At 38.0% G+C, this 72,089-nt stretch overlaps 2 protein-coding genes across 5 annotated transcripts; both read left to right on the top strand.

Annotated features, from left to right (window-relative positions):
• Positions 1 to 3,444: 3,444 nt before the first annotated feature.
• Positions 3,445 to 13,557, top strand: NUDT12 (nudix hydrolase 12). Its single transcript, XM_069880422.1, has 6 exons — positions 3,445 to 3,689; positions 5,595 to 6,190; positions 7,109 to 7,276; positions 9,050 to 9,163; positions 11,730 to 11,929; positions 13,140 to 13,557. Exons 1-6 carry the CDS (start codon positions 3,484 to 3,486, stop codon positions 13,248 to 13,250), a joined length of 1,395 nt encoding a protein of 464 aa, XP_069736523.1. The 5' UTR covers positions 3,445 to 3,483; the 3' UTR covers positions 13,251 to 13,557.
• Positions 13,558 to 16,577: 3,020 nt separating this feature from the next.
• On the top strand, positions 16,578 to 55,157 carry LOC138733319 (uncharacterized). Of its 4 annotated transcripts, XM_069880409.1 has the most exons (13): positions 16,580 to 17,274; positions 21,050 to 21,141; positions 22,144 to 24,618; positions 27,045 to 27,227; positions 30,332 to 30,499; positions 31,316 to 31,417; positions 38,013 to 38,123; positions 39,513 to 39,691; positions 48,234 to 48,391; positions 49,645 to 49,687; positions 52,239 to 52,425; positions 54,102 to 54,237; positions 54,748 to 55,155. In XM_069880409.1, the coding sequence occupies exons 2-13, from the start codon at positions 21,084 to 21,086 to the stop codon at positions 54,845 to 54,847; spliced, it is 3,900 nt and encodes a 1,299-aa protein (XP_069736510.1). In that variant the 5' UTR covers positions 16,580 to 17,274; positions 21,050 to 21,083; the 3' UTR covers positions 54,848 to 55,155. The 4 variants fall into 4 exon arrangements, with proteins under 4 accessions (XP_069736513.1, XP_069736511.1, XP_069736510.1 ...); XM_069880410.1 differs by lacking the exon at positions 30,332 to 30,499 and having other exon boundaries at positions 16,579 to 17,274; positions 54,748 to 55,156; XM_069880411.1 differs by lacking the exon at positions 54,102 to 54,237 and having other exon boundaries at positions 54,748 to 54,936.
• Positions 55,158 to 72,089: the final 16,932 nt, after the last annotated feature.

Raw genomic sequence — 72,089 nt, forward strand, 5'->3', positions numbered from 1 at the left:
TCTCTGGACATGCTTCAGCACCTCAACATTGTTCTTATAGTGAGAAGCACAAAACTGAACACAGTACTTGAGGTGCCGCCTCACCTGCACTGAGTACGAGGCACGATCACTTCCCCAGTCCTGCTAGCCACACCATTCCTGACAAAAGCCAGGATGCTATGGGCCTTTTTGGCTACCTGGGCACACTGCTGGCTCATGGCCAGGCAGCTGTCAACCAGCACCCCCAGGTCCTTTTCCACCTGGCAGATTTCCAATCCTTCTTCCACAAGCCTATGACGTTGTATGAGGTTGTTGTAACCCAAGTACAGGACCCAGCACTTGGCCTTGTTGACACTCATACAATTTACCTAGACCCAGCCCACCCAGGTCCCTCTGCAAAAACCTTCCTACCCTCAAGCTGACTGACACTCCTGCCTAATTTGGTATCATCTGCAAACTTACTGAGGGAGTACGCAATGCCCTCACGCAGATCACTAGTAAAGATATTAAACAGAACTGGCCCCAGCAGTGAGTCCTGGGGAACACATCTTGTGACCAGACACCAAACGGATTTAGCTTTATTCACCACAACTTTCTGGGCTCAACCATCTACCCAGTTTTTACCCAACAAAGAGTACACCTGCCTAAAGCCACAGGCCACCAGCTTCTCTAGGAAATTGCTCTGGGAAATGGCGTCAAAGGCTTTACTAGAGGCGGATAACATCCACAGCCCTTCCCTCATCTACTAGGCATGAGCTATCTGGTTATTGAAGAATATCAACTTGGTCAAGCAGGATCTTTCTTTCATGAGCCCATGTTGGGTAGGCCTGATTCCCTTGTTGTCCTGCATATGCCTGGTGAGGGCATTCAAGATGAACTGCTCCACAACCTTTCCTGGAAACGTGGTCAGCCAGAGACCTCTGGATCCTCCTTCCAGCCTTATTGTAGATGGACATCACACCGGCAGGTCTTCAGTGGTCTGCAACCTGCTCTGTTAACCAGGACTGCTGATAAATGATGGACAGTGGCTTGGCAAGCTCCTCCACCAACCCCCTCAGTACTCTCAGGTAGATCCCATCTGGCCTCATAGACTTCTGAACGCCCAGGTGGCATAGCAGGTTGCTAACTGCTTCCTCCTGGATTATTAGAGGTTTACTCTACTCTTCTTCCCTGTCTTCCAGCTCAGGGAGCTGAAGACCAGACCCTGGAGATAACTGGTCCGTAAAGACTGAGGCATTAAGCACTTAAGCCTTTTCCTCAACCTCTGTGGCAATATTCTCCCCTTTGCCCATGTATCTGATAAAGGACAGGGATTCTTCTTGGTTCTCTTTTTGTTACTGTATTTGTAAAAACATTTTCTGTTACCTTTTACAATAGTGGCCATATTGAGCCTGAGCTGGGCTTTCGCCTTTCCGATTTTCTTCCTGTATGACATGATCCCTGTACTCTTTTTGAGTTCCCTGTCCTTTCTCCCAAATGTGATAACCCCTCCTTTTTTTTCCCCTGAGTCCCAGCAAAGCCTCCCTGTTCAGCTATGCCAGTCATCTTCCCCTACAGTTTTTAATTCCCTAAGCCTTTCTTACGCTCAGTACATGCTTCTATAACTATGTTCTGGCTTGTATAATCACCTCAACATCCTTGTTCTGATGCCGTGAAAAGCCAGACTCAATGATCAATGCCAATTTGATTATTAAGCAAAATAGTCTTTAACGTGATGCCAGGCATGCAGAGAGGGGATTGCTCCACCAAATGTTCATGCAACTTCCAGTTCCATTCACAAAGGCTATATACAGTGAAAGTATATATATTCATCATTTTTCCTGGAACAGCCGTGTGTATTATAATCAGTTCCCAGAATTTATTTATGTAAGTTTTCTCCACTTGGCACACACATTCTGCCCTCTGGGTGTCTTCTTCAGGGGTAACTGGCTGAAGGCTGTAGACAGTAGACAGCTGGACTTTTCAACTCTCCTTCTTGCATGGGCTCTTAGACTCCTTGGGCATCTCTTCAAGGCTGCATCTGGTCCTAGCTGGTTCTTCTTTCTGTTACCACTGTGCTAGTCCTTGTCTGGCTTAGACAGTCACATTTTTTCCCATTCTTTCTAACCGCACCCTTGTTAAAATCCATTATTTAAGCATAAGTATCCAGGTGCAGGCTAGCTAGAAGTTATTATTCAAGCTAATCCTATATTTTAGTTCTCAAATCACAAAAACTATACATAACATTCAAATATATAATAGGCTAACAACTTACACCAAACCATTTCTTTCTTCAGCTCGCTAATTCTCCCCTTCCATGACATCTCATGTACTCCACTTTTCTCGTAAGCACTTGCATATTCTATTGCTTTTTGCCTTCCCCTAGATCCATGCAGCAAAGCCGAACAACAGTTCGGTTGCTCTTTGTAACCACGGCGCGTCAGGCCAGTAAGACAAACAGTCGCTTGCTCTTTAGCCCGTCCGATGATTTCGCCGCTGACAGCGGTGCACTGGAACCGGGAGGCGCTTTCCTGCTTCGCACCTGCCCGCCGGCCCGAGGCTGCCCCGCGCGCGGCCAAGCACCGCCCCTCGCTCTCCTGCGCGGCTCCGCGGGGCGGGACGCGGAAGCGCGTGCGGCTACCTGGGACTGCCTGCGGGTCGTCCGCGGCGCCGCCCGCGCCGGAAGCCGCCCCCCGCGATCCCGAGCCCCCGGCGGGTGCGGTGGCGGGGAGGTGAGAGGTTGGCCTGCGCCTGCGCCCACACATCGGGGCGGGGTCGGGCAGTCGGTCGGCGGGGGAACGTAGCAAGGTCGTCCCGGGACTGGGTATCGTCGGGCAGCGTCGGGCACCGTCGAGCGTCTGGGTCTGGGTCTGGGTCTGGGTGTGCCTGCCTGCGTGCCTGGCTCTGTGTGTCTGGGTGTGTGGGTCTCTGTGTCTGTGTGCCTGTGCCGCCTGCGCCTGCGTGTCTGAGCCTGTGTCTGTGAAGGGACCATGGAGTGGGCAGCGCCTCACCATGGAATATAAGCTTCCGTTGTGTTGCGCGGGTGCTGGGGTGGACGTGCAAAAGTAGTTACTGAAGTGAGTTCGGAGGAGTCCCTGAGCCTGCAAAGGGACTTGCCCTCTTATGATTTTTTTCCATTGTTTCCAAGGCATCCGAGACTAATTTCTTAGAGAGCTTTATGCTATTCTGTGTTGTGTGTGTCAGTGCACATTCAATCTGGAAGACAGAATGTATTTTTCACGCTGAAATAAGCTTTATTTTCATGGCAAAAACTTCCTCTTATTAAGCCTCTTTAAATTTATTGGATAACGTTTAACTGTATTTGGAGATGTGAGGCACTAGGATTTGGTTGGAAATAGCAGTGTCATACTAATTCTAAGCCTTTGTTGCGTCCATTCTTTTGATGGTAGTGTTGGATGTCTGCATGGTATTAAACATAATTCTTTTACTTAAATCATTTTAATAATGGTGGATATGTTTTAAGTCATTTTTGTTTGTTGTTTCTTTTTTAAGTTAGGTGACACAATGACAGACTTTGAAAATAATCTCCATCAGGACATGATTTCTCAGCTGCATCATTTTGCTGCTATTGGAGATGCAGCCAGATTGAAAGCATTGCTCAGTCATTCTCCTTCACTTATCAATTCAACAGCGGATAATGGCTGGACAGCCCTGATGTATGGTGCCAGAAATGGACGCCTTGAGGTTGTGCAGCTTCTTCTTGAAAAAGGGTAAGCAGTTTAGTAGGTCTACAGAAGAGCTCTAACCTGAATCCCTTTCTGCCTATCTCAACTTGATCTCAGAAAAGTAAATTTACCTAGCAGATAGCAGAAAAAAATTCAGGGTTAAAATGCTCTGTCTGTTTATAACTGAATTCGGCTGTTGCATCATGCAACATGATAAGAAACTCTTTTAAGTTGTGAGCATCTCTAAAATTATTACTTTTATCTTAAAGAGTATACTGTAACTTCTCCCAGAGACCAGCAGAATAGAACAAAGTTTGTATCCCATTCTGACTACTGTACTGAGTATAAATTTGGTATTAATTTATTGTTCCACTTGGACTTTTTCTCTAAACTTTATTTGCAATCCACTTGGATCTACCTTATAGTGCAGAATGTTTGCTGAAAGTGGCTATTAAGTAGGACATGACAGGCACACCTTTACAAAAGTTACTGATTAGTTAATTTTGTCTCTTATTTTTTGGACAATTTGGTTTCTTCTTTCTGCTTGAGCTGTCATGTTATTTTTTTCAGTCAGTATGACACCAAGCATGTTCATTTCTTTTCAAAAACTTGCTACTATATAAATATATGTAGACATACATATATAGTCTATCTTCAAGTCAACTATTCTAGTTTTTCAAGACACTCAGAGGAGCAAAGAATGCTTCAGAGTTCTCCTTGAGACCCCAAAGAAGATTATTCTGAAGCCTGAAAAAAGTCAGGATCTGAAAATTTCAAATAGGAAGGGTTTCAAGATCGAGGGTGAGAGTCAGGTATTGCAGTTCAATTGAACTCTACTTTGATCGAGACCAACTTATTCCTTTCTGCGCCAAGTTTTGTTCATTCTGTGGTTATGAGTAATCTCAAGCGCAGCATTCCACAGCCTCCAGTGATAATCCCACCCTTTTTTTTCCTTTCACTCATACCCAGATGCTGTCCTTCTGTGAAGGCTCAGCAGGGAGCTTAATGTAAATTAAGTTTTGAATGCTTTTCTACAATATATTCCCAAATCCCTCAGAAACTATTGAGGCTAATATAAAATCTTAAGTCAAAACAATCTTTCCTGTGGTGCAGTTACCTGTGTATCAGCAATGTGAACATACTGATGTTTTCTGGTTTTAAAAACTGCTGAGTCTGGCCCCACATCTGCTGTATAATATGTAGTTTACAGTGAAACTTCTGTTTTACTTAGCTGCTTGAATTAAATTTGACAGAAATAACAAGTGCATTGTATTTGACATCCCAGTCAACCCCAGTCAATTTCAGATGTTTTACTTTTTTCTGTTGATATTTAAGTATATGGCATGAGGCAGTGTTCCCTCATACGTGTCACTTTGCAGACGTTTTGGTAACAAAGAGATCCCTACAGGGACCAGCACCTCAGTTCTAAGGATGCTACTTCTCTCACTAACAGAAGCTGTATTCCTGATTTTTATTTAATGATATTTTCTTGTAAGTGTTTTGATGCCACTTCGAATAGTGTCTGAAAAGTAATGCTAGCTGAACTCCTTTTTTTTAATTAGTTATTTAGAAGAGACGTGTAGCCTGGCTACAGCCAGTTCTATCTGTAAATGATCTTGAGCCTTCTTTTTTTTTTTCCTTTTGCATGATGCATTGTGTGGGATTTTAATTAATTCATTGCTATTGTAGAACTGCATGAACCATAGTAAATAATACCTGGAGGAGATCAACAAAGCTGTGGGATCTGGCTGAAAGAAAAGAACTTGAAGTTTAGTTTTCATTGCTGTAATGCTAAGTATTTAGCCTGAAGAGTGCCCCAGTATGCAAAGAACGTCTAAAAGCTCTTACATCTTAGTAGTATCAGATCTCTATGCTGTAAGTAAGAATAGTATAGCATCAGGACTCTTCCTAAACATATTGACCCTGGTAACCACTTTTCTGTTTCTCTAGGTGTGACAGATCCATTGCTAACAAATCAAGGCAGACAGCTCTGGACATTGCTTCGTTTTGGGGGTACAAGCACATAGCTAATTTGTTGGTTAATGTGAAGGGTGGGCAGAGGCCTAATTTTCTGTCAAATGAAGTGAAAGAATATGGAAATTATTTTGGATTGACACTTCTGGACAGAAGGAGTGATAAAAGAACAGATGCCAAGTGGCTAAGCAAAAAACAAAGCCATCCAACTACCGTATACATCCTCTTCTCAGATTTAAGTCCTTTGGTTACTTTGGGTGGTGGACTTGAGAGCTCCCAGCAGCCAGAAGTAAAGCTTTGTAGGCTGTACCACAAGGATGTGGAGCAGTACGTGAACCAATGTGAAGAAAGCACCTTGATTTTCCTTGGAGTTGAACTTCAGTCCCACGTGAACCTGCTGGATACTTGCACTGGAAGAGTTCTACAAGAAGATGAAGAGGATGGGTTAGTTGCTTGGTTTGCTTTTAGCATGGATTCTCCTTCTGCTGAAAAATTTAAACAGAGGCATAAAGACTGTTACTTCCTTCATCCACCAATGCCAGCCCTACTGCAGCTCCCTGAAAAAGAAGCTGGTAAGATGCATAAAATCCAGCAGTTATAAAATGTGTAATCAGAAAGATAGGCTTTGGGATTCATTGAAGTATAATGCAAGGACAAACCATTGCAAAGGAATTGAGTATTTTCAGTGGCTTTAGAAATATTTTAATTTTAAAAGCCTGTCAGTGGTTTTGTGGAGAATTTTGTACTTAAGAACGTATGTAGTTAAAAAGTGCCAGCATCTGCAATGGCAGGTATTAGACTGTAAAATCTAGTGATCATCATGGCTTTATGAATGGTACTATTTAAATATTAATGCATGTTCATTAATGCAAAACAAAGAAAAAAAAATCTCATTAGTGAGTTCTCATAAGAAATGAATCTGTGTCTTGAATAAGAGTGTGTTGGATACTTATCTAAGAAGGAAACAGTACGTTTAAGTGTTGGAAAGTCAGGATGTCCAAGCTAATTATTGTCTTTATGGAAATGTTGTTAACAACTGCTGTTATAATAATTCTGCATTTACAGAAGGGTAAAGGGGAAACTTGACTTGCATCTGAAGTTTAAATGGAACAATGCATTATTATGTCAATACCTGTAGTAGCTCTAAAGTGGCCCTCTGGAAAGGGTGTGATATATAGTTCTGACTCTTCTCACAGGCAAAGTAAAAGAGAATCAGGGTATATCGATACAGATTAATTTGTTTCTGAATATAAATTGGTCTATAGCTACAAAGCGATGTGTTCTATTGCATGTGCTCTGCTACAAAGAAAAAGATCTGAATAACTTGTATTGTTCAACTTCTCTGTAGGATGTTATCATTCAAGCCATAGCTTTACTCTGATTTTTGTGTCAAACTTTACTGCTTCCTTTTTCTATACTAGTAAAAGCTTTTATGAATTAGTATTTGATTTTTATTTTTTTTTTTTTACTTTCAATGAATTCTTTTAAAGGAGTAGTAGCCCAGGCTAGATCTATTCTAGCATGGCACAGTCGCTACCAATTCTGCCCAACATGTGGGAGCCTAACCAAGAGTGAAGAAGGGGGTTACAAGAAAACTTGCTTAAAAGAAGATTGTCCCAGTCTCCAAGGTGTTCACAACACATCATATCCAAGAGTTGGTGAGAATGTTGTAGAATACACTTGGTCAAAAGTGGCTTGTTTGTACTATTATACATGTAAATAAATTTATGTTTAGTTATTTCAGCTGCTTGCTTCTGCCAGGTCTTACATACTCGTCCCTCCCCAGAGTATGTTTGTCTAAGCTCTATTCTTGAGAATTAAATAGTTCAGGCTTCTCTTTCATAAAGTAGTCTGTGTCAAAGAATTACTGTGTCAATATCAATATTTATTGTAATGGAGTAATATCAATTAGAAGATCCAACAACATAAATGAGATATTAACAATTTCCCCCACTCCTTGCATATTATTTTCTTACATTTTTCAAGCTCTCTGAGTTTGAAACAGCTCTGTATCAGATTTCTGATACAGTGCACATTTTCCTATAGTGCCACTTTGACTGCATTACCATGTTCACTGGCTTTCATTATTCATTGTCAGTCACAAACCACCAGGCCTATTTCCACTTGGTGTATAAGCTTGTATAGACAGTCTTCTATAGCTTCTTTTGTTTGTGTGTCGCAATGGAAGTGTACTACATTATTGACGGGAAAACAAAGACAGATTAAAAAGTTTGACATTTCCTGGATAATTTGGTGGCTCTTTGATCACTTTTCCTCTCCCTACCTTGCCCTTTCTTGGTATTTGTAGTTCTGGTTGTTGTATGTGTGTTGCATTCCTGCATTTCATGTTCTCTCCCATACTCTAGATATATGTTTGTAGTAATCATAACATGCTGCCATATTCTTCTGTCTTATGGACTATAGTGAACTTTGCTAAAATACTAGTGGCTGTTTCTTTACAATCTCTATCACAACAAACTTAGAGGAGGAATGGGATTGTATAGGAAAGACTGATGAACCAGCATTTTCTACTCATGCCTTTCCCTGAAGAAAGTTTACAGATAGCAACACTAAATATTCTACACTATGCTACATGGCAGATACCTTTGAACAGGACAGCAACCTTTGAAATTATTGATTATAGGGGTTCCTGGATCAAGTCTTTTCATACAGAGAAAATACTAGTGTTTTGGACAAAAAAAAAATCCCATGAAAAACAACAGCAAGAGAAAAAATATATAAAGGCAGAGATAGATATAAAAATATAAAACCAAAACATTGAGATACTCAAGAGCTAGATAACAATAAAGAAGGGCAAAAGGTCATAGATGAACAGTGTGCAGAAAGGTATGACAAAGAATAATGCTACTAGGAAGAAAGAAAAGACACACAATATAACCCCACATAAAATGACCAGAAGTGAGGAAGTGGATGAAGTTCGACATGAGGTGAGAGATTGATAGCAGTCAACAAAGTGAGAAGTGGGAAAGCTTAGTTAGCATTTACATTGTGACTGTATTTCAGTCAAAAGGATCTTCTTGAGATATATGTGTGGAGGAGTTTATAGTAAATAGTTTTATCTGCAGAATTTTTTGCTATCTGCTGCTTGCATAGCTAGGTAGTATTGCTGGCACTCAACAGATTATGTGCTTTGGTTGCAGGTATTTTACATACTGCATTCAAGCCTTGGTTAGTAAACTTCTAGAAAGTATGTATGTTGCAAAACAAAGCAAACAAATGTCTTGCAGGAGAAAAAAATCAAGTGAAATAAAATAACAACTTGCTCTGGGCATCTACACAATTCTTATTACAGTCACTTAAAGGTATCTGAATTATATGTACATGTATTACTGTCAGATAGGCTGAAGTTTATTACTGCTCTTAAGTCCTCCGACAAATGTTGGAATATATTCCTTTAATGTCCTCCGTAGATCCTGTAGTTATAATGCAAGTCATCCATCCAGATGGGAACCACTGCCTTTTAGGTAGACACAAGAGGTCTCCCCCAGGAATGTTTACCTGTCTTGCTGGATTTGTAGAACCTGGTGAGTAATTTCATTATCCCTTACCAAACAGATTTTCTCACATATCAACACTTTACATTGAAAATAAGATACTTGTTATGTCAAATAAGCGGCTTTGCTTCCTCTTAGATAAGTTGTTATAATAAATGTGCCTGTTCTTTACTTTCCAGCAGCTGATTTAAAAAAAAAGCAAAAAGCAACTTAGAATCAGAGAATTATAGAATCACCAGGTTGGAAGAGAAACCGCTGGATCGTTGAGTCCAACCATTCCTATCAAACACTAAACCATGTCCCTCAGCACCTCATCCACTCCTCCCTTACACACCTCCAGGGAAGGTGACTCAACCACCTCCCTGGGTAGCCTGTCCCAGTGCCCAGTGACCCTTTCTGTGAAAAATTTTTTCCTAATGTTCAGCTAAATCTCCCCTGGCAGAGCTTGAGGCCATTTCCTCTTGTCCTGTCCCCTGTCACTTGGGAGAAGAGGCCAGCTCCCTCCTCTCCACAACCTCCTTTCAGGTAGTTGTAGAGAGCAGTAAGGTCTCCCCTCAGTCTTCTCCAGGCTAAACAACCACAGCTCTCAGCCGTTCCTCATAAGGCCTGTTCTCCAGCCCCTTCACCAGCTTCATCGCTCTTCTCTGGACTCACTCCAGAGCCTCAACATCCTTCTTGTGGTGAGGGGCCCAGAACTGAACACAGGATTCAAGGAGCGGTCTCACCAGTGCCGAGTACAGAGGGAGGATAACCTCCCTGGACCTGCTGGCCACACTGTTTCTTATACAAGCCAAGATGCTACTGGCCTTCTTGGCTGCCTGGGCATGCTGCTGGCTCATGTTCAGACAGCTGTCAATCAACACTGCAGGTCTTTCTCCTCCAGGCAGCTTTCTAACCAGTCTTCTCCTAGTCTGTAGCACTGCATAGGGTTGTTGTGCCCCAAGCGCAGGACCCAGCATTTGGCCTTGTTAAACCTCATGCCATTGGACTCAGCCCAGCGGTCCAGCCTGTTCAGATCCCTTTGCAGAGCCTCCCTACCCTCCAGCAGATCAACACTTCCACCCAGCTTAGTGTCATCCGCTGACTTGCTAAGGGTGCACTCAATGCCTTCATCCAGGTCGTTGATAAAGACATTGAACAGGGCTGGACCCAGCACTGAGCCCTGGGGAACCCCACTTGTAACTTGCCTCCAGCTGCATTTAATGCTATTTACCGCCACTCTCTGGGTCCAGCCATCCAACTGGTTTTCTACCCAGGAGAGTGTGCGCCTGTCCAGGCCAGAGGCTGACAGTTTCTGAAGCAGAATGCTGTGAGAAACTGTGTCAAAGGCTTTACTGAAGTCCAAGAAGACCACATCCACAGCCTTTCCCTCATCAAGTAGTAGAGTCAGTTGAGCTAAAAGTAGCTTTGTCATCATACCCATATTTAAATGAAAAATAAAAATTTTAGACACATATTAGTATCACGAATTTCTTTGGCAATACTTAGCAAAGGATTTTACCATGGGCAAAATAAAAGTTAAAGCATAACTTGGGATTGACATAAAATTATATGTGTACCTATATGTTATGAGCCCAGTTGATTATATGGAAGATAAGCAGAAATTATATAGTTACAAAATAAAAGTAGAGAGATACTTCGGTAGCTGTTTCAGGAATAATAGTTGTAATTAGTTAAAATTAGTAATAGCTGCTGAACAATTTGTAAAACATCCCTGTATTGGGAGTACGTCTTAATCACTAGTGAAATTATAGTGTATAACCGTATTCAGTAACTGTGTGCAGTTGAGTATGGCAACAGGAAAGCCAAGATGTTTATTTCTTTAATCCCTTATTTCTTCTGCCAGCCTTATTAGTTTCCAATATTTAGAATTAGCTGATTTTTATCATCAGCTTCTAATGAGCTCAATGTAGCTGAACTAAAACTTCTGTGTCTGGTGCATGGCATGTCTGTTCTAATGAACATGTAATCAGCGGTTACAACACAGTATGTGTAGGCATATATAAGACTATGACCATTAATACTCAACATACACATCACCACTGCAGCTTGTTTGGAAAATTGTCTGTCTGTGTTGGAAAAATGAAGAATGAATCGGGCAAAGTGAATAATACAATGTAGAAATGTGTGCAAGTCTTCTTAAGTCTCTGTTTTCTTACTATTGTCATTTAAATATTGATTTCCAGGTCATATTACATGCTGTCACAATCACACTGAAAATCTAAAAGTTAACACAATGCTTTTTATAAATTAACTGATCAACATTTCATATTTAATTAAAGCAACAATATATTTCCTACCAAATTTTTGATGTTTTAGGTAATAATAGTTTGCCTGTATGATAAATTATCAATTCAGGAAATAAACATTATGATCTTACTTTATTTTCAAAGGTCCAGGAAATAAACATTATGATCTTACTTTATTTTCAAAGGTCCATTTTGCTTGAAATGTCTGTGCCCTGATCTGTGAAGTAGATCTCTGTAGGTAGTTGTCAGAGGGAGTTTCAAATCTTGTAAGTCAGTTTGAAGCACATGATGTAATTATTGCATGGAGTATTTTCATAAGCTGCTTGTTCTTTGCCCTTTTTGATTAGGTGAAACAATAGAAGATGCTGTTCGAAGAGAAGTAGAAGAAGAGGCTGGAGTCAAAGTTGGCCATGTTCAGTATGTCTCTTGTCAGCCGTGGCCAATGCCGTCCTCCCTAATGATTGGCTGCTTAGCTGTTGCAGTGTCTACAGAAATTAAAGTTGACAAGAATGAAGTAGAGGATGCCTGCTGGTTCACTAGAGAACAGGTAAAGCTCAGTTTTATTTCCTTCCTGTGTTGATTAGCCTGTGACTATATTGGCTCTGGCATACAAGATACTTGCTTTTTTTCATATTTATGGTAATTTGATTCAAATGCAAGCCCATCTTATGACATTTTCACCAGGTAGCTCTTCACTTTTTCCTTTTGGGAGATACTCAAGTTACTGTTACTTTAACCAACTTTCTTAGCAAGCCTGTGCTTTTTATTTTGGCAGAAGTAGTATTTAGTGGCGTTCATCATCTTAAGTTTCTCCAAACAAGCATACTACCAGATTTGGTGGTTTTGGTGGATTTTAAGTAAAAATTTCAGAAACTCCTTAGTTTAAACATCTGTTTCTGTCTTACTACTCTGGTATTGAATGCAGTTTACTATGCATTAATAGGAATTTATATACTTAGCTTTACTGAGTATTTAAAAAATAGTCAAATGAAAGAGAGGTAAAAAAGACTTTCACAGAGAGGGTTGTAAAGTTTATGGGTGGAAAAAAGAAAGACTGCTTACACAACGTAGTTTTCACAGGTTTATCCACAGGCTACTTATAAGCTACACTTTTAATAACAGTGTACTTCTGCCTAGCAGTTACCAGTCAATTCTGTAAATCAATTTGAAGGTGAAATTAGTCACCTACAATCTCAGTGTATTCCTGACAACACAGATAGCATTATTTTATTAAGTGAGTATCAGTTCTGAGTACAGCTACTCATATGCAAATTGGTCTAAAGTTGGAAATGTACTTTAGAGAGTAAGCTTTGAAAGTTTACTCCATGTTGCTTCCAACAGATTCAAAAAACCCATATAGCACATTTCCTTCTGAACTGCACATATTAAAATAATTACTTTTTAATTTATGAAATAGTGTAGAGCACCATCTGGTGGTCCTTACCGTAGGGAGGTTTCGCAAAAAACTTAAATAGTGTATTAAAAGTCAATTTCTACAGTTGTATTCCAAAGAAAGCATCCTTTGGGGCATGTTCGAGCTCAAATATGTCGAAATTTACACAGAATCATGTGGGTTTTATTCTCTGCAGTTTTTATTCTCTGCATCTGTTTTGGAGAATCTCATAGTGGCTCTTTGATAGCTATAGTAATAATAGACTGAAAGACCATCATAGTAAAATATTTCCTGTGTTAATACAACATTAGATCACTTATGGTTTATAATATTATCTTCTAAAGAAATATTCTCTTTATTGCAGGTCATGGAAGTTCTTATTAAAGGAAATCGGCATTCTTTCTTTGTACCACCAAGTCAAGCTATTGCGCACCAGTTAATAAAACATTGGATTGGAATGAATGCTAATCTTTAATAACTTATTTCTTTAACTTATATTACTTCTTCTAGTGAAAATTATATAAATCATAAATTAAAAAGAATTGTCTATCTAGTAAATGTTGAACCACATGAATTTTTAAGCCTTTCCTTTGGTTCCTGAACTAAACTATGGAAACCTTTGTAGGTGTTTTCTTATCTGTTCAGGTGTGAACTGAACAACAATCCCGCGATTATTCTAAGCAAGCAAGCAAGCAACAAATAGCTAAAATTGGTACCTTGTTTTCACAGGCTACCTTTTCATTACAGAATCAAATTGTTATGCCTTTTGTTATTATGCATGATTATTTTTAAGCTAATAGCATACTTAAATGATGACTGTAGGGTACTTTGTATCTTTTACTTTAATAACCCTCTAAGCAGAGTATTTACTACTCTAGTCTGATTTGCCCCACACTTACTAATTGTATGTCAGCCTGAATTTAAAAATATAACACGATACTCTGTTTATGATAAAAGTATAGGAGAACCATCCCAAAAAGACTAAACTATAGAGATTTTTATGTAATAATAATGTATTTATTTACCCTAGGCGGTAAAATCTTTTATTCTCTGATAATTAGAAATGGAACAGTAGAGTAATGGAGGTGCAAAGCAGATTCATTACACAAAAGGTAATATCTCAAAATATGTACGAAGTTCTTCTGTGGAAATAGAGACACTAAGATTGTTGCTGCAGATAAGAATTTTGCGGTTGAAAGAAGTACATGAACCCCAGCTCTAAGACTAGGAAAGCAATATATGAATTAAAATACTTATGTATGTATATTTAATACTGCAGTTCAGATTTGTTCCTTAATCTCTCGTGTTATTGAGAAAAAGGATAACTTAATATTCTATCAAAATAGAAGATTATAAAATTATATTGCTTTATTATTAAAGTAGTTTTGTGGTGGCTCAGTAATCCATGTTTATGCAGTTATTGCAGTGATATAAAAGAAAATATAAATGACCAGCCCGAAATAAAATTATAATCATAAATATTAACTTAGTACCATATGGCAATTTTTTTATTCAGAGTAATTTGAATATTTTTCTAAATCAGTTAATGATGTTAGATTTGTTTCAAGATTCTTTGCAAACTAGTATCAGTAAAAATATTTTACAAATCTTAATAGTTCTTTTTCTTCTATCTAGTGTCATACTGGGCTCAGCATCCTTTTTATAAGGCATTAGATATCAAACTTTAAAGCAAGAAGCATTTCTGACAGTCTTGGAACAGTTGTCAGATCATTACATTGCTTCATTATTTTCTTTGTTTAGTTATACCTACAAATGAAGAAAATCAGGTTATCTGTTGAGCCATATGGAAAAAGGACGCAATGCACTGCTTCCTTTAAAAATTGCTTTTGCAAGGGGAGATATGAAAAGTTGTCATGGACTACAACTACCAGCAGGACCACATATTGTCAGTGAAATAAATATTTTTAAAAAATTGTAGGGCAAAAGGAAGCCTAGCTGCAGCCTGTTCATGCAAGTCAAATGAGAGCATTGGACAAAATCTAAACAGTGGTGGAAGCTAAGAAATGCAAGGAGCTTTTGTCTAGTCACTGCACATCAAGAGAGATGAACAAGGAAGGAATGAGGAACAGATGGAAAAGAGAGGATAAAGCAAAGAGCAAATCTGGTAACAAAGGAAATAATTTATCACATTGAGATAATTAAAAATACATGTATAAGACCTATCCTAATATTAGCTTTTCATGGTGGCTTGCTATAGAAATAGCTTTGTAACTATGAAATTCAGAAGAAAGTATTGGTAACCAGTACTGGAGCATTACTCTTATGAGGAAAGGCTAAGAGACCTGGGTCTGTTTAGCCTGGAGAAAAGAAGGCTAAGAAGGGAATCTTATCAATGATTATAAATACATAAAGAGTGGGTGTCAAGACTCTTGGGGCTAGACTCTTCTTAATGGTGCCCAGCAACAGGACAAGGGTCAATGGGAACAAACTGGAACACAGGAAGTTCCGTCTGAACTTGAGGAAAAAAATCCTTTGCTTGTGAGGGTGACAGCACAGGAACAGGCTGCTTGCAGAGGCTGTGGAATCTCCTTCTCTGGAGATATTCAAAGCTCACCTGGATGTATTCCTATGTAACTGCTGTAGGTGAACCTGCTTCATCAATAGGGCTGTACTAGGGGACCTCCATGGGTGCCTTCCAAACTCTGCCATTCTGTGATATTAAGAATCAGACTATTTTTTTAATTGAAAATCTGTACAAACAAGATATATCTGCAGTTATAGTGCTAATTAAGAATTAGAAACATTTCATTTTACTATATGTAAAAAGCAGAAAAAGATTATTTGGAAAAGAAAACAATTATACTCGTCTGAAAATAATATTTTAATAATCTTTCAGCTCTAATAACTTCTGATGTTGCAACAATTTTTAAATGTACCCATTTTCAAAAGCTAAACCAGCAGTTCTTTTTAAACTTTCCTTTCATTTTTCACCTCCCCAGCAGGTGAACTATTAACAGAGAAGTTGACAAATATCCCTTCTTTAGGAAAACAAATTTGATAATTTTAATCCATTATTTAAACTGGAACTTCTCTTGGCCTTTTATTGCTTAATTTGACCTATTTGCAGGTTGTGGGATTGAATTTTTGTTTGAAAATATCTATGCATAGATGTTTCCTGAAGCATAGTTATTGTTTGCAAGTTGCATATGAAATATCTAATTGGAGAGCAAAATATGTTATTCAGCAATTGCAGTTATTTAGTAATTAGAGTAATTTAGAAAAGTGCCAAACTAAATTTAGCAACAATTAAACAGAATATGTAGTGATTCTGACTGGAATATGATCAGGGCAACACTTTCTTAAGATTTGAGTTGTATGCCTGATCCAAAAAGGCTGCAGATTTGCATACAGGCTGTGTCTGCAACTGAATTAACGCAGTACAGTAAGAAAATAGTATTCCTTAAATGATTAAAAATAGAGGGGGTTTTTTCATGCTGTGTGATAAGGATTCCTCAATCTTTTCCCTCTTGTTTCTACAATAGTACCAGAGCAAAAAGAGTATTCATTACATGTAAATGTACAAAGCAGAAAATTCTGGAGATGCCTTTTCTCACAGTTTGCCTGTGCACTAATGAGAATTAATTTCTATTCAGTATTTAGTTCTTAAATATTCTGTATTTTATCTGATTTTTGAAATTATAATAACTTACAAATAATAGAAATAGAAAGTCAATAAAGTGTAAAAAACATGAGGTGTTTAAACAGAAAACAAAATTGATGCTACTAACCAAGCTGTAAGCTTATGAAATGTAATCACATCTCACGTAAGTATAATGTTAATTATGAGATTTTTACGAATTTTTTGGTCCCTATAAGTGCACTTCTTTTATCTCATTTTTCATATTGCAAATGTCTAAGCATGTGAAAAATAAAATCGTTCTAGTGTTGATACTATAGCGTACACATTATATTGTGTTTTGTGTAAGAATTTTGCCAAGTTGATAAGTCATTATCTTGAAATCTACAACATGAAGGAAAAAGGGGTGGATGTCAACGGGCTGATTAAAGGTAGACTAGACATGGTGCTTCATGGAATTAAATATACTAATCAGATTCTGAGCTTAGAAGACAGAAATAGAAAAAGGAAGTGGAGCAAGACCATGAAAAACATTGTTCCCTCTTTTATCTTTAATTTTAATTAGGTAATCTGATTAAGACTTTTCAGAGAAACATTTTGTAAAGCCCCAGTAAGTTGAGTTGTTTTTTTTTTTTATCTGCTTTAGCTGTTAAATAACTAGTAGTCCTCTATTGCTTCAGTGATTGGAAGGATATGTGTATTAAGAGCATATCATTGCTGACTGGGGTTGACAGTATGGAAGTGGATAAGTCCGAAAAAAAAAAAATTTGAACTTCTGATCCTGTTAAGCCATAGCAAAACAGCCAGCACATCCTTCATGAGCTTAGAAAAGCAAACTCTTCACAGGGTCCATAACAACAAGCAAGTATCTGAGGAAAATTAATATTGGCTCCTAGTAACTGTAAGTATAAAATACCCTTTTTTTTAAATGACACTCTGTCAAGTAGTAGACTTTAGATACTAATTATTTTAACTCATCATAGCTTTTATTAAACATGGGATTTCTGCACTTTTATACAGTAGATACATTGTAATGAATTTCAGTTATAGCTCAGTGGATATTTTATTTTTCTGAATAAATAAGAATGATAGTTTCCCAAAGATGGATTTTGATTGTGAGTAAATAAGAATATTTTCCTCAGTGAAAGGTATTTAACATGGATTTTTGATTCTTAAAACTGTATCTGTCATTTTACTTTGTCATGTAAGGTCTTATATTGTGGTAATGTAGAAATATAAAATATAAAATTAAAGCCTACCTAAACTAACTTCAGTTTGTTATTTGTATTGTCTTTCTGCAACTAATATTTCAGATGTGAATGTGACAAATGCTGTGATAAGACTACAGGATTATTAATCAAGAAGGAATATTACATATTGCTGAGCAGAGCTTACAAACTGTATTTGCAGCAATTGAATAAGTGTGTATAGTAGATTGTTTTTCCTCTTACCATTTCATCATCCTGCATACTTTGGTTAAGCATTTATTTCTTTTTAGGGAGAGAAACAGTCAAACTCTGTAGCTCTGCCAGTTCACTGAAGAAACGTAGACGTTTTCTCAACTAGTCTGCTAATTTTAAAAGATACCATATGAAATATTAAACATCCCAATTTTTGTTATTCTAAGCCAAATTACTCCTAATTTATGCAGCATAAATTGCTTTTTGAGAGGAAGTGACTCTACCAACTGCATAGTCAGAAAATGTGCTTTATAAGTTTCCCCTTTTTAGGCTCCAGAACTCAAACCCTGGAAGCTAGAATTGCGTTTTGTTTGGATTTTTTTATTTTATTTTTAAGAAGAAACTGTAGTTCTACCACTATGAACAGTTTTGACCTGTGGCTATTCTACTGATGATTTCACTGCTGCATGCTCACATTAGTAAATTTTTAGAAAGTACTATGTCATTTCCCACAATCCTGGCGTGCAGAGAACCAGTGCTACCTACCTTCAAAACTTTCAGATTGTCCCATACTATTTGAATGAGAACTAGTGACCTTCTCAGACCTAGAATTCATTCTGCGAAGTTCTATGATGCTTTGTCATGACAAAACCTGGCAAAACCATACAACTATGAGGAGAAATGTAAATGAATATGATTTTCATTTGAATTTATCCACAATACTTTCTACTTACTATTCCAGCACCTATCTTACAGTGTTTCCTTTTTTCTTTTTGGTATTGTTCTATGTTCTTTTCACTTTTCTATTCCTCCACCCATTTTAAAGCATGCTAACCTTGTCACGAAAGCCATCATAATTCAAATCCAGTGCTAACTGATTCTAATCATGCCTATTATTTTTCCCTAATAAAATGGACTTAAACACTGGTCTTTAAGGTTCCTGTCTGTAAGGTTCATTCAGCATTTCATTAAAATTCAGATTTTTTTTTTAAAGTAAAATGTAATCTATTGCACACAGCTGTACAATTAATCATCAATTACAAAAACAGACTAAAGTAAAACAGCTGCTCTTGATCTGCAAATAATTTTAAGTAGCATTTTAGCAATGAAACTTAGTAATTACATTTCCTGTATTGAGATTAACCATTTCATTATCATAGGATAGGGAAAAAAAGCATGAAAGCGGAATTCCTGAAGAAAGGCAAAGAAAAAGTGTAGCAAAAGAAAGTTTTTTGGAAAGAAAACCATGAAAATCAAGAAGGGAAAGTGGGAAGGGAAGGAACTGAGTATATAGCATCTTCCTTACATTGAATTTCAAGAATTCCTAGAAGTATAAATATATTCTCCGTTACAACTTACTGAAAACATCAAGTATCACAATAAGATTGTAGAGCTTTGTTAGACTCTTGTTCTTACTGCCATAAGAATACACACCAGTCTGTAGATCTTTCATACTATAAGACACCTCAAAATATGAGGTTCATACACTTAGCATACTTGCACATATAACTCTTTAAAAAGAGAATATTGATTTTTATCTGAAATTGAAGGACGCTGCCTCATACACAAAGCTAGAGATAAATATCAGTCCTAGCTCTTGCCTGTCTGTCCTTTGAGGCCTTGTCTTTACCTTTAGGATAATTTTTCTCACTGAGAACAGATCTCGGCTGGCAGGATTGTCTGTCAAGCTTTGACTAAAAACACCTGGAAAAAACAGAGAGGTATAGTTTCATCCCGAAAATAGACATACTTTTGAAAATGTCTGCTGTGCAATAAATACAAAACTTTCTCAATCTCCCTAAGGCATCTTCCAAAAATACAAGGGAGAATACCTCCATTTTTGCATCCTTTCACAGCTTCTTCTAAAAACTAACAATTTAGCTGCCAAAACCAGGGAATTAACCCTTGCTAGCTGGAACCAAGACGCTATCCCAATGATGTATTAGCAGTTCAAATACTTTCAAACAATGTGAATTGTCTGTTCCAAGGTCATTTAAAATATAATAGAAAATCTCTGGATTAAATAAACTTAAGCAAATCCCAGCAGGTACACATATTTTGGAAAAATGAGTATTTTCATTATGTTTTACTACTGTTTAAAAAAAAAAGAAAAAAAAAGAAAAAGAATATTTTAGTCAATTTTCCAAAGAAATATCAATCCCAGAAAATGCTGCCAGTACTAAATGGTTAAATCTCTTCTACCTAGTAACCTTGCTGCATAGGATAGACTTCTTCAGCTCTAGCATACCTTCAAACAGCACTCAGCTCCACTGTACAAAAGAAATAATAAATGACTTGAAGATGACTGCAGTCATCAAAGTTCAGGTTGGATGGGGGTCTCAGCAACTTGATTTACTTGAAGATGTCCCTGCTTCCTGCAGGGGACTTGGCCTCAGTAACCCTCATATTCCCTTTCAATCCAAAACATTCTATGATTCTGTGATTCCATGGCATCTGGGTTTTAGATAATCTGCTCAGTTCAATATAAATTTAAGATGTCACTTCAGTGATCAGCTGCAGAAAAATTATTGACTAACTAAACATGGATGCAGATCCTAGCTGCAGGGATTCTTCATTTGACTCAAATTATCAAAGGCCTCAATTGGTTGCATTCATAGTGTTTCACTTGGGCTGATCAGGTCATTGGTACTGTTTCATTAGGGCTGTCAGATAGTGAAATTTCCCAGGCCAGTGGAGTACACAAACAAACTTTTTAACTGTTATTTTCTTGATTGTGTGAAAAGAGTAATATTTTTAAATGAGTTATTGATTAACTAATTATTATTAACAGTTAACCTTACATTTAACAAGTTCACCTATGAGATGAAAAGAATCTGAGTCTAAGACAATTTTCTCCCCACAAAGAAATGCAAAGGACAACTCAAACTGTGAGATATACGTTGGTCTCTGGATACAGCAGAGAACAGCAAATATTAAGCTCCATTCATCAGAATCAGATAAAACTATAGGCTGGAAAGGGTCAGCCATAGCCCAAATCTCCCACAGACTTCAAGGAGTATTGATTCAGCTTCCATACCTGAGATCATCAGGCCTTGATTTTAAGCTGTTATTTAAAAACATTTCAAAACCTAGTCCAAAATAAATAAGAGAAAATAATATATGTATTAGTATCTGCTTTATCATTTTTTTATTTTTCATTATTGCCAGTCACTTCTTATACAGAAGAAAAGCCAAGTTGGAGGGCCTGAGAGAGTGAGAGACCAAAATTATTCCAGAAAAACTTTTTTATCATCTAATGTTTTCCCTCCCACACAGGACAGTGGAACCCAGATGGCTTCAGTTCTTTGAAATGAGTAGAAAAAGACGAAAAAGCTGCAAGGGCAGAAAGACCTCTGATTCCAGAGAATGTAAGTTTACAGATATGTTCAATATGAAGTAGAAACATCACAATCATAGCCAGAAATGCATCTTTGTGCACAAAGCTTTGTCACACTGGAAATATTTACACTCTAGCATAGGTATGTACAGGTCATGTCTTGATGAGGCTACTTGTTTTGTTTTATTTGAGCTGCCATTCCACTTACTTCTGGCAAAGTCTTTCCAAATGTACCGATGTTCAATTGCCTCAAATTTTCAGCATTCTTGCTGTAAGTTTCCCAAAGTTGTCTAAATTTAACGGTTTGGGTTTTTTAATCCTGCTTAGGTAGATGTCACTGTAAACTGTTTCCCTCTAATGCACGCAACCTATTCTATAAAAAGCCCAAGCAAGGCAGAACTTTATGTATATGGAAGAACACCACAAAATCTTGCCTAGTACAGCTCCTTCTAGGAAACAATGTTTTCTTCTGCTTCAGTCAGGGAACTCTGGCTCATATCTCCTGGCAATGTGCCACTGATCTGCTGTGAGACTGAGAGAATATTCATTAATTCCTTTGTTTGTTCATCCCTAAAAGTACTAGAAAATTCAAGTTCCATGCAATTTACCCCAAACTACAAACTTGCAATGCGATATTGATTGTCTCAGTGTGTTCGCATGAGTGAAGCAAATATTGAGAGGAATAATGGAAGTAAAAAGAGTAGATCTTTCTAAATGCAAGTGGAATACCTTATCACTTAACAACTGTAAGAGTTGCTTAGAAAAAAAGAAAAAGTGTTAATCTATTAATTTCCTCCAGTCAGAATGGGTTAACGTGGTCTGCCCTGCTTATCTGACTTAATATTACTTATCAGAGGATTTAGACAAATACATCAATATTGAAATGAAAAATAATGTTGTGGGAAATATTCTACACTTTAATATAAAATAGGCATTTTCTCTTAAAAGTATCTCAAATCTAGTCATACATTTGTGATACTGTTTATCAAATAATGGGAAAAATATGTTTTTTCTTTTTTCCACATTTAATTAGATGAACGGTTGTCAGCCATTTGCAAATGCCAGCAAAATGTAGCAAGCCTTGAAAATAAGTCAGATGTGGCCCTGGCTCACTTCCATGAACCACTGCAAGTAAAGGGTACTGAAGAAAATGGAAAAGATCATGAAAACAGGAATCAGAGTACTTCAGATGCGCCTGAAGATAGAGACCTTGATAATGTATCAGACAGTGAAAAAGAAGGAAAGAAAGAGAAGAACCACCCTCCTCAAATGTTTTCTCTTCAGCAAGATGAAGTCCTAGCAACAGTAACTTTTGGTGAATCAGAAGGCTCATCCGCAGGAAAAATTACACTGTGGGGCAAGCCAAACTCTGCAGAGTCCATTAGTTTGGCTACTGGGAAAATTACTGCAGAACTAAAACGCGGTTCTTTTAATGTGAAAGTAGAAATTAAGAATGCTTCTTTGTTTGATTCTGGAACAAACCTTGTAGATGAGAAAAGGAAAAATTCAAAGAACAATAAATGTTGTCATGAAAGACAATACCAGAAAAGCCAGTGTTCAAAATGTTCAAAGTACCAGTGTCCTTCAACTGACCATTCAGCAGAACACAATGGAAATTATAAGGGATCCCCTAGACATAAATTTCAAACTGCCATTAATAAAAATGCCTCCCTGAAAATTAAGGTTGAAGCAGAAGAAATTAAAGTGGAATATACTAGCAGAAAGAAAAATCTAAAGTTTAACATCAAACCTGATGAACCAGCACAGAGCAAAACATGCAGAAAGGAACAAGAAGATATATGTTGGAATGGAATAGATTGTTCTGTAACAGAGGCACCTGGCAATACAGATTATGAGTCATCTTTTACATTTCATGAAAAAGTAGACTATACATTCCTAGATGGATGTACACTTCTCCCTCCACCTAAAGAATTTGCTGACTGTGAAAAAATGCATTTGGATACAGTTGCAGAGGGGTTATCTTTGTACCCTGTTAATGACAGAAAGGAATCTGACAGCCTGTCTACAGCCTTGAGAATTTGGGAGGAAGAAAATTATTTCTGTGAACATAACAAAAAGGACTATGAAGACCACACCAACGAAAAGGAAGATTTTTCAAAAGATAAATTACTTCTTTCAAGAAGAAATAACATGAATTGTGTTGTAGCTAGTAACACTTTGAATAACCCAAACACAGGGAAAGAGTACATCAGTAAGAACAATGTATTGGGTCAAAAAAGGAATAACTGTGACAAATGTAGAGACACAGGACAAAAAACAGCAAGGAGAAAGTCTTTCCCAAATACTGCCCTTGAGGTACCGTCACCAGTTCCCCCCAGAAGGGATTCTGGCTTTTATTCATTGCCATCGTTAAAAGTATTGCCTAAGGATACCAAAGCAGGAGATGTCTATAACAGGAACTCACATGTTCTTACCAGCTATACAGACCTTTGTAAGTGTCCTGACTTGACCTCCTCACTGAGAAGTCTGAGAGGCCTTAAGTCTTCATATCAGTATGCTTTCACATCATTCGATCGTAATATTACCATTTATCAATCTGAGCCTGAAGAAAGTTTAGATGATACTTGTTTACTAAATGACTATGCAGCCTATGTGAGACAAGGTGAAGAAACAGAAGAAACTTTAATAGAGGGTCTTCATTCCAGTAGTACTATAAATGAAAAAAAAGAAAATGGGCATGCAGAGCCTCTGAGAAACATAGCCATACAGGAGGAAGACTCTGAGTCTACCAAAGATGCTTTAAATGAAGTGACACCAGAGTACAACTGTCTAGCAAAGCACACTCAACTGCAGAGCAAAGCTCAGCTGATACAAGTCTCTCCACATTCTAGAAGCCCTTCAGATGAACTTACTAATGACAAGGAAAGTACTTATTATGCATCTACAGAAAGTGCCCCAAACCAGCTTTCAGCTTTAAAGCAAAATGCTCACTCAGCCCCTGTAGAGCCTGAAGTAATAAAGAAAAGGAGGGGATCAGTAATGACTGTGATAACTGGAGAACTGGAAAGAAGACTCATCCAAGGAGACACTAAACTGATACCTGATTCCTTCAGCTCTGCAGTAAGAAAGGAGCCTAAACTTCCCTGTAGTATACAAGAAAAATCCTTTCTGTCAACCTTGCTATTAGATTCTGAGGAGCATGACTTAAATAATGAATCAGAAAGCTATTCTGAGATACAGGATTTATCAGGGAATACTCTTGTTGAATCCAATGGTCATTATGATTTAGCACAAATTGCCGTATTATCTACCTGTTCAGCATTTATAGAAGAGGATTCTGCAGAACATTCGCATGTCGAAGAAAGACCAGAGAATTTTTGCAGTGAACAGTCAACTCATGATAACTTAAGGAAACAGCCTGGAGCATATCAACCACCTCAGTTAGCCAAATCCAACTGTGATGAAGTTGAGAAATTGATTGAAATGAGAGATTTTTATCAGAATACGGATATCCCCCCAACATTAGTAAAACAGATCAGTCAGAAAGGTAGGTGTTATAAGACTTCTGCAGTTAATATCACTTAACACATCTTTTGCATTTGTGGCTGAGTACTTTGGTGATGTCTTTTGGGGGAAAATGAAAGTATAAATTTACAAAGGGATCATATTTGTATCTTTGACAATTTGTTATAAAATGTAGTAACTGTGTTGAGCATATTGCAGAGCCAAGTAACTTAAATTTAAAAAAAATTAAATAAATAAGGGAAATTTTAATACAATTTTGCCCAAGAAGTGGGCCAATCCAGCCTCTACAGCTAATGAGAGAAGCAAACACCAAAACAGGAAGGCGGGTTTTGTGGTTACAATGTGGCATGAACTCAGAGCTCTACTCAGTGATTAGGATCACATAAATCTGTTTCTGGAATCCAAGTAATCTAAGCAAATACTGAATTCTAAGTACGTCTTGGTCCTAATACTGGCTGAGCCTTTATATGTCATGGAATGACCACAGTGCATCATTTTACCTTTGTTCCTCCTTTTATGTAGTTAAGAAAACTGCACAGGAAAAATAATTATTTTTAATTGCTAATCTCTTACAAAATTTATTGTCTTCCCTTCTGTAATTCATCTACCCATATCCATAACTGATCATTTAAAAGACGTATTTAGAATCATAAATATATAAAGTCATACTGAGAAATCAACAGTACAACATAAGCTTTTTAAATTGTGAGTATGTACACACATATGTACCTATGTTCCATACATATGTACAGAATGCTTAGGAATTTTTCAAAACTGCACCAGAGGAGGTTTAGACTGGACATTAGGAAGCATTTCTGTACTATCAGAGTAGGCAAACACTGGAACAGGCTTTCTAGAGAAGTCAGTGCCCCAAGCTCATCAGTGTTTAAGAGGCATTTGAACAACACCCTTCATAATGTGCTTTAACTTTTGGCCCTGAAGGGGTCATGTAATTGGACTGGATGATCACTGTAGATCCTTTCCAGCTGAAATAGTCTATTCTATGTCCTCCAAGGTGCCTCTTGTTTGGCACTGGTAATGAATATTTCAAAAGTGCCTGAACTCCAGACAGACTATATTGGTAGATATTGCCATATAGAGCAATATCTGAACTAAATAGAAAATTAACTAAATGTAAATGTCTTTAGAACAAGATACAGTAAGAAGGAAGCCTACATGCCTAAAAACCTTGACTTCTTATACATTAGACCACAATTGTTCAACACAATGCATGTGTTCAACACAATGCAGCTATTTGTTGCGTTTTAATTTTATTCATTCACCTTCCCTTGTGCCCCTTGATAAGAATTATCTGTGGGTGCTCTTTGTTTTATGTATTATCTCAGTTAATCTGTAGCTTTGTCCCTCTTTTGGTCTATGGTTGTATTTCAATTTTCCATCTATGTTGTGGACCTCCTACCATAAATGAATAAATGTGTATATCCAGAAAGAAGCATAAGGATTTAAAGTTTTAAGACCCATTGATATGAATAAAAGTCACCTTGTAGTGTGGGCATACCAGCCTACTTGGTCAAGACATTGAGCACAATGGGCAGTGTAGGACTTCCTCTGCTTAGTAATCCAGTGATGCTGGAAAGGAAACACGGCATTTTTCAACAAAGAATAAAAGCATACAGAACAAGAGGAGACAAGCAGATACAAATGTTGTAAACAGGAAGTGCAGGTACTCTTAGAGTCTGCTGGTGTTGTGGGACCTTAATTGTCAGAAAGGCAAAGACTCACACAAAGGGCACTACAAAGGCACCTACAAGAAACTGGGTTCCTGGATCTCACCAACAGTCAAGCGCCCTGGAAACTGGGCTCAGTAACACAGGTCTGTGATGGAGATCTGGCTGAAGCCAGAAAGAGGTTATTGAGCCAAGAGAGCACTTGAACAATCCTCTAGGGAGCCTGTTGAGGCGGGGCTTATTTTCTCTCTATCTGCCCTTGCCAGTGGGTATAATTGCATTTCCAGTTGTTGTTTTAGGTGAAATAGTAATGCAACAAATAAGTTTATACTGCACTAACTAAAAAGAAATCTAAAGTAGAAGAGTATATACTCCTTTTACCAGCATGTTTATCTTGAAAGATTTTTAATGTTTCAATAGCACTTTATATATCTGCATACTGAGCACATAAAAATGTTTCAGCACTTGTAAATAATGTCCATGAGCAATTTACATTTCTGCATAAATATGGTGCTATACGAAAGACTATGTAGGTAATTAACTACAGATACAACTACCACAAGGTATTCATATGTACTTTTATGTATGTGAAGACCTCCATTACTCTAAAATATATACTTCATTAATATCTTCATTATTATTTGGTATTTTCAGTTCTGTGTTTGTTTATACTCATATTTGGAATATGGAAATTTTAAACAGTATGATTGCTTATGTTGTCTCACACAGTCCTAACAAACAATGTCTCGTTATAATTTAGACTTGAAATCAGAAATTAATAAAACCAGAAAGCTACCTTTGATGAAAGACTCCAGAGCGAGTGACAGTTCCCAGGAAGATGCAATAGAGCAGTGGGCCAGGAGACGGAAACAGTTCAAAGACAGCAAAAAATGCAGTTCAACTGGAGGAAGCTCCATAAACAGCACAATCACTGAAGGATCAAGTGAGTACACTAGTTTTACAACTATAGTCTTTCTCCTTTTTGTGACTGGCACTCTAACAAAGTTTTTAGCTAAGGACATAGAACTTCAGTTCATGACCTGTCTATCTTAGTCTTTATCATGAGCTAACATACTTTATTCATTTGAACTCTTCCTCGCTATGGGAGTTAGTATTCTCTCTCCTTCATATAACCAAGAGAACAATTGACTGAAAATCTTGATTTTACCATCCTTGTCCATAAACAATCCATAAGCAATGTTAACACAAGTTCTAGGTACAGACAAACAGGTAATAATTTACGGCAAAAGCTTTGAGGGTGTACAAAAATCATAATCCTGATATCTACCTTGCTTATGCCAAAGCAAAGTAGATGAGTTGGGAGTCCTTCTGTCCTCACTAAGATAATCATCTACTCCACCTTTGATCTTGGGGCTTGTTGCCTAGATCATCCTTCACTGTCCCTCCAGTATGGGAACAGTTAGTCCTGTAACTGCCTGATTAGGAAATCTGCCACATTGCCAATGTGCTTGAGCCTGTGCCAAACTCACCAGCTTAAATCACAAGGGAAGGAATTTAAAAGATTAACTGCATAATCAATGTGCATTTCATGTAGATGTTGTCTTCAAGCAAGGACTGCACAGTCTAGGAGACAACATATGTGGTAATTTTTACTTCACAGCACCTTTGCTTTCTGTTTTGCTGGTTTAGTAATGTAAGTAGTACTTTGTACAAATGAAGATATAAGCACTTCCCTGTGGAATTATTTTGTGATCTAATGTTTACTTTTGGTGAGGGAAGTTTTAGTTATAGATGTATAACCTCCTTTTTTGAGACAGTTAAATGGAAGACTGTGGAAGACTGTAAATTTCAGTGCAGGTCCAATCCAAGATAAACCGTAAATATGTTCTCTCCCTCTACTGAAGAGATAAGTCCTACATCAGCAGAGACTCTATTACTACCTAAACACAGATATCAGTTGCCAGGTTGGGCATCAACAAGCTTCTGAAATATGTGACCTACAGGGAATTCATGGCTTTCTGAAGCAGTAACTGGACAGCAAGTAAGATACTGGAAGGCATCTAATACAGTATTAGTTCAGAGAACTGAGTCAATACCTAAATTATTGATACTTGTTAACGAAGCAGCAGGAACAACTGACTTATTTCACACAGAAAAAAATGTTTATTGGTAGTAGTTTCCATTCTTTGCTCCTAAGACAGATTCAAGTCCACAGCAAGGAGAGAGAAAGTTACTATCTCAAACCTCCAGAGCTCAAAAAACATACACCAAGATAAACTGTTCGTTGATTTCAACAGTAAGGTCTCTCTTGAATATAAAGCTGGACCATAAATTTTACTAGATCAGGCACACACTCGTTTTATAGAGAAAATATAAAGAAACAAACAAACAAAAAGAAAACAAAAAAAGAGTAAGTTGCAAGAACTAGAATTGCTTTCCTTGAGACAATGCTTTTGATAGTACATGAGTACGCGGCATGAACCTGATGTAGCCTCCAGAACAGGTGAGCAAGCAGACAATTCTGTCACAAATTCTAGCATGTAATAATTCTGGATAACGCGCTACAGATCAGAGAATTCTGTCTTTTTTGCTTTGGTAGCAAGGCTGTTCCTTGGTGTTTGCAGACTTGAGACAACTCTAATTAATATTTGGAAGCAGCACCTCTTTACATGCGTATTTTCAGCAGCTATGGAGAACCTAAGTGCAGTTTGTTCTGACACACAGTTTGATATCTGTGCCAAAAGATCAAGGAGGGGAGAAATGAAAAAATATTCAAGACATGTCTTGGCATAACTCTATAATGCCAGTGTTGCGGTATTTACTTCTGTGCTTTTGCCTACTTGTCACAATTTAAGCTCTACTACAATTATTACAGTTCAGTATTAAGCTGTAAAAATATGCTGTACTGAATTGCTTGATCATAGTCTAGGTTTTCTTAATATATAAATATATGGTAGCAAGCTAAGATGCGCTTTAAACATGTCAGCATAGTAGTATTTATTTGTTTGTTTAACTTTATTTGTTTACTAGTAGTTTTTTGTAGAGATAATCATGCCATTTTTTATGTAGTTAATCATGCCATCTCATAGTTTCTGCATAAGAAGGGAAAACAAAACTAATTAAAGTTATTTTTATCTTACCTGGTTTGAAACTGAAAATCATTCTGCGTAACTGCCACACCAAACACAAGATAAAAAAAAGCAAACTGAAAAAACTGTAAATCGTCTCAGAGCTCCTTTCAGTACAAGTTGTCTGATATGATGCAGCTGGATTTAATGCAGCTGTAGAAAGAATCCATGTGTTAAGTAGTCTCTAGTGGTTTATACTTCTGTATACCTTTCACCACCCTGTTTTACGTATGAACCTCCAGCTCCTGGTCTGCTTGGGAAGTTGTCATAAATTTTTTTCTTCATAGAGAGGCGTAAACATTTTTTTCACAGTCAAACTTCCATCACACAGCTAACTGCCTGTTGTCCTATCTCCTTGTGAGACTGAACATTACTGTTTTTGTCTTCAGCAGAGAATTAGAGTTCTCTTCCCACTCCATGTCAATCTGGGTAACACGGTTTGACTCAGTGGTCTCACTGCAAGACATTGTGAATGTAAATTGATATAAAATAACAATATGAAAATTCTCATGATAAAATATGTATCATCATATGCATATTCAAAAGCCTAGGACAAGCCATATGTTATGTACTAATATGTATATATACCCATTCTTTCCTCATTTCCTTTTTAATATAACTATATACCCACATATGAAAGGGCTAATCTTAAGCAAACAGCAAATATGGTCATTGATACCTGAGCCATGCCAGTTATATTTCAGCTTCTCAATTGTCATTCCATATGCACTGAACTCATTGGTTTCCTAATCAAATGAGTCACATAAGGAAGTTCAGCAATTGGCTAAAGCCAGGCACAGCTCCTGTTTTGACCATTTGCAGTAAAGACTTCACTTGGCATTCAAGTACAGTATGCAAGAGCATTCAGTATTATCAATCAGCTAATTGACTGAGGTCTGTTATTCTTCATGCGTTTTTCCCACTGTCATTACTTTTACTTGTTTTATTCTCATTACAGTAAATTCAGAAGATGCTCGGTCAGTAGATCTGGGACTACATTCTGAAAATGAAGACAGAGGTTTTTATACAGAAAACTTTCACTCTGCTTCCTGGGTTTTCAGAGGAGATGATGTCTCTCCAAATAATAGTCCTAGATGTCTCAGCAAAAGGCCTAGACCTGTGGCAAGTAAGTTGACTAAAGCAAAATATAATAAATGTCATAAAACTACATTTATTTGGGGAACTCTGAGGATTCCAGGGGATCAATATTTTGGAAAAGCTGATGAACACCCATGCTGAAGACAGGAAAAAGCACAACCCAAGCAGCTAAAACATTATAAAAAATGTAAATAGGTAATAAAAAATGTAAATAGTTCTGAGTTAGCCACTGCCTTGAAAATATCACAATTACTTGAAAAAAATTATACTGCTAAAAGGTCATAATTAAACCTCATCTCACATTGCTTGATAAAGGTAGAAACAATGAGATTTCATAGATCCTTCAAGCATGGCAAATTCATAGAGATCTACTTATGGACAAACAAACCTTCTAAAATATAAAAACAATGAAAATAGAAGAAACAGATTTAAGCTCATTTGAACATTTAGCGTGTATTTTGTATTTGCAGCTTAGAGGACTGACATAGAAAGCAGGAGACCTTTTCTCTCCCAGAACCCCGTCAGCAGAGCAGAATATCTGAATGCTTCTCTACCTATTCACTACAAAGTCCAGGCACTTTGCCTTAAACTGCTGATAAAAATACACATCATTGATGCTACCTGTCTTTACCATAACATGAATGACATTCAATTAGATGTGGCCTGGGGTGGCTGCACACTGGCAGAGGAGCAACACCGAACAGCTAGGAATGATACTGAAAGCATCCCAGCCGTTTGCAGAATCAGTAACTCTCAGTGCCTATAGACAACAAGTTTTAAAACAGGATGCTGCTTGTTAAATTGAACTTGAGTTGTACAGAATGAGGAATGTCTTTTTTTTCAGTTCGTGAAAGAACAGTGAAGATCGCTAAAGGAACTGGCAATTACCCTTGGGGTTTCAGGATACAATTCTCAAAGCCTATCCTTGTGACTGAAGTTGACACAAGTAAGTCGTGCTTGTACTAGCTAACTTCACCTATGAAAATGTATGAAAATATATATAATATTTAGTAATATACTATAATAAATACAATAACATATAATCAAATAATATATAATACCGTATTGTATAGTTGTACCATAATGTAGTATACATAATACAATAACACCTGGTTTATAATGATATACAATAGGGAATGCACATAAATAATTTCCATAATTAGTACTGTAAGTTGTTTAATATCTTGAGAGTCACTACTGAAAGGTCTCTGAAATCATTGGCTCTCTGTGCAGTGGCAGCTTACGAGTCTGGCTAATGGCTGGCTCCATCAGTGTCAGCAGTCAGAATGAGACACGGGGAGTCAGAGACAATTTGCTACTACCTAAAATCTAGAGTACTGCTTGCTGTACTGTTCTCTGAGTCTCAGGTGAACATAGTAGAATTAGAGAAAGAAAAGAAGGTACAAGAGATTCTGATAGATTTCTACTACCAGAGACAGATAAAAAGAAAAATGTCACCCTAGACCAGGAATGCTAGCGAGTGCGCTCTAGCAAGGCATCTAAAAATAGGTTAGAAATGCCTACTCCCTGCATCACCACCACCTCCATTCAGAAGAAAATACAAGTGATAGTTACAGCCAACTCACTTCTGAGGGGAACAGAGGGACCGATAAATCGGACAGACCTTCCTCATGGTGAGATCTGCTGCCTCCCTGGGGCCTGGTAATGACATCACTAGAAAACTTCCTGGCTTGTTGAGGCACCTGGTCTGCTACCCACTACTGCTCTTCCATGTGGGTAATGACAAAGCTGCAACATGTCTGAGGACAGTCAAAAGGGACTTCAGGGCCTTGGGAGGGTTTGTTATGGAACCAAGAGCACAGGTTATTTTTCCGGTTGTAGGCAGTGACATTGGTAGAAACAATTGTGTGCAGTCTATTACTATATGGTTCCATGGCTGCTGCTACCACCACAATTATTTTATTTTTTTTTCACAACAGGAAGGCCTTCACAGTGCCAGGCTTGCTAGCTTCAGACTTGATTCACCTGCCTCAAAAAGGGAAGGGGGCCTTTAAACTAGATTGGAAGGGGGACAGGGGAAATATCAGGCTCCCTCACAACAAGATGAGGGAGGACAAGTCAAGTTAAAAAGGACAGGGTGCTAATGAGGGCCCTCAGCCTGTTGCTCAGAAAGGCACTCAGCGCACTGCAGAACACTCAAAGAGAGGGGATGCTGAGATAGCACTAGTCAACAGGGAATCAACAGGAAAATATCTCAGAGAAACAAAGAACTGCTCCTCTAAGAAGGCTACACAGCCAACAGTCCAGCTGAAGTGCCTCTATACCAACACACACAGCCTGGGCAACTAAACAGGAGCTGGAAGCCACTTCATTGCTGGAAAGCTATGACCTGGTTGCCATTACTGAAGCTTGGTGGGATGAATCCTATGACTGGAGTGGAGCTGTGAATGACTACAGTCTGTTCAGAAGAGACAGCTGAAGAAGGAGAGGTGGAAGAGTGTCTTCTATATCAAGAAATGGATAGAGTATGAAGAACTGTCTCTGGCGAATAGCCATGAACAGGTTGAAAGCCTATGGCTAAAAAGCAGAGACCAAGGCCACAAAGGGAACCTAGTGACTGGAGTGGCTACAGGCCACCTGATCAAGAGGAGGCAATAGATGAAGCCTTCTTGTTCCAGCTTCAGGAGGCATTGCACTCATGGGCTCTCACTCTGCTGGGGGACTTCAACCACCTGGACATCTGTTGGAAGAGTAGCACAGCAACCTGTAGGCAATCCAGGAGGCTCCTGGAATTCATTGAAGACAAATTTTTAAGCCAGGTAATACACACCTCTACCCAGGGAGGTGTAATACTAACCTGGTGATCACCAGTGCAAGTGAGCTAATAGGCAGCATCAAGGTTGGAGGCTGCCTGGGATGTGGCCATCAAACACTGGTGGAGTTTGCAGTCCTGAGAGATATCAGTCGAGCTAAGAGTAAAGACAGGACCCTGAATTTCAGGAAAGCAAAATTCCAGCTCTTCAAGGTGTTAGTCAATAGGACCCCTGGGAAACTGCCCTGGGGGACAAGGGAAAAGAGCAGAGCTGGCAGATCTTTAAGGATGCTTTCCACAGAGCACAAGAACTCACCATCACCAGGTGCAAGAAGTCTGGAAGGAAAGGCAAGTAACTGGCATGGCTAAGTCATGACCTGTGGCTCATACTAAAGGGCAAGAAGGAAATGGAAGCAGCCAGGTATCCTGGGAAGATTATAGGGATACAGCCCGGTTGTATACGGTTGGGGTCAGGAAGGCCAAGGCACAAGTGGAGCTTAACTTGGCAAGGGATGCAAAGAATAGCAAGAAGGGCTTCTACTGTTGTGTAAATCAGAAAAGAAAGGTCAAAGAGAGTGTAGCTGTCTCAGTCAGTGAAACTGCCAAGCTGGCAACAACAGACAAGGAGAAGGCTAAAGTACCTTTTGAAGTACAATTTTTGCCTCAGTTGTCACTAGAAACCTCTCTTCCCGCATCTCTTGAGGGGATGGGCTGCAAGATGTGGAATGGGAGAGAAAAATTATTCCTGCTGTAAGAGAGGATCAGGTTCATCACCACCTGAGGAACATGGATGTAGATAAGTCCGTGAACTGGATGAGGTGCATCTGAGCATTCTGATGGAATTGGCTGATGTTGTTACCAGGGCCACTCTCCATGATGTTTGAAAAATCATGCCAGTCTGGTGAAGTCCCCAGTGACTGGATAAAGGGTAACATTGCACACATTTTTTAAAGGGATTGAAAGGAGGACCCTGGAAACTACCAGCCTGTCAGCCTCTCCTCTGTGCCTTGCAAGGTCATGGAACAGATCCTCCTGGCAGCAATTCTAAGGCACATAGAAGACAGTGAGATGATTTGAGACAGCCAGCATGGCTTCAGCAAGGGCAAAATCCTACCTCACTGACCTAGAGCCTTCTATGAGGGAGTGACTACATCAGTGGATAAGGGAAGACGCATGAATGTCATCTACCTGGACTTCTCTAAGGCCTTTGACATGGTCCACCACAACATCATTTTCTCTAAATCAGAGAGATATGGAATTGATAGATGGCCTATTCAGCAGAGACAAGAAATTGGTTGGATGGTCACACATGGTGATGTCCCGATGGAGGTCAGCGATGAGCGGTGTCCCTCAGGGATCTGCCCCAGGATCAGTTTTATTTAGTATCTTCAATAATGACACAGACAATGGGACTGAGTGTACCTTCAGCAGGTTTGCAGATGAGTGGTGCGGTTGACAACTCTGAGGGATGGGATGCCATCCAGAGGGACCTTGACAAGCTGAAGACAAATGGGCTTCTGAAGACCTCATGAGGTTCAACAAAGTGGAGTGCAAGGTCCTGCACCTGGATCAGGGCAACCCTCCATATCAATACAGGTTGGCAGATGAAGAAATTGAGCTTAGCCTTGTGGAGGAGGACCTGGGAGTCCTGGTAAGATGAAAAGCTGGACATGAGTTGCCAATGTGCTCTTGAAGCTCCGAAAGCCAACCATATCCTGGGCTGTATAAAAAGAAGTATGGCCAGCAGGTCGAGGGAGGTTATTCTGCCCCTCTGCTCTCACCTGTGACACTGCATCCAGCTCTAGAGTCCTCAGCACAGGAAAGATACAGACCTGTTGGAGCAGGTCCAGAGGAGGGCCACTAATACGATCAAAGGCCTGGAACACTTCCTCTATGAAGACAGGATGAGAGAGTTGGGGTTGTTCAGCTTGGAGAAGAGAAGACTCCAAGGACACCTTATGGTGGCCTTTCAATACTTAAAGGGGGCTTATAAGAAAGAGAGCGGCAAGTTTTTAGTGGTAGAAATAGGACAAGGTGTAGTGGTTTTTAAAGAGGAGAAGTTTAGGCCAGATACTAGAAATTTTATTTATTTTTTTTTCTGAAGGTGGCAAAACACTGGAACAGGTTGCTCAGAGAGGTGGTGGATAACCCATCCCTGGAAACATTCAAGGTCAGATTGGATGGGGCTCTGAGCAACCTGATCTAGCTGAAGGTGTCCCTGGTTACTGCAGAGGAATTAGCCTAGGTGATCTTCATGGTCCAGCATTCTAACACAGGGAAAGCCTGTGAATTCAGAGGCCTGGGAATCCATTAGCTGAACCCATCATTTTAAAAAATGCCTGTTAACTTACTAAATAGGGTCAACATTAAATTCCACTTGGGATGATTAGAAAAGTCAGGGGTCTGAGCAACGGAGCAATATGCAGAGAAAAAGAACTACACATTTGAAAAAGTCAACACTGTACTAACAGTTGACAATTCTAAGACTTGTATTAGAAACCCATGCATTCCCTTAAGATCTGGACATAGATAGATTTATATCTCAATCATGCTTTTTCCATTGTGCTGCTGTTCCATTTTAAAGGTCATTCTAACTTGTTGCCTCAGAACAAATGTCCTACTTATTAAATACTAAAAATAAAGCCTTCAGTCCAGAAGAAAAACTCAGAAAAAGGACATACCTGTACAAAAAAATAAGGAAAAATATTGCAAGGGGTTGCTTTACTTTCTATTTGGCTATGCCTTTTGTTTATCAAGGGATCTCCTAATATTTTACCATAAGCTGTGTGAAAATAAACATGATTTGACACTAGATCCTAGAGATAATTCTGCATTATGTTTGAGTACAATCAGGAATTTCCGTTATCAATTGAAGCTTTTTCAATAACTTAAGTCTAGAAAAACTACCTACAGAATAATATACAAAGGACTTAGTAAGATTAAATTGTAACTGAGGTGGCCATGTTACATGTTCTCTTTCCTGCAACAGTTACCAAATTTTAGCCCAGAATATATTTTTACAGTCCTTGAGACTAGATAATCTTCACAGTATAATATGTGAAAAGTGATTTACTGTGAATCTCAGACAGTAATTTCAAATTAAAATCTCCTGCTGCTCATCTTATTGGAATATTACTTTTGACTCTAAGGATAATGATCGTTATCATTCATTGCTGATTATTTTAAGAAAATGAAATTATTGGACTCAGGCACCATTTTTCTGAATAACTTGGACAACTAGTTGTTATTGTCAGACTACTGGGACTTCCATTGCCTATTAATACAAAGTTATGTTATGCAAAGAAATGTTTCTTCTCTCAGACATTGAAAGTTTTACATCATTTCCCAATTGTAAACATAAAAATTCCTTTAGTGTCCTTACACCAGAAGAAGTCCTTCAAACTAGAATGTAGGAAATTTTTTACCTAAGTACAAGTAAATCATAGGTCATGAATACATCAGCCCTAATACTTACCAAATTAATGTTGTAACCTACTAATTAAAATTAAGTATAGCAAAACAGCTACTCATATTACATATCATTCCTCGTAAGTTTATTTGCATGCTTTGTTTAAACCTTCAATTGTTTTGAAACAGTAACAACAAAAAGTATTCTTTTTTACAGAAAAACTTGTGGTAAAATTCTGTTTTCTCAAAATATTACTTATTTTATTAAAATAGATGTATAAAGTTCTACCTATATCCCTCTTTCGTTACATACTGAGATGTTACTTTAATATTTTAAAGACTACTTATGATCATAAAGTTTTGTATGAGATTTTCAAGGCCACCACAAATCAAATGTACTGGCCTTTGCTAATTTTTTGTAAAACACATGTGGGCAAAACATGACTTTTTCATGCCTGTTTATTATTAAGCTTTTACTCATTTCTTCCATACAACTTCTAAGCATCCTAAGAAATACACCAAATGATCAAATTTACTGCATGACTGGGTACAACATCTTTTTAAGTATACATTAAATAATACAGACATGGGACAATATTCTCCAAAACCATTTCTTTCACAGTACATCAGAAATGTTTAATTATAAATGAGAAAGAAAAAAATGTCTAAGAAATTTTTAACTAGGATTTAAGTAAATGTTTATTTATGCCTATGAATGGAGCATATTTACCACTTAATTACGTCGCCTCCATTCCTGACTGGCATGTGTCTGAGCCTTGTTTTATTAGGAGTTCATGTGTTTTGCAACAGTTAACAAATATACAAAATACTGGCATAATAACAAATCTGATTCAGTCCCTCCTTCAATGACCATTTGTTAATTTACTATGTTATTTTCTCCTACAAAATACTATAGCCAAATTCTGTTAACCAGCAAGAGAAACATCAGCACAGGAAGTAATCTTTTGTTCTTAAATCCAAAGCTCACCATGATAATAGGTGTTTTTTTTCTGCTGGCTTTACTGAACATTACACCAGCTCTTTGCCATTTAGGCCAAAACCCTCAAATACTGAAATGCCTATTTGTATCTTAAAACACTTAAGTCCTAATGACATTTTCAATGAAATTTCTCTGCTGCCAGTGATTATCTAGTGTTAAACCAGTACCTGAATCCTGAATTTTCATTTACAGACAACTAACAAGTTGCCCAGAAAAACTTGCTTCACCTCCAAGCTGATGTCACAAAGGAGCCAAAGCATAATCCTGACTGGCTGGACAGATACCTGTATGCTAGAAAATCTTGATCAAATAGATAAGGTTGATAACCTAACTAAATTAAATGGATTTTGTTTGTTCCAGACAGTGCAGCTGAAGAAGCAGGGCTTCAAGTCGGGGATATTCTAATAGCAGTCAATGGAACTGATGTCACCAGCATGCCACATTCAGAAGCTGCCAATTTGGCAAGGAAAGGTAAATTTGAGATCACAATAAATTAAATGGATGGGTCAGGATTGTAATACAATGCTCCATATATGTCCAGACAAGCTGAGTGATGGGTGCAACAGAAGTTTTAATTAACAGTTTAATGCATTAATATTTAATATAGTAGTATAGCCTGTCACTCTTTTATCTAGACCTTTCTAGGAACATGGAAGAAAGTGGACGTACAAATTATTTTCCAAAGAGCACATTTGACAGTAGCATTTTTGGCACTCCTGCCTTGAAGAAAGTAACTACGAAAGTCCTGAAACTGACTGCAGAGATCCCAGTGCCTTATTTATGCCTCATGCTTCCTTGGGAAGAGACTTCAGAGCTTGGTTCGGTGCACCCAGTGGCTATATCTGTGTGACCAAGACTTGAAGTCTAGTCAGGAGAGTAGAGACATTATTTCATAAGACATCCTTTTGCAACACCACCTAAACAAGGAGTCAGTGATATTAATCATGCATATTCTTCCTAGAATTTTTTGACTAAAACCCGAAGACACCCATGTTTGCATGCTGAAAGTTAATCTACTGCAGTTCTTTCATTTACCCCAGATATGGATTTGACAAGGACTCACTGGAAATCCAATAAATTAAAATGCTTTTACAAGAAAATGACAAATTTAATGTGACACACAGAATTTCTTTAATTATAGAGATGCCACTCACACTGCTATATTTATGAGTATGTTGGGTCTTTTAGCAGATAAATCCCCGATTACTATTAATTTATGTACATCCATTTGCGCAATAAAATCTAGCCACTTGGAATTGGTGAGGCTGCACCTCGAATACTGTGTTCAGTTTTAGGCCCCTCACTACAAGGACATTGGGTTGCTGGAGCTTGTCCAGAGAAGGGCATCAAAGCTGGTGAAGGGGCTGGAGAACAAGCTTTATGAGAGGTGGCTGAGGGAACTGGGACTGTTTGGCCCGGAAAAAAAGGAAGCTGAGAGACAGATTTTATCACTGTCTACAGATAATTGAAAAGAAGATGTAGTGAGGTGATTGTTGTTATCTTCTCCCAAGTGACAAGCTATGGGATGAAAGGAAATGGCCTCAAGTCACACCAGGGGGCATTCAGATTAGACATCAGGAAAAATTTCTTCACCAAAAGGGTTATCAGACACTGGAACAGGCTGCCCAAGGGAGGTGGTTGAGACAACATCCCTGGAGGTCTTTAAAAGATGGATAGATGAGGTGCTCAGGGATATGATTTAGTAGTGGACAGGTACAGTTGGACCTGATGATCTTAAAGGTCTCTTCCAACCAAACAATTCTATGATTCTATGAATACAGCCTTCCTGCTCCATACCATTTAGGTGGAGTGTATTATATTTTTGACCTATGTTTTCACATACTTCATGTAATATTTTAGGTCCTGATATCCTGACTATGGTGGTGGGATCAGATATCAGCCGTTACCCTAACACCCCCAGACCTACCTGCCGAGGATATTTGCACAAACGAACACAGTCAGCAATATTGAAGGGCTGGAGAAAGAGGTGGTTTGTACTGAAACATGATGGCTACCTACACTATTACAAACACAAGAAGGTAAGGAGGGAGGCTACTGAGGAAATAATCTGTGTCCTGAACTACAAACTATAGCGATCTACAACCTTGCAGTATCTGAAGGTGGCATACAGCAAAGCTGGGGAGGGACTTCTTACAAAGGCATGTCATGACAGGACTGGGGGGCATGGCTTTAAATTGGAAAGGAGAAGATTTAGACTTGATTTCAGGAGGAAATTCTTCACAATGAGGGTGGTGAGCAACTGGTACATGTTGCCTAGGGAAGTTGTGGATGCCTCCTCCCTGGAAGCGTTCAAGGCCAGGTTGGACAGGGCCTTGGGCAGCTAGGTCTTGTGGGAGGTGTCCCTGCCCATGGTAGGGGGGGTTGGAATTAGGTGATCTTTAAGGTTCCTTCCAACTCAAACGATTTTATGATTCTATGATGCTAATATTGTACTCAAATTTATAGATCATTGTCTTGACTTGTGATATTTACAGAATAACATTAGTGCTACAGATTTTTTTATATGTGGTGTATAGTGGAGGCTTGCTGCATCGTTCTGCCTTCATATGTCCTAGTCACAGACATAGACATTGTCAGGATTTTGTGGATTCATATTCAATCTTATTTCTGGTCGTCAAGAAGTCTGTGAATTGAATAGGCTCTGGACAGGCTTTGGAAAAGATAAAGTAGTTTTAGATGTGTAGGATATATTTGTTTTGTGTGTGTGATATCAAGCAATAGAGAGTTATTGGAAAGGTTCAATTTCTTCAGAGTAGTATTGTCCAGTGCTTCATTCTCCATCATGCGAGCAAGGACCTGCCCAAACTAAGTAAGAGGGAAGTGAATTAGATTCATTGGAATTTCTTAATTTTGGTATGATTTCTGTAAGGACAAAAGAAGAACAATGCATACAGATGCTGCTCATCCCAATTTCTTTTCTAACAGAATTACAAATAATGTCCAAATAATGTCCAAATAATAGTTTAGCTTAGCATTTATGTAATATCATATACCATGCCTTGCCTCACTCAAGATGCAAAATTGTTCCACTTAGTGAATATAAGATGTTGTTTGAAACAGTTTGTTGAAGGCAAGAATAATTCAGGGAAACAAAAGTACTTCACGATAATCTGCATGTCAGGATCCAACAAACTATCTGGAGTCATCAATTTTCAGGTCTCCGTTCTGATGTTGAGAAAAGCAGCTTACACTGGTGCAATTCCAGTGACATCAGCATGGTCATGCCTGATTTTCACCTATGTAAGAGGACAACCAGGCCTTTTATTTGTGCCTAAATTGGTGTATATAATATTTTGTCAGGGAGAAAGGAAAGGGTGTTTCATGTTCTGCTTTAGTCCATATGAACAAACACAGAAAGCTACATTTCTCTGTCACTGCTGTTTAGAAGCAGAAATTATCCATCCTGAGCTTTCTTTTCCCTGCCTATATTAAAAAAAGAGATCAACGTTTCTAGAGCTTATTACATATGGACTCATCCATGTAATTGTTGCTCTGTTACACTCGTCTGTATCCAATCACATATTGATTAAACAACCTGTTGCAACAGATTCAGTTACTTTGCATACAAGGTCATTTTGTTTTCCCTCATAGAGAGGTCATTTTGTTTTCCCTCTGACCTTGACTCTATAATCTGTGTATGTAAATAAAACACATCTTTTACTCATTGGACATAGCTATGTTTGTCACTTCATAGCAGAAATATTTGGCACATCAGGTTAGAACCTTGTTTTGTCTAAATTGCTGAGATCAGTGGAAGTGTAGTGGTACTTTTGCCTACACTTAGCAGCATTGTAGTGCTGTTCTACATGCTATAGTTCTGATCCCCCATTGTTGAGATCACTGGATCTTCTCAAATATGCTGTTTCCTATTTTGCCTAGCGTCTTTCCTAGAGAAAAGCTGTCTGGACATTTTAAGGCGATGATAAACAATGGCATACACTTAGGTCCTAACCTGAGGCAAGTATAAGCAATCAAGTTTCTGGTGCTTGAACTTACATATTTTTTTTCAGGGAAAGATGAAAACCCATCAGCATATTCACGCACTGATACTTTCTTTACAAATAGCAGTGTTTCCTCCTCTAAAACTGGCATTTGCTGCTCAACACAGTAAGGTGACAGCAAAGTCAACACAAAATATCATAGAGTCATAGAATGCCAGGTTGAAAGGGACATCAGGGATTATCTCATCCAACCTTCTAGGTGATATATAGTTTAAATGAGATGTCCTGACACCAACCTGTCAAGTTGAGCCTTAGAAGTGTCCAGTGTAGAGAAATCTAGCACTTCCCTGGGGAGATTATTCCAATGTATAACTGTTCTCATGGTGAAATATTTTCTTCTGGAATCCAATCAGATTCCCCAGAAGAAACATATATCTATTACCCCTTGTCTTTTCCACGTGAATCCTTGTAAAAGGGAGCCTCCATCCTCTTGGTAGACACCCTTTATGTGCTGGTACATGGTAATAAGGTCTCCCCTAAGCCTTCTCCTCTCAAGACTGAACAAAACCAGTTCTCTTCAGTGTTACTTCATATGGTAGGTTTCCTAGTCCTCTGATCATCTCAGTGGCCCTTCTTTGGATCTTCTGCAGCCTCTCCACATATTTTTGATATAGCAGGGACCACAACTGAACACAGCACTCCAAGCGCAGCCTGACAAGCACTAGACTTTTTATCTCTTCTGGTGAAGGCTTTTTTGATGCACTCTAGCACCCTGTTAGCCTTCTTTGCTGCTGCAGTTAACTGTTCACTCACATTGAGTCTGTTGTCCACCAAGACCCTCAGGTCCTTCTCCACAGAGCTGCTCTCTAGCCAGGTAGAATACAGTCCAAGCTGCACACCAGATTTCTATATTCCCAAGTACAAGACCTTACACTTATCTCCATTGAACTTCATAAGGTTCCTACTAGCCCACTCTTCCTGTGTGTCTTCCTAGAGGGTAGCTCTTTCCTCTGGAGTGTCAACCTCCCCTCCTAATTTGGTATCAGCTGCAAACTTCATGAGGATGTTCTTGATTCCAGCATCCCGTTCATTTATGAAGACATTAAACAGCATCAGGCCCAATATCAGTCCCTGTGGGACACTGCTTGTTACTGCGTGCCGATCTGTGAAAGAACTGTTTACCACCACACTCTGGTTATGGCCTGTCAGCCAATTCCTCACATACCACTTGTCTACGCTGTAGCACTTCAATTTCTCTAGGAGGAGACTGTGAGGAATCGTGTCAAAAGCTTTGGAGGAGTCCTGGTAAACAATGCCCACCATTCAGTCCACATCAACTGATTGGTTCACTTTGACATAGAAGACATAAAGTTTGTTAAGCACAATCTTCCCTTAGTGAATCCATGTTGGCTTTTCCCTGTCATGTGCTTCAGCTGACTTGTGACAGTCACTAAGATTATTTGCTCTGTAATTTTCCCAGGGACTGAAGTGAGACTGATGGGTCTATAATTAGCCAGGTCCTCCTTAGAGCCTTTCTTGTGGATGGGAGATGACACTAGCCTTCTTGCCGTGTTCGTGGGTGTCCCTGGCTCTCCACAGCCTCACAAAGATTATGAAGAGTGGCCGTGCAACATCAACCAGCTCTCTCAACACTCTCGCATGGGTGGCATCTGGGCTCATTGATTTGTACAGATCAAGCTCCTGTAATAATGCACACATTAACTCTTCGTTCACTGATGGAGGGTCTGTGTCAGACCTGGACATTTATTCCCATGACCTGGGGCCGAACAGTGCTGGTAAAAAGAGAGGTGGAGAAGGTATTGAGGACCTCTGCTCTTACAGCATTGTTGGAAACTCGTTCACCTCTCCTGTTTAACAGTGGGCCAATATTCTCCTGTTACTACTTGTTGTTAACGTAACTGAAGAGCCCTTTCTTGAAGTTTTCAACATCTCTGTCCAATTGCAGTTCAAGCTGAGCTTTTGCTTTCCCAGTTGCATATCTGCATACCCTGTTTATGACCTTGTAATTCTCAAGGAGTAATATTCTGCTTTTCCATCTCTGGTACATTTCCCTTTTGATTCTGAATAGACCCAGAAGCTTGCAGTTGAGCCAAGGGTGTCTCTTGCTCCACCTCCTTCCTTTGCCTTTAGAGGGGATAAATTAGTCTTGTTTACCTAGGAGAGTGTTCTTGAAAAAATCCCAGCACTCACTAGCTTCTTCATGCTCCATGGAAGCTTACCATGGGATTGCTTCCAACCGAGCCCTAAGCAAGCAGAAGTCTGCTCTTCTAAAATGTAAAACCTTGATCTAAAACCTCTGTACAGCATGCTCAGCAGTATTTCAAACTCCACAATATTGTGATCACTGTAGCCAAGGCTATCACCATCTGAGATATTACAAAGCAGGTTTCCTTGGTCTGTGAGTAGCAAGTCCAGCAGTGCCCATTCCTGGTTGGCACATGTAATGTTTGTATGAGGAAGGAATCGTCTACACATTCCAGGAACTTTCATTGAATGGCATGTGAACTGCTGTGTTGTTCTTCCAGCAAATGTCTGGGTAGTTAAAGTCACCTATAAGAACCAGGTTTTGTTGACCCAAAGCTTGCTTAAGTGAGTCAAATATTGCTTCATTGACTTTGTCATCGTGGTCTGGGGGGCAGTAGCAGATGCATAGTGTAAGATCTCCCTTGGAGATGACCCCTCTGATTTTTGACCAAGAGGCATTCAATCGGACTTCCAAGATCACCATAGCTGAATTCTATATATTCAAAGTTCACCTTAACATAGAGAACAACTCCCTCACCTCTTCTTCCTGCCTGTCTTTATGAAACAACCTATAGCCATCCATCAGAATCCTCCAGTCATATGAGTTGTCCCACCATGTTTCAATTATTCCTATGATATCATAGCTTTCTAATTGGGCATGGAACTCCAGTTCCCCATGTGTTTCCCAGACTGTCATATACATATGCTTCAGGCAGCTGATCTTTTGATCCTTATTTAAGGACACAGGTAAGGCATATTCTAGACTGCTCTGGCTGGCTTGGTTTTCCCCCATTTTGTTGTGTTGGTGATGGTAGTGTGGATGTTGCCATACTGGATCCCTCCTCACATGATTAAAGTCTGCCTTACCAAGCTGGGCAGCCTACTGTTAAAGCGTCCCCTCCGCCTTCACAACACATGAATTCCATCCCATCCTAGCAGGTTGTAATCCTTATAGAAGGTCCCATTGCCATAAAAGCCAAAACCCTTGCAGCAACACCAGCCACATAGCCAGAAGTTGATCCACTATTCCTATACCTATTCCTGTCTCCCCCCATTCCTTTTACTAGTAATAGGGAAGAAAAGATGACTTGGGTACCAAAGTCCTTCACTTCCTCTTCCAGGGCCTTATAGTCTTTCTTGATTCTGCCTAGTTTAGGGCTTATGGTGTCATTCATGCCCACATGAAAAAGTAACAGTGTATAGTATTCTGTGGTCTTGACAAGTTCTGGCACCCTCTCAGCAACATCCCAGATTTTAGCTCCCGGAAGGCAGCATACCTCATGTGATTTCCTGTCTGGTTGGCAGGTGGATGCCTCAGTGCCTTTTAGCAGAGAGTCCCCCCCAATGAACAAACGTATTTGCCATCTGCAGTTGGTTCAGTTGCAACTTTGGGGTCTTGTTTGTGGTGTCTGTTGTTAAAGCTTCAAATCTCGTTTTAGTTGTGATGCTGGAGGGTGGGGACTGTGGTGGACATCTGCATTTGTAGGACACCAGGGTCCAGGGTGCTTCATCCTCAGTATTGTCTGTTACTGGAACATTGTTCTGAAGCAACCTGTCAATTTCTACCTCACTTCTCTAATGCTGTACAGCCTAGTTACTTCTTCCTGTAACTCAGCCACCTGATGCAACAGGTCATCCACCTGTGCACACCTTGTGCAGGTACTTACTTCTTCCCCTGGAGAAGAGGCTGGGCACTAATTATAGCCTGCTGTCTGCTCTGATATCGGTGAGGGGTTTAGAAACTCTCAGCAGCCTGAGACTTTGACTGTTGCACGTTTACCTCTGTCTGGCTTTACTGAAACCCCTCTGTCTGGGTTGCCATACCCATTCTGGCAAGTACAGAGGGCAAAGCTTTCCTTTTGGTAGATACCATAGCTGGACTGCTTCTAAGACAGTGGTGACTACCAAGTGCACTCATCTCTCAAACTGTCAGGGTGTCTATGTCCTTCCTGTGCACTTTTCTAACGGGGTCTCTGTGCCCTACATGCACACCATCTCTGCAGCTCTCTGGTGTACTTCTCTGTGGAGCCATGCACTGTGGAGCCACGTACGTACCTGCAAAAAGCCTAGCTGCCTTGTTCTTTGGACTGAGTGAAGACTGCAGTGTAGGACAGGGAAATCTTAATCAGCTTTACTTGAGACCAGTAAGACAACAAAAGCAATCTAGTCACAGCAGTAGAGCATCACCTCAACAGATTAGAGGAGTTGACACAGATCTCCAAGTAACCATCAACAAGTGACTTTTAGAACCTGTCTGCTATCTTGGAAACTACAACATGCTGCAGCCTTCAGGATGAAAAAAATACTGGACTTGCAAACCCGTTAAAAAGAAGGAGCATAAAAAAATATAAATGCAGATTTAAATATTCCCTTTTCTTTCTAGTACTGCCTTCTCTGTGCATGGAAGCAGGGCGTTTTACTGACAGTGTATTTACAAAAATGCTCTAACTCAGACACTAAAATACATGCTTTTGGTTTCTTGTGTTCATCTGTAAGACTGTTCCCAGTAGAACAGAATAGAGAGAGGAAAAAAGTGTTTTCAAACCATCTTATCTTCTGTAGTATTTGAAGTCCAATTAGTATAACAAGAAAGAAATCCCCTGCCTGCCGATTGTAGACCCTTCACATCATTTAAATCTCTGACAGACATTCAGTTCCTTGTTCTCTTGAGCAAGCCTCTGTGTTCATCTCTAAGCCTAAGCAGTTTATATAAAAGGCTTAACTATAAATAGGTTTAGGTCTGAGTCATTGCTTATAGAGATACCACCTCTGTTTGTTCTTCAGTCTTGCTTAGAGTTTTATCATCATAGCCTGGGAGCTGCCGCATTATTTAGAGCTGGTATACAATCTGATGTCTTCATGTTTTCCGTGACTACCATGGATCCAGGATATATTTTTCAGTTTACATTCAAGGAGCTGTTGTATCCAAGGTTTCCAATACTTCTATTGTATAATGTTTATTAATAAATGAAACATAACATTGGCAGATATTATATGCAATTAATTTTGGACTACCACACACTGCATACCCATGAAAGAGTTATGATCAGATATATTATTTGACCTGATTCAAGTCATGCAAAATTTTAATCCAATCAATATCTCTTCCACCAATGTGCCCACAAAATGCAGTGATAAAAAAAAAAAATGGAGAAAGAAGATCTTAGAGATACTACTAAGCAAGAAGCACCAGACCTCAGGGAGAAGACGGTCAGAGAAAACCAGAGTACAACAGGTAGTGAAAATACTGCAAGCCTAAGTGCCAGGGAGAGTCATGGCCACATCAGCTGTGATGGAGAAAATTAGACAAATAATAAATAAGAAGCATAAAGAAAAACAAAAATCATTTTCCTGTCTCATGAGATGTTTAGTTTAAGAACTCAGTGACATATCTGGAAAGATATTTTTGAATAACAGTAAAAAAATCAGTCATGATACCAATAACCTGAAACCAATCTGAACCACAGTAATTTGTTTTCGATTTTATTGCTGCCAAGTTTGATATCATAGATTTTCAAAGCAAGGGGGCTAAGAATATAATTTAAAACACAAGCTAGAGTTCATTGTCCAGATGCACACATCTTTGTTTTAAGTTGTGTACTTGAGAGGAGAGGATCTAGGGTGGGAAAGTAGGGGGAGGAACTACTTCACCTATCTACTTACATTAAGGAGTTTACTGGTTTCTAATGACCAAACAGAGAGAAAGACACTGGACTACCCTTCCATCTCAAAGAGTTTTAACTCAATCATCAACAATATGGTACTGAAAGTTTGGAAACACTTTCCTTTTAAAGCTGTCGGGATGGATTATGAATGCACTGGTATTTAGGACAATTTTGCAAAGGAACTGAAATACAGCCTTTTAAACTATGCTCCCTCTTTTTTGAATGTAATCCTTTGATCACTCAATCTGCACATATAAAGTGAGTTTTTCAGCATAAACCCAGACTGCAGGTACTGTTGCTTATTGAACAGACTCATGCTCCCATATTCTTCAAGTGTACTTTGAAAATCCCACTTTCATTCTGCTTTACCCTCAAAAGCTGGAATATTCACAAATAGCTAGCAAGGTTTCTGCATGCAGATAAGATTTCTGATGAACCAAAACGAATTAAGAGAGCAAAAACAGAGAGTCACATTCAGAGGCTGTTTGACTAGTTTATCTTTTGTGACTGCACTGTATTTTCTGGGGCTGCTGATCATTAAAACTATAAGGTGACTGGAATAGTTTCAAAAGCCTAAGAGCTTATCACTAATTTCTACTTCTTTGAATATTCCCTGAGTTTATCCCCATCTCACAGGCATCAGTTTCGTATTAGTTCTGAACTTTGGCACCCATTCTCTCTAACTGCAGGATGAAGGAAAGTGTAGACCACTGGAAGTAACAAAGCTGGAAGGAGCAGAAATTGGTGTTGACACCACTCTGGGTAAACCATTTGTTTTTAAATGCATACCTCAAAGTGGAAATAGGATTTTCTACTTCTGTGCAACTTCCAACCAAGAAATGAAGAGGTAAGTGGTCTTTCATTTTAAAGGATCAATTCCTTTATTCAAGTTTGGGGAGAGGTTGTCTGAACTTTTGGACACAATTTTTTCACAATACCTGCCTTGATCAGTAGGAAAAAATGATCTTTGAGCTACTAGAGGAAGATAGTGTTTTTAATTTTCATTTGCAGGAATTTCAAAAATTATTTTCAGCTTCATAGGAGTTTTTTATTACTTTTTTTTCATAAAGTCTTTAATATTCATGCTTTGCTTAAGGTGCCCTTGAATTCTTGATTTATCTCCAGAAAAAAATCTTCACCCATACTCTTATGGCTTCTCCCCTACTACCGTATTGAAAGTGAAGTGTAAATCCTCCTGTGGATGTGAAATTGATTATTGGTCATTTCACATGAATGACCCCTTCTCTGCCCAACAAAGGCAGGGCTAGTAATAAATACACTCTCAACTTCCATTTCCTTTTTTGTCATTCTGTCATGTTATCATGTTAGTGTTTTAAAATGCACTCATACCAGAAAGTATATTGATTCTGATAAGAGGCAATGAGTTTGGGGTTGACTCACAGTTATGACTTAAGTATTATTTTTGCATTTCCCAAAGATTATAGATGACAAAATAGAGATTAAAAAACAAAGCACATGTAACAAAATTTTCAGCTTTAATTTCAAGAATGTACTAAAATCTAATGTTGTTTTCCTCTTTAGTTTATCGTGAATTATCAAAAACACAAAGCTATAAAGTAGGTATTTGGTACTTATCCACCCATATTCTTGTAACATCTTAATACTTAACATAGCACCTACCACAGTATTATCAAAGCATTTTTCACTTCCAAATTCTGCACTATCCATAGTGCAAAAAGAATAGTTTTGCCAACAGATAATGTGCTTTATTCTGGATTTTAGGATTCTTTAAATTTCCTACAGATACCTTATCTGCATTATAACAAAGTCAGAAGAAAAGTGAATTCAGAGTGGTCATTTAGCCTGACATGTTAAACTATACTCAAAATATTCCATTGTCTACAATATTGCTTTAACCTATTATGTGTCACACAGCAAGCTTCAAGACTTTTCTGAAAGTTAGCAACATTTATTTAATGACATTTGATTCACTACTTTTCTCTTTTGAAGCCTTCAATATGTCCTGAAAATTGCACATCCATTTAGATGCTATGTCCCCAACAGTGAAAAGAGGCAGCAAAGCACATTTATTCTGCCTTATCAAACTAAGATATTCATATGCTTTTTTTCATATTATAGGTGGCTGGAGGCTATGGATAAAGCAGTGCATCCTGTCCATCAGGTAAAGCTTCATTTATGTAGTGGATTGTGCAGAAGACTGACAGACAGCAGATATATTTGTACATGGTCAGGTGCAGACAACAACTGTCAAAGCTGCACGCTTTTGTTCTAGACTGCTGGGTTGTGAATCTCCTCCAGTCTAAAAGCCATATGCAGACACTATTGTGATTCAGCAAATGTGTTTTGCTGCCATATGGTGGAATGAATCAAAATACTCCCTCTCCAGATACCAGCAGCTTTAAGCTCGTTCAGAAGCATAACCCAAAATGAGGATAGGGGGTGTTCCACCCTGTTCTGCCAATACTATTTGGACTAAAGGCAGAGAAGGGCTATAGCTTCTTAAGCATACCCTGCAAATCTGCCTTGGCTGCAAGCTTCCTGCTTTTTCCAGTGGAATATTAGGCAGGGGCTGTATGTGTGTGTGTTTTAGTTGAGTTCTTTTCTGTATTTTCAGACACAAAACAAAAAGCTTTCTGGTAAACTTTGACTCGTCTTTCTGTCTCTTCATACAACTATATACTTCGTTGGGCCTTATGGCTGAGAGATACATAGTCATAATTGATCTTGAGCTGCTGTAGAGAGACCTTCCTCAGTTCAGCATAATTTCGTATGAGTCACTCCTGGCTGACCCTTGAACTGGGGACTGCAAACCTAATCATAGTTCCTCAACGGCTGGAAGCACAGAGGTCAAAGCCACTTTGACCTTTTGACGCTTTCCTGGCCCCATGATTTTATTCTTTCATTCTATAGGCAGACCACTTTTATGAACACATGCCATTGATCTGTAAAATCTTTTTTAAAAAATGTTTAGCTACTGAACCAGCTGTTTTCTAGCAGAAAGAATGTGAGGCTTAAATGCAGAGCAGGTATCAAAGTCTGCCTTTTTTGCAGATGAACTAATATCAACAATAAACAAACAAGGAAATCACAAGGTACAAATTATAGCCAGTATTAACATAGTGAGGAAAATAAAAGAAACAGACATTTACTTTCCTTCTTCTCTCAAACCAGTGAACAAGAGTGACTCCTTCGGCACTGTGCTTTACTGATGACTTTCCAAACAGTGAAAGGAAGTGGTTGTTGTTAGCCTAATTCCTTTTCACAGAATCATAAAACACTTCGTCTTGGAATGGACCTTAAAGATCACCTGGTTCCAACCCCCCATTTTGAACAGAAATAAAATTGATCACTATTTCTTTTGACTTCAGCTTTCAGATGAGATTCTAAGTGCAAAGCCAAATTTGTTTCCAAGTATATTCTACCTGGCAGTATTTCATAAAAAAATACGAAAGAACCCACATATCTGAAAACAGCAGTAATAAACCTCACAATTTGAAGTGTTGTTCCTAGTCAGAAGAAACAAAAAATAGCCTGAGTCAAAAAGGAGGACAAAGACACACATACTCATAAGAAAGCATATCAAAAGGGTAATTATTCAGTGTAACATGCAAAAATAACTTGTTGAGTAAAAAGTTCCGACATCATATATGCTGAAAGATCTGTCATGCATTTGCTCCTTAACAACACAGTAAACTGGTTCTTTTCTGTCCTTTTCCTTCCTTTTCCATCTTATTGTTGTCTGCTTTATCTTTTAGGGGTTTCTTTGAGCAAACAATATCATTTTCTAAAAGAAATATTTGATTTAATATGTTGACTTAATATGACTTGACAAACCAATATACTGACATACTGACATGACTGTGTTATCTTAATGAATCTACAAGGATAACTGTTTTATGAATACACCTAGCATTACTGAGGTCTTCTGCACTTTGTTGCACTAAGCCTCAGAAGGTTTCCTATTTATAGCAAAGAATACAGCCAGCTGTGTTGTACCAGGTCTTTTTTTCTGTAATTGCTTTGTCAAGGATACTAAATAAATATCAGTAATAAATGTGAAATTTCCAGAAATGATCAGGAGGCTGTTGATATTGCACATATTCTTGCCATGGATTTCAAATAACAATGACAGTGATTGATGTAGAATTTGAAATACATATTTTTCTTCACCTGTAAATGACAGTAAGATAATATTAGTAATGAAAAAGACTCTGCTTTTCAGAAAGGAATGGGAAGACATCTTTAAATATTTAGTGTGTGGCAGTTCTTCCATCCAAGTCTGATTGCTGTGTTCTGGCCTCAGATACCACGAGATTTCCTCTGGAATCCAAAGGGTACACAGTGAAGCTTATTTTGCCAGATTGCACATGGTAAAGTCTGCTGAAGTCAATCAGCAAGAGTATTTATAAAAAAAAAAGGTTCTTCATACAGCTTTGAAATAATTTTGCTTCTACCAGCAAAACTTATACTGAGAAGCAAGATTGCTGCAGAAAATACAAGTTCCTCTTATAAGAAGAAAGTAGAAGGTGGTCACTATCTACCATCAGTTATAGATTTTCGGCATTTTCAGCATTGACATTACAAATTATTTTCACAACAAAAGCTAATTTGCTGCTAAGGTAGGAGACTAGATCTTGAGTCTTTTCATGCTAATGAAAATTAGCATTACTTAATTCCTTACCAAAAGTTGTCATTACACACTTACTTTACAGAACCACGTGTGGGTAGATGTCACACTGCATAACACCACACTTCCACCACTGGCTATCAAAAACCCAGAGTGCCTGGGGCTCCTCCACCAGCTGGACAGAAGCAAAGACATTTGGATTCAGCACTACTGCATTCTTAAGGATGGCTGTCTGTACTTCTATGCCACTCTCCGTTCTACACCTGCCCAAGGTAGGGACAGTTGCTGGATTGTAATTGATTACTAAAGCAGAAATGTTACACAGCAGTTTCCAAACAGAAATTTTGCTATTAATGAGAGTTTCTTATCAACAAACTCACTCTGTTCTGTTAAGAAGAGTGAAGGAAGACCAGACTCAGTCTTGTTTCATAAAATAGTCCCCTTGGTCACCTCATCTTCTTTTCTTCTCTTCCCATTGCCTGAATTTTTCTGTCTGGAATGGAGCTAGTCAGGATCTATGCACATTACCTCAGGAGCAAGCATCAGCAACAAGAGACACTTTTCCAAAGCACTTCATAGTGCCTTGAGCCAGTCCTACTGATGGCAGTCTGCTGAAAGCTACCAGCTCCTGCATGTTAAGTAGCACCCTCAAAGCGAAGGACATCATAAACTCAGACTGATTTCTCTGCTACTACCAGGTTTCCAGATTTTCACATGGCAAGATAATTCACCCATCAATAAGCAGACCTTCCCTGCTCCAGCAGAGGTTCATGCTCCAGGACTTGGCCACAGTCATAGCCATCTAGCAGCTGACCCCATATCAAAAGAGGGGAGGAACTCTCCGAAGGCAGGAATGTGAGGCTACCAGGGTCAATTTCAAGAGGAGCTGAATTTCAGGCACTGAAGAGACCCTGCAAGCACAACTCTGTGAAAGACAGTGTTTATAAAAAGAGATGCCCCAGAGAGAAAGGATGGGTTAAGAGCTGCAAATGTGCACTCCCTGGTCTAGGAAACCTGGCAGGCAGAAGAAACAGAAAGAAAATGCTGTTGTACATTTGCTTACTAGCCAGCTTTCCAATAAAAAAGGGAAACTGTTTTCTTACAGCTTATGCTATTTGCCACACAATCAGTCAAGAGACATTCCACTTTATAGTCTATACCATTTACACATCACATTTCATCTGCCAAGGGCCATACATATACATTGTCAAGTGATTTCACCTCTACACAAAACTGAAGCTAGGACTTGCCTGGAGCTAAGTAATGAACTAGTGGAAATACAAAATTTAGGTATTATGTGTTTATGACACCCAAGGCTATGATCCTACTGCTAAATATGTCACTTAGGTGTTTAAACATTCTACTGCATACAAATTCTTGCATATGGAAGTGTTTTGTTATAGCAACCATTGTTTTTTCCAATTCTGATTCTCACTCCCGTGTATTGTTCTTAAGGCTGGAGAGGGGAAGGACAACCAGCTAAAATGAAAATGTCATGAAAACCAAATTCTTTCTAATGCCTTTCCATCACAGCTGGCTAGTACAGCCTGCAATGACGTTCCAGTTACTAATGGCAGCAAGGGGAATCAATGCTGACTCCAGGATATTTTCTTTTTAATGTTAAAAATAGTATAACTTTAGCTCCTAAATGAAAGAAAAAAAACATCAAAATAAAAAAAAAAAGTTTTGCCATTTCATATTTAATGAAAAGCTAAGTAAAATTATACTCCTGCTGGACAGGAAGCACCTTTTACACTATTTTCAAATCAATTTTCAGAAAAAAACCGAACACCTGAACTTTCACATTTTATAATACTTCATATGTATTAGATTCTGTAACAACTCTGTGAAACACAGCTTGCAAGATTGTTGGTAGGCTTGTAACTGGCAATAGTTTCATAAGCAGTATTTGCAATATACATAATGCATGTTATTTTATTCTGTCCAGGTGGCCTTTACCTACAGGGGTATACTGTGAGTGAACAGTCTCTAGGCTCCAAAAGATCTGTAATTGAACTCAAACCTCCATCTGAAGAATTTAAAACTTTCTATTTATGTGCAGAGAATGTAAATGAAAACAAAAGGTAAACCAAATGCTTTTTTTCCAGTTTTACTTGCCAGACTTTAGGAAAGTAGGGACACCAAAGCTTGGGAAAATATAGTGACAATTTTTCATTCTGTTTTCACTTGTCTCCCTAGATTTCCCTTTAATTATAGCTTTAGTCAAAGTACAGTACCACATGCTGGCATGGGTGAGTCATCTGGTCAGCTGTTGACAATGCTGGAACTACATCAAAACTGGCTTGCAAATGTTCAGAAAAAAATGTGGATAAGGTGATTTCCACAGTGATATGTGGGTGATCACATTAAATAGAAAATCTGTGTTGCCTCTTATTAGGGAAAATGGAAAGTATATCTATTCTCATTCCCCAAAATTTTTTGCTTTGAACAATGACTGTTACAAATAAAATCTGTCAACATATGCAGCAACCCATCTGTACAAATGCCATTTATAAGAAATGGGTTTCAAATAATATAAAAATGCATGCATAATACTTGATTGGAGACAGTTGTTTCTCTTTCATTTCTTCTAGGTGGATTACAGCTTTGAAATCTTCAATTAGTAAATGGTTACCCCTACATCAGGCAATCCAAGATTTTATGAACAGACCGCTTGAGGAAACAAGGATGTGAGAAGAAAGTTCTTTTTTTTCTTCTGAATTTCTGTTTTCCTTTAAAAATTCTATACTATGTCTTACAGTTCATCTGAAAAGATGCTGTAGCTGTAGATACAGTTTAGCACTGCTATACATGCACAACTTTTGCAAGCATTAGTAAATAAATGCAAAGCAATGCTGCCTTCTTTGTTGCTGTCTTTAATTTGTATTTCTACTTCAGCTCAGACCATGAATAAAGTCTGATTTATAGCAGTGATCTAACATCAACAGCTTTTTCACACAGAAGTTTCATATGTGGGTTTAAGCTTCTATGTGACTTGGAGCTTAAGATTGGGACAGGCTGGGCTGCCTGGAAAGTTCACAGCAACATGCCATTAGAACACATCTGGGCGAATGGAGTAAATCTGTATGATATGGATGAATACTTTTGTTCCTGTACATTCTATATTAACATACTCTTTAATTTTAAAATGGTTTTGATTTGGCCACTAGCCATCACAGCACAGAACATCTGTGGAGAGAAATCAATTCAAGAATGAAAGACACTGCTTCTTCCAAAGTTAGAATTGAAAGGCAACACCATAAATCTTCATCATGGTTAGACATCTGTGTTTATTAGAGCTGGTCATGTAAATAGTAAATGTAAATATGTAAATATTTATATAAGTATATAAAATGTAAATTGTATATAAAATGTAAATAGAGACATTATTCTCTATTTCCTCCTATAAATAAATCTAGGTATTCAGTTTTCAAGCTTCCCAAAATACTACTTTAAGTAAAATAACAAAGGTTAGTTCCATTCATTTATTGAAACCATGTGCTAACTAAATATCTAACTAAATATCTCATCCTAAGAAATTACAATTTAATACTGCAGCAAAGTACAGCATGCAATACAGATTAAAAAAGAATTGCCAGTCTGTGGGATTTTATTACAAAGCCTGCAATATTCAGTCCTTAGACCTTTTGAACACACTAGAATCTCAGCTACTCTCTTACCTTTATTATTAGCCTGGAAAATACTAAAGGAGTGCCATAAAAAGCTAAAAGGCAAGCGGCACTCCTCCAGCTACCACAAATGTGTTTTCTAAAGAGAAATCTAAAGAATCTAAAGAATTCTTTAGATGCTTGAAGTAATAGGACTTCAAAGAAAGCTGCTAAACAGTCCAAGTGGCTTGCTAAAGTGAATTGAGTGATTTAATTGAAAAATAAGAATGGTTAGTTAAACAGTGTAAGCAGTTTACTGAAAACAGGCATCCAACCCCGAATATGTTAACCCACTTGCTTTGTGTAAAACTGTGTTCTGATCTAAAATGTATAACTGTATTTGAAACCAAGCAGTCATCACAGTCACATTCTACATATACTGGTAGTATTTTGAAATTTTCATGTTCAGAAATGAAATTCACATTTTTGCTAACAACTCTGACAACAAATAGTGAAGTGGGTATAAACTCCTTCTTCTTATTACTCTTTTCCACAACATATATGGGTCAAGTACATACGCGGTTGACTTGCGATTAATAACTATTATACTTTCCTAAGGAACAGTTATCCAATTCAGACTGACAGTTCAGAGCTAGGAAGCAGAAAACCATGCAACAGGTAGAAGAAATGCAAATAAAATTGAACAGAACAAATACACTTCTTATCCTTTTTTAAAAAAATTAAACAATTAACAATAACACTACCACCACCACTGAATATTTAACTAAGCAGATCCTTTCATGGATTAGTCACCCCATGGTAATGTCTTTATGCTGTCTATGAATTGTCATCCTTCTGAGACCCAGATGTTCGTTCAGTTGTTACTAGCTTCCTCAGCATGTTTTTCCCTTTAAAAAAAGGCCATCCTCAGACAGAATCACATGATCACCAAATAGTTTCTTTTTATAAACATTTGAAGACATATAAGATAATATATAAAGCACAAGGAACTGACAGCCAGGATTCATTAACATCAATAACAAAGTGCAAAAAGAAACAAATTGTCCAATGTGTGTAAAGGTTACAAGACAGGGTCTTTTATGGTCTCATTAAATTTTCATCATTATGAAGTGCTTTATAAATTAGAGTGATTTTCCCCATAACTGCAATAATTTTCAAAGTATAATAGTTTTACTGTAGCAATATGTGCTTTATTCAGTGTTGTAAGTAACAAATACAGAAACTTAAAAAGGTATGTTCTTCCTCCCATTTGGTGTAAGAAAAAAAATGTATCAAAAATCCCTCAAGTCTTCATCTATACAAATAGAATCAAATCTTATATCTGTTTTAAAAAAATAAAATTACACAGCTGACCTCGATGATTTGAATGAGAACTCAAGAAACTAGGGTGGAAATATTCCCCAAGAATCATGAAAACAAAGCCCCCAGAAATTAGACATATCTTAGATAATATAATTTTTTTTTAAATCTATGTATTTTTCTATGAAACAGAACAGAATTTTGAGTTATAATCAAAGTAATAGTAGTCAACCATGACAACTCCACATTCAGATTTACCAAAGGCAGAATTTAGGTTTAAAACTTTATTAAAAGTTCCCTTTTGGAATCTAAATTTTAGTCCCAATTTAACTTCTCTTGCAATTCCTTCAAAAGAATACATGGAAGGTGAAACAAAGGTATGATTCTTTATTGCTTTTTCATGTCAGCAAGGCCTCAGCACACCTGTGCTATCCCCGTATTGCTTGTATCTCAGCATGGCTCATTTGTTTGCATTGAAGACTTTATTGTTAGATACACCTGCTGTGAAGGTTTTCCTTTCACTGCCAGGGAAAAAGAGAACTATATTTGAAACCAGCATGTTTGCATTAGCAGGGTATGATATTCCACTGAGAAGAAATTGGGTCATGTACTTGAAGCATGATTTATTCAGATGGTTTGCTGCACTCCAAGTGGAACTTATTTTCTACCCTGTTCATCAGAAACTATGTACAAAGTTCTGCAGGGGCAAAGCCACAGAAGGTCACCAAGGTGTTTTCCACATGTGACAGAGTTATTCAGCAGGAAACACTTCCAAGTAGCAAAAACAGTTTCTTGAAGTGTCTAATTCATTTTTTGTAGCATGTTTCTGAGGGACAGAGGCGATAGAGTTAACTTTCCCCTTTTGTTATCCCAGACTCTGGAAACCAATTTACAAGAAGCTGAATGCACTTTTAGTGCAAAACGGTTTTGCATTTTCCGGAGTTAATTAATTTCTCAACTACAGCCATGATGACACGCACTTTAGCCAGAGCTGAAACACTGTAGCAGTCTAGGACAGAAAACTGAATGCCTATTGCCCAGATCTGGCAAATATGCTTATGCCCATTCCTTCCACAGGCATTGTGATCATTCACAAGATGATATGCTAATTTTTTTCTGAGCTCACGGGAAGGATTTCAGCAGTGCATAGTATTTGACATGTCTTGCTCAGGATGATCTTCCCAAGAGTAATTTATACCAGCCCAGCCAGATACTTTAAAATAAAAAAATCTTTTGCTGACAGAGCCAGGAAATACTTTTATTTTTCTGGGGGAAAAAAATTGTGTCATCACTTTGGAGAAGATTTCCTATTAATGAAAATACGCAGGAAAATGACCCAAAGTAATTTCTTAATACTCTAGGGCAGCTAAAGGTTTTGAAAATTCTATTTGGTGTTCTTTCCATTTTCATATTACATAGATTAAATCAGATTAGATTATAAAATGTCTGTTGTAGCAATGTATAATACCATACATTCTTAATTTTACACCACTGAGAACAGCTGTTATCTAGTAACAGATGAAATACATTGTTTTCATTTCAACAAACAGCAGTCACTGTGATTCAGAAAAAATATTTGCAAACCTGTTTTAAAAGAAGAAATATTTCAATAAAAGACATTTGGCAGGCCTTTTTACACTTAAAAAAATGAGAAAATATTTCAAGTATAGATTAATTTCTACATTTCTAAATGAAAATTATCCAAAACAAAGATTTGAAAGAGGATATACTGCAAGAAATTTTGAATGTACTTGCTCTTGTCAAATCTAGGAATGGAAAACAAAATCTGTAATGTGATTACTGACAAGTAAATGTGCCGATCAATTTCTTGGGGATTTTTAAATCTTTGAACTTTAGGCTGGGATGTTTTTTGAAATAGTGTCATTGCTGCAGATTCTGAAATAATAACATTTTTAATAATATTTAATTTAATAACATTTTTAGAAACACTATGAAGTTTTAGCTAAATATTCTTTCTTTATAAGGTAATCCCTAATGATATAATGCAAAACCTGATAAACAGCTATAACTCAATAGATACAGAATAGCTGCTGAGCTTATAGCTGCCTTCAGGACATTAGTAGCTGTACCATTAGATTCAACAAATTCAGTTCACTACTTTGATTTTCGTTTTCTCAAATAAAAAGTAAGTTTCCCTAACACTGGATATTCTTATAGAGTGCAGCTATGCACTGCCCTCCAGTCGCCACAGCAATGAGTGTTCTAATATAATATAGTGACATATAATTGTACTCAGATCCGTTATGAACCAGTTATTTTACTACTTGTCAGTTTCCATGGGACTGCTCTTACAATTAAGACATTTCATCTGCACAGGGAGAAAAAAGAAAATTAGTTGTGGATAAAGAAGGGCAGTTACCAATGCCAGCCACTAAAGGATCCACAGGCAACTGCTTCCCCCAGTTTACACCTCCTTGTCAGTGAAGTGTGGTTCCTCTTTCTGCACATCTGAAGTACTTTTGCAGAAAGATCAGTGGGTGCACTGCTCTGGTGCTCTCTTCCTCAGACCCCTCACTTGACCAGGAGCCCAGAATAGTGAATATACCATAGAGGGAAAACAGCGTACTGCCTGTTCTGGACTCTCTGCTGAAATGAAACTAATTCATTCTTTTCAGTGGGAGCAAATTATAACTACTGAGATTCTGTGTATTTTGTCTGGTTTTATCGCATACAGGGAAGCAGGCATCAGAGCTAGTAATAGCTCACTACTGGAAGTAGCATTGCAACCAGTACAAGGCTCTATGACTGCTGGAAGCAAGATCCAACGTGCCTCTGTGCAGTATCACATGAAAGCCAGCACATAAACTTGTACCTTGTGTTTCTGTGTAGGATAGAGATACAAAAGTTGTGGTTCACAAACAAGTTTGAAAAACACCCTGGATTTTGCCAGTGACACAGATCTCACTCTGGGGAAACAGCAAAGCAACCTGATGAGGGATACAATGGAAACAGTAAGAGCCACCAGAAAACAGATTTCAAAGCTCAGCCTGCAAGAACCCACAGAGCAAAGTTAGATGGAAAACCAAATTAAATTAGGTAGTCACCACATGCTAAATAAAGAGCAGCAGTACACACAGTGACTGTGGATACACAAACAACAAATGAGGAGAAAGAAGTATTCCTACAGCGTAGTTATTGCAGGAGTAGAAAAATCTCTTCTTTAGGTATTATCAGGCACAGATAAGCTGGCATCTACCTGCACAGCTTGGAAATCAGAACAAATACCCATAATCACCACAAAACTGAATTCCAGTCTGTTATGCCTTTATGATTGTAAAGACTTGTGCTAGCAAAACAAAAGTTTACATATTTATGCACTAGTCGACTTCCTGTGCATTCAGAGTACATTTACTACTGCAAAGACTGCTTATTTGCAGTTACTTTGTTAGATCATTAGGTCTTAATAGTTTTGTCTGGGTTGCAAGCCAAGTACAGCATAATACCGAGAGTACAAATAAGCAGTCGTAACTGTGAAGAAATATGGCCAGATGCCTTTAAAAAAATCATTCTAGAGACCTTACGTGGCAAGAAATGTAGGCTTGAAATACAGTAGAAAAGTGAAAGGCAACACTGTCACTTTGAGCTGATGGCAATTAGTGGATGCTTAGGAGATCCACTCACAATGGGGCAGGGCAAGCAAGGCAATCCCACAGAATGTATTCAGTATGAAAGAAATGCGAGAACCGTAGTCTCTATCAAGCAGAAAACAAATCAGATCAAGGATCTTGATTTGAATGAAAGATCTTTATCAACTGAACAAAGTGGAGTCAGCAAGAGGTTCTTTTTGTCTCCTCACAGAAGCACAAATAAATACGCAGAAACAGTGGAAGATTTACTGCATGAATAACCCTTACAGAGGATCCTTTACAAGGATGAGGCAAGTCTCTGGCTGTGGTGGATAAGCAGCCTGCTTGTAGTGAGAATATGACGAAGTATAGCTGTATACTGACACAATATCCTAGAGTAGAGGATCCATTATCCACTGCAAATGACTGAGTATATATATCTCTATATATCTATATGTATCTCTATATATCTATATATATCAGAGGGAAGGTGATTCATTGTTTCTACTGCTGAGAAAGGTTCAGTTCTATCAAGTTAGATAAAAAGTTGCTGAAAAAGTTGCTGGGAACCACTAGTAGTGCTGGACCCTCAGCTCAGCTCCTGAAGGCTCTCTGATGACATCCTTCATTGGTAAAAATATTACACAGCAAGCAACGGACATCAGATCATAAAAGCAAACCTTGACAACTGCTCTGCAGACTTTATGCAAAGCTGAGGAGACCTGGTCCTACAGGACCAACCAAGACATATTAGGATAAGGCTAGTGGGTAAAAGCAAGAGAGAGAGTTAGTTGAGCTGTAGATGTTAATGTAGTACAGACATAACTATCCCACTATTCAGTTCACATGAGGAAGGAGAGATGAAGAAGAACAGGAACTAATTGTAAGCAAATGTAGAATTTAATCCTAGATACATAAAGTTATCACATTCATCGTGACAACATTATGGAGTGTCTGAATACGAGGAAAGAAGAGGTGAAAAGAATAAAGACTGTAACATCTTGGAAGGACTGATAAGGATTTATCCTGACACATCTTTAACAAAAATTATTTGTTTGTGCAGATAAAAGTAAACTGCTATAAAAAACATCCTTTATTTCACAATGTCCTGGAAGTTGTTTTGCTTGAGGTTTGACCAGTGCCATCTTAAAATATTCGTAGTCAATATTATGCATGTACATATGCACAAACACTCTGGAAGGATGCTGTACTTACATTTAGTTTTGAACCTTATTCAGGTCACCCTAGCCTCTGTGGCACTCTGCTGTTGTTTACTGCCTAGTAGCTCAGACGTTATTTTCTCTGGAGATAGAGCTGCCCAGAGAGAGCCTTTCAACAGAATGGAAACTCTCTACCAAGAAACTCTCAAGGGAAGACCTTGAAGATCTCCATGCTAGCTGCCAATAGGATAAAAATATGTAATAATAGAACACCAGATCTCTCCTAATTGAAAGCATGAATTTGTTTGGTTTCAGTTTATTTGCTCATTTGTTTGCTTAGAGTGACATTCAGAGATGTATATCTTGAAAGAGGGAATTGTATATGGAGTTCTTTTCTTCTCCTGCCCTTGTGCAGCTTTAGTCTAACTGCTGTATTGGTAAAATTAAAAAGGCTCAGCAAAAATATCTGTACATATCCACAGTGTACAGCTGATTATCCTTAACATCTTCTAAATGGCACTGCAATGAAAAATTAAGCTCTGGCACTGTACAAGGTAACACTGCAATGTAAAATAAGAAGGGTATTTGGCTTCTTGAAGCAAAGAACTCCTTGGACTGTTGAGAGATACACTGAGAGTCCTCCAGAATAGTTGAATCAACTGGGGGTGACTTTTTTTCCTAAATTACAGCTACATTTCAGTTCTGTAAATCAGGAATTCAATCCTCGCTTTATGTCAGAAGAAACATGTTGACTTTTTAAGCTAATACCTACAGTAGATTTAAGGGACTCTTAGGGGAAGAACCACAGTTTTTTAGAGAGAAGAACTTTGGCTACAGAAAAACATTGTTAGGAAGCAGGGGTAACTATTGTTAAAAAGCACCATAGGCAGCACCTGACTGAAGGTTAAATACAATTTCTTGTCATTGTACATTTGGAGGCTCTAGGACACATCTTCAACACTATGGAAAGGGAACTTATCCAAATTGAAAGATTGAATGAATTCATTCCTTCAAAAGTAACAAAGAAAATGGTTTTCTTTTGATATTGTTTATAATGTTAAATGGCAATTAAACATCTCTTGATCACGTACTTACTTTTTAAAAGATGAAATTTTAGCTGTAAGTCTCCAAACATATAAACCATATGGATTCTTCAGACAATATGTCTCAATTTGCACCATTGAAATTTCAAATTAATTTTCATATTTATGTTGTAAAAATTAGGAGAGAAAACAAGATATCTCTGTGTTTGGTTTATTTATGCTATCCTTAGTAAAATGGATACTAAAATATGTCCGTCCAATATCAAACCCCAACATTTCAGTACACATTAAGAACTTAGTAAGTGACAAGTGAAACTGGATGATCAGTTAAAAACACACAGATAATAAAGTAGAACACACAGAATAAAGTAGATTTTTTATATACACAGGGGTTAGTGAGTACTGGATGGTCAGGGAGGTGGACAGTTTCAGCCAGTTCAAAGAGGGAAATGGGAAATTTATAGACCATTAAAGACATACTGGTGGAGTAGGCTAGAATGTATCTTCTAATATCCTTAATACGGTGACTGTGGATGTTGGGAGAGTACAAGGGGCATGGACTGCAGATAGTAACCAGGCTGGTACCCACTCACGTGAAAACACATGTCCTACTACCAGATGGATCATTTGTATAACCCATCATGGCTTTCTCATCTGGTCTTTGATAAGCTTTGCTCAGCAAGGTTTATTCTAACTTTTTGTACTCTCAAACCCACCATATAATAACTAGCAATAAAAACTCAGTCTGCTATCACATTTTTTTTCTTCAAAGTATGTAACTGCCAAAAATCACTCTGCTGCACAGCCTGAAAGAATGATACACTTTGTAAGAATGCAAAAAATTAAATAGTCTCAAGGTCACCTTGAGACTTCCATGGCTTTGCAACAGCAGAAACCTGTGTCTTACACAGTAGCACTGGAAAAAGAAAACAGAAGATTGCTGCCTTCAGACAAGACTCAACATTTATTGTTTACCAAAGTAAAAAAACCACAACAATTTAAATTTAAACAACAACAACTTAAATTTTAAAAACAATTTAAAATGTATACATATTATAATTATCAGAGGTACTGGCAATCAAAATTATTGTTTTAATATCTCAAATTACATACGTGGCCATTGATAAACACTGGAAGATTATCATTCCAGACCCATTGATAAAGTTTTATAACTATATTTCATTTTGCTATAAATACTAATATGATATAGCAGGACTAACAGTTATTTATCCATTTTCCTTACCCTTTGCTCTCTTTCAGCTAATAGAATCTATTTAATTAGCAGCACTAACTAGCAGACTGCTGGCAACCACATAGCACATATCAGATAAAAAGCAGAAATCAGATGCCAGGCGATGGCTTACTAAGTCACACTTTAGTGGAGAAGTTGAATAAAGGCAAGAATAGTCTGAAAAATAATTTTAAACCACTTCAAGACATGCCCCACAAATACAGAGATGCCATTTTAAAATTACATGTACATGTTCTTTTTGTCAATGTAAATACTGTTAAACTTCTACATCAAGGAGACATTTTCATGAATGTTCATGATAATATATGCAACATGAAATGCATTTTAGCAGTCTGACAGAGCAATGTATGAGCAGTATGACTTACTTTTTATGTAAGCCCTCATCTCAATGCAAATTAAAAACCTAATCTAAACCAATTTAACATCTAGCCAAAAGTATGTATTTCAACATAATGAGGGAAATAGACTTCCAAAAGCTTCTGTAACTAATAATTTCCTAGCACACTTTAAAATAATTTTTTTTCTGTTACATATCCAAGTGCAAAGGTTTCATTCTTGCCAGATATTATTAGTAGCTTTATTTATTAATGTAGTATTTGCTCAGTTTTATAAGATGATCCTGCATCGAAGTAAGTTATAGACAAACATGGTAATTATGCCCCAACTTGCATCATCATGTTAGTCTCCCAGGTAGGATGCTTTGAGGTATTTTGTCCTTTCGACTGCTTTATTCCTTTATTCCTTTATGCTCTTAATCTGAAATGCACTATTTTTATGGTGACTGTGTTTACACACACTGTAGACACTAGGTAGACATTCCTCCATATTATCTCAAAATAGATACAGCGCCTGCTAGTGGAGATCTTCTACATATTTGTCAAACAGATAAGTTTAAGAGTTGATTTAATAGTGTACAAAAGAGCCTTATTCTCCCAGTCCCATTTAAACTTCTCAGTACACTTTTTATATTAACTGCTCATATCTTTTTCCTCATGAGATTACCTGCTCTGTGGGAACAAAATTCAGATCATAAGTACATGTACTCCTATTTACGTGCCTGAACTCTTGCATCTCAGCAGTCAGGAGAGGTCTGCTTCTGCGTCCACTGATGCTAACGTTGATGTTCTCCAGACCTCAGGCCCTAAAGCAGGTGACTACGTGGGCGATAATAAATGACCTCAAGGATACAGCCTTCTGTGGGGTCCACATTCTTCCAAGCTCCTCATACAGACATATCACAGCCACTTCAGACTGGCTGAAGTGTTTTGAGTGCATATCTGCATCAACCAGAAAATCAAATTTACTTAAAACCAAAGCAAAGATTTAGTTGACTATTTCAGCTTTCCATTTTATTTGATTTATTTGTAATATATTTAACAGAAAGGATGGATGAAACAAAAGTAATCTGAGCATAGAAAGACATATGCCATGATCACAGAACAGTTTATTAACCGATTAGTGAAGAAAAATATACTTGGAAAAGTCATTTGGATTTCAGTTGTTTTGATTCAAAGGCAATAGTGAAAAAAAGAAAAAAAACTTTTTAAATTTTCATTTTTCAGTTTGAAAGCTCAGTATTTAATTTACAAAGCTTTTAATGTTACATAAAAATTTTACATAAAATTGTCTGAGTTTAACATCTAATTCAATCAAGGATTTCTTTAGTCTAGTCTGTGAACAGTAGAGAAAACTAAAGAAAGACTTTCTACTTGATGTGACAGGAAGTAATTTTACCCAGTGTGTTCAGTATTCTGCCAATCTCATACTCAGCTTTCTGGGTTTTAAAGTCTGTGAACATGCTCTTAAGACTATTTTTTTACTCTTCACCTCATTAACTGCTCCACAGAATTTGTATTTAAATCTTATAGGAAAACTTCTGTTCTGAGAATCATAATGGAAGAGGCAATCCCTATCTAGAAATTTACAGTCATAAAAGAATGACTAGAAAAAGCTTTGTGTTAGCTTAACATCTTACCTCAAATCATAATAAACATTCAAGATGTTTTGAAACAAACTTATAAACTTCCAAAGATATGATTTTTAAGTGGCTTCTCCCTTTCCGCCTAAAGCCACTGGACGTTTCACTCTAGCTCTACATACAGCATTTATTGTTATTTATCTTGCCATGGTTCTGCCTGCAGACCCACACTTGCATGCCACATTTCTCCAGTAGTGATGTGAGCAAAGGAACCGTGCACTCTGTAGCCACTGAAAGCTCAGGTTCACTGTGCATCTCCAGGATGCCTTTGTTTTTTCCTTTTCCCCCTCTCTCATAGTTTTCTTATAAAACCTCCAGATGATTTTTTTTCTGGTTTTAGAAATCCCCTGCCAGGGTTCAATGTTTGGCCTCAATATGCCCTGTTGTCCCACTTTCAAATGTCATTGTCCTCCACTTGACACTCACTCTTCTGTCATGGGCTCTATATCCTTCTTCATTCTTTTAAGCATTAGTTATTCCTGTCCTGGTCACTTCTTCCCCTGTTCCCCGAGTGGTATTTGTCCCTCTCTTTTTAACCATTCTACATTTTGTTTACGTGTAATTTCCCTACCAAAAGCAGCATTTTCCCCCATGCCTCCCTTATCACCATTGCCACCAGTTAGGTTCCCACCCAAGTGAGGACTCCCTGGGGATGGAGAAACATGCTTTCCTCCCTGAGACAGATTTCTTCCTTCTTATTTTATACGTTACCTTTCTAATCAAGCAAAATCAACAAAACCGTTTGTGTTGCCAAAATTTCATCACGGCATCAATGCCTTTCTAGACAGCAGAAGATATCTGAGATGGGGAGTATGTGGGCTGATCAGGCACAGTGTGTCATTCTGGTGCTGTTGTCTGATTCCTCCCAAAATTCCTGTCATCCAGTCTGCTGCCACACAACACACACAGAAATAGGCAAAAGGCACTAGATTTGAATGCATTGTAGGTCTTCAGCCCTTAACCACAAAGTAGAATGTGGCAGCTGATATCTTATGCATTAGCAGATGTTCTCAGCTAATAGGGGAACTAATTCAAAGATGTTTATTTAATAATAATAATAACATGCTTCCTCTTTATGACAGTAGCCTGTCATAAACAAACTTTTTCAATGTGATCTTTTTCTGGTTATCAGGAAAAACTACAAATTGACATAAAACCTGCCAACTTTCAAGCTCAATCCTGAGGTGTTTATTATGTAGGGAAGATTCAATTATTAACAATTTAACAGCAAAGTCAAGTTACAATTACACAGGGAAGTCTTGGTAATTACATCTTTGGACTCATAATTGGCCTAAAAATAATTGTGATGTTTTAGCTGGAAGAATGCTAATTTGAAGCAGCCAAATTAGTTGTAGTATTACAGATGATTAGTTGTGAAAGGAGTAAATCTGAGTACACCGTTTTATGCAATGTAACCATAAAAGCACTATAAAATTGTGAGTGAATAATTATACAGCAGTATTAAGCAATTATTGATATGGGATATAATTTAAAAACTCAATGTGCTGTGGGAGAAAGAGTGACATCTATTACAAGAGGAAATAATTCCTTTTGGTTAATTTTCTCACAACTCGCTTAATTTTTACCATAATGAGGATTTTTGTTCTGTTCATGCATCTATCTGTCATTGTGTATCCAAGCCAAATACTTTAGGACCTTCTGGGGATAAAACTTTTCTTAACATCTAATCAATCAAAATAAGATTGATCTTACTTACATGCTTCCCTAATGCTTCTCATTTCTAGATCGAACCAGGGGAAGAGAAAGTTGAGCGTTCACCTAGAGCATCAGCTTCCTGGCTATATCATCCTGGTTCCCTACCCCTCCATAGTTTTGAGAATGGAAAAACATTTGTATTAGGAATTGTCCAGCCACCACTAAACATGCCATATTCAACTCTCAGTTCCCAGGAAAAACATTTCTGCTGGTGACCAGTAGCCCATCTAACAATCCCTCCATATTTTCTTTTTCCCAAGTCCTAACTGAATTTTCACTGTATTTTATATATTATAAAGTCACAAGCAATGCAATTTTGAACTGCTTCATACTTAAATGATAGAAATGTTTACAGAATAGAGAAGAATAACTACATTCTGTTCTGAGTTTCATTCACAAAACTCTACTGCAACATATAACGAACTTAAACTGCCTTCAGCTGCATTACCATGCAGTTACCAATGCTATGGAGCACTGGCTCATTCAGCTGTGTGCACATGCATTGGAATTGTAAAACTAAATCAACATCTGCATGATTTCATGCTGTGGAACATCTCCAGACTGTGTGTTTAGACTCTGGAAGTGAAGACAGAAGGTGTTTTACTGAAATACTTGAACTCATGTCATCTGAGAGGGCTTCAAAACTTGTACCGTGTAAAAATACATTTTAACTTCTAGTCCAAAACACAAACAAAATATCAAGGACAGAAACATCATTCTCTTACCACGTCTGTTTATATCAGTTATTTTTTTAAAAGTTTCTTAGCAATCTTGAGAATAATTAGCTATATGTGCAAAAACACAGGCCAGTCACAAAAAAAAATCATATTGATTTATTAAAAAAATGTATGTGTATCACTGTACCACTTCCTTCCCCCTTGCTTTATTTCAGTTTTCTCCTCTTGCTAATCAGCCCACAGTAAAGATTATCATATACTTTATGCTAACATACAGATCACAGTAAATAACTTATCTATCTTACAGACTCATTTCCAGTTAACAGCCTTATAAAATGATGATGCTTAATTTGTTGAGGCAATGGACAATTTTAGTTTATATCATTATATTAAGGTGCCAAAAGAAAAACATAATACTCATTGCCATTCTACTGGTTTTAGTTTGCATTATAATCTCCTGATCTCCTAAGTCACAGCCTCTTGTACAATTACATGCTGTTCTTTACTGCTTGCAACAACTTGGTAGCAGGGATTTGTTATACAATATTGTTTCCATTACCACAGCACATTGTAGCAGTAGTAATGCATTAGGAATATACTGTTCCTTTACAGTCATTCCTAAGCTAAATGTACCTTGCCTCTATAATGTTTCCTAATACAGTTAATAGGTCAACAGCTCAGCAATTATTTTTTTTTCTTAGAATACTAATTATTCTTCACTGCCTTATACACGAAAGTTGGATGCATGCTACATCTAAAACTGAGACTGCTTTATTTTCATTGTTACACCACATTGTTCTAACTATACTTCATTCTGTTGAGAAAGAACTATATTTTTTCTGTTATGAGTTATACATTTGACTATACAATTCTGATGTATAGCTCCTTTTTCTTTTCAAACATGAACCCTATGAGGGTCGTTCTACAAAGAGAGCTGACATAGATTGTTAACAAAGCTAAGTACCCCTATGAGAAGCATTTCTGACTGAGGTGTATTTAAAAATATATTCCCACCACTGAATTTTATTCTGCCTTTTAGATATTGACTTTTTACAATACAGATGCAGAAACCAAAATCGCTTTCATTCAATGAGTGCAGATGTGGAACGGTATACCTCCCAATACTCTCTGCCACATTAGTGCCTTTGTAAAGCATTTTCCTGCCTAAATCTGCTAACATCTGCTTAATTAGAAATGCCTAGTACAGAGAAAACAGCAAGAGCTTACTCTGAAAAAATACAGTTAACTTTCTAGGCGAAAAGTAATTTCTTCTAAAGTTCTCTAAATCCTGTCAAAAAGGATTGCTACTAGCATTAAATCAATAAAATTTTAGAGTTGTTTTTCCCCTTCCTCTCAACACGTATAATTTTGTTTCAACCTGATTTCACCATTGCACATGTCCTATCTGTACTTCCACACTTCATCGTCAGAAAAAATCTACTACAGACTCCAAGAACAAAAAATAATATTTCCATTTGAGGACTAATAATTAATAAAAGAATGTCATCAGATTGAAAGACAGGATGCATCTGGAAAAAACCCAGAACCAGCTCTGCATGAGAATGGTTCCTATGATTTTGGCCAAATGAGTATAACACATGTAACACACATCAGCTTTAGAGAATAAACAAATTTCATATTGCTGAAATAAACAAGTCCTGACAAAACTCTTTTATGGAAGAAGTATTCATTCTTTTTCCCTCAACAGAAAGCAAACATTTTATAAGAAAAACTGAGTCTTGTATAAAGTACACCAGATAGATTTTTGAGTCATACTCACCACCCACAGCAATATCATCAGGTACCCAGAAAATATATGGTTTAAATAATAGTAAGTAGCCATAAAATAACAATTACACTCTCTTTTTGAGCTGCTTCCAGTTTTCTGCCCTCCAGATAGAAAGCTTATTTCCACTCAAGAAAGAAAAGGAATAAAGTCTCCAGTTGTCATTCTGAGTTCAGTTCTGCTAGAAATCATAACGAAGACACAATTCCTCGATCTGTGAGGCATGGTTCCCTTCTCCTATGCCAGGTAGGGTTCATCCTGTCCTTAGAAGTACCCCCACTGTCAAAAATGGGAATGCTATTGTACTGAAACAGAAAGAATTTTCATGCAGATAACAGTGCAGGGATTTATTACCTAGTCTAAAGCCAAGTTTTTAACATCCTAATCTGAAAAACAAATACATAACCTGAAATTAAATTAACTAGGATGATTTTTTTTTAAAAAAATGCTATTGTTATCATCAAAGTTCACAATACCTAGAAGCCTGAGACAGAAGAGGTGCTGTACAAACATGTCAAAAAGTGATAAGCCAATTAATCAAAACAGAGTTTACAATTTAAATGTAAAAGAACAAAACATAAAGGAGCAATAAAGCTGTGGACTATGCTTTCAGATGAAAAAAGAAGTGAATTGGCTCTGCCCACCCTTGTATGGACTGCATCTGCAATAAATAACTATATGTGGTCTCACTTGAGCCCAGAAAAACAGCCTCATTGTGTTAACCAGGTATCTTAGCTGAACATTATTTTAAGCACAGAACAGAAATATCATTATTTAGGATAATAGGACTAAGCGACCATGAGATGATAAAATTTTCTGTTCTAGGTGAAGTGAAGAGGGTGGTTAGCAAGACTGTAGCATTAAATTTCCAGAGGGCAGACTTTGATCTCTTCAGCAGGCTGGTTGGTGAAGTCTCATGGGAGACAGTACTCAAGGGCAAGGGAGCCCAGGAGGGCTGGGAGCTCTTCAAAAGGGTGGTCCTAGCAGCTCAGGAGAAAGCCATCCCCGTGGTCCAGAAAAAAAGCCGGCAGGGGAGAAAGCCAGCTTGGTTGAATAGAGAGATCTTGAGGGATATCAAGAAGAAGAGAAATGTTTATGGCCTCTGGAAGAAGGGACAGGCCTCTTGGGTGGACTACAGGAGGGAAGTGAGATTGTGTAGGGAAAAAATCAGAAGGGCTAAGGCTCAGCTAGAAATTGGATTGGCCAAGTCAGTGAAAGATAACAAAAAATCTTTCTACAAATATATAAATAATAAAAGGCGGACTAGGGAGACCATACAGTCCCTATTGGACACAGAAGGAACAACAGTGACAGGGGATGAGGAAAAGGCTGAGGTACTTAATGCCTTCTTTGCCTCAGTCTTTAGTCGTAAGGAGGGTCGTTCCGTCTGTGTACTAACCCAGGAACTAGAGGAGCATAATGAGGCTCCCATGATCCAAGAGGAGGTGCTCAGAGCCTTGCTAGCCCGACTGGACAGCCACAAGTCTATGGGGCCGGACGGGATTCACCCTAGGGTACTGAAGGAGCTGGCTGATGTGCTGGCCAAACCCCTTTCCATCATCTTCCAACAGTCCTGGAAGACTGGGGAAGTCCCACTGGACTGGAGGCTGGCTGATGTTGTGCCCATCTACAAGAAGGGTCGCAGGGAGGACCCAGGAAACTACAGGCCTGTCAGTCTGACCTCAGTGCCAGGGAAAGTCATGGAGCAGGTGATCTTGAGTGCTATCATGAAGCACATGCAAGAGAACCGGGTGATCAGGCCCAGTCAACACAGGTTCACAAAAGGCAGGTCTTGCCAAACTAACCTGA

This window comes from Phaenicophaeus curvirostris, chromosome Z (assembly GCF_032191515.1).
Source record: "Phaenicophaeus curvirostris isolate KB17595 chromosome Z, BPBGC_Pcur_1.0, whole genome shotgun sequence".
NCBI classification, from domain to species: Eukaryota; Metazoa; Chordata; class Aves; order Cuculiformes; family Cuculidae; genus Phaenicophaeus; species Phaenicophaeus curvirostris.

Coding starts and splice junctions, on each gene's coding strand:
- NUDT12 (XM_069880422.1), top strand. CDS start 3,484: ATGACAGACTTTGAAAATAATCTCCATCAGGACATGATTTCTCAGCTG. Junction 6,191..7,108: donor GCTCCCTGAAAAAGAAGCTG/GTAAGATGCATA, acceptor ATTCTTTTAAAG/GAGTAGTAGCCCAGGCTAGA. Junction 11,930..13,139: donor GCTGGTTCACTAGAGAACAG/GTAAAGCTCAGT, acceptor TCTTTATTGCAG/GTCATGGAAGTTCTTATTAA.
- LOC138733319 (XM_069880409.1), top strand. CDS start 21,084: ATGAGTAGAAAAAGACGAAAAAGCTGCAAGGGCAGAAAGACCTCTGAT. Junction 21,142..22,143: donor GACCTCTGATTCCAGAGAAT/GTAAGTTTACAG, acceptor ACATTTAATTAG/ATGAACGGTTGTCAGCCATT. Junction 39,692..48,233: donor ACTATTACAAACACAAGAAG/GTAAGGAGGGAG, acceptor CTCTAACTGCAG/GATGAAGGAAAGTGTAGACC.